This window comes from Peromyscus maniculatus, chromosome 6, assembly GCF_049852395.1.
Source record: "Peromyscus maniculatus bairdii isolate BWxNUB_F1_BW_parent chromosome 6, HU_Pman_BW_mat_3.1, whole genome shotgun sequence".
Lineage (NCBI taxonomy): Eukaryota > Metazoa > Chordata > Mammalia > Rodentia > Cricetidae > Peromyscus > Peromyscus maniculatus.
Window position 1 is genome coordinate 36916864 of NC_134857.1, and position 72089 is coordinate 36988952.

General features: G+C 39.7%; 1 protein-coding gene across 4 annotated transcripts; it reads left to right on the forward strand.

Moving 5' to 3' along the window:
• Window positions 1–2408: 2408 nt before the first annotated feature.
• On the forward strand, window positions 2409–34208 carry Postn (periostin). 4 transcript variants are annotated; one of them, XM_006977569.4, is made up of 23 exons: window positions 2423–2589; window positions 3942–4040; window positions 7410–7474; window positions 9238–9395; window positions 11757–11921; window positions 12754–12900; window positions 13391–13532; window positions 14793–15005; window positions 15563–15697; window positions 16552–16700; window positions 17899–18035; window positions 18304–18434; window positions 18902–19032; window positions 19123–19225; window positions 19329–19396; window positions 19724–19769; window positions 22389–22469; window positions 25427–25516; window positions 26296–26385; window positions 27016–27093; window positions 27438–27521; window positions 31432–31473; window positions 33417–34208. In XM_006977569.4, exons 1-23 carry the CDS (start codon window positions 2468–2470, stop codon window positions 33452–33454), a joined length of 2514 nt encoding a protein of 837 aa, XP_006977631.1. In that variant the 5' UTR covers window positions 2423–2467; the 3' UTR covers window positions 33455–34208. The 4 variants fall into 4 exon arrangements, with proteins under 4 accessions (XP_006977634.1, XP_006977631.1, XP_006977633.1 ...); XM_006977571.3 differs by lacking the exon at window positions 27438–27521 and having other exon boundaries at window positions 2424–2589; XM_006977570.3 differs by lacking the exon at window positions 22389–22469 and having other exon boundaries at window positions 2424–2589.
• Window positions 34209–72089: the final 37881 nt, after the last annotated feature.

The window sequence follows — 72089 nt, forward strand, 5'->3', positions numbered from 1 at the left end:
TGGTGAGTAAGCATGGCAGTGTGATGACCTCATGGTCTCCGGAGGCTAGATAACAGAGCACTGCCTATAAAGCTGCATCCCGTGCAAGTGACAAATGGCCCAGTCTCTCAGACACACTATCTCTCTTCAGTTACATAATAAGCCATTCTTCCTCACTAATGACTTACATCTCTAGGTCAGATTTTGTATCCCTGGAAAGTCAGACATCATTTTTATGGTTTCTGTCATCTTCTCAACTGCTAGGAAAAATTGCAAGGTCCACTAGGGTCAGGGTCCTTTCATGAAGCAGAAGAGAAAGGGCCCTGTGTGGAGAGAGTTTGATGAGGACCGTGGAGGAGAATGTGCCCTTCCACGGAGATTTTCCCAGTCTTTTCCACAATGTCCCCAGACAACCATCCTTGCACTGTCAGCTGTGACTCAGTCCAGTCTTTAGCCTTGGACTTTCTCCCACTAGTTAAATACAGCATCACTTTTCTGGCCTGGCCTCAGTTTTGCTCTCTTTGTTCTCTGGATTTGCCAGTGGTTTTTGTCCTCTGGGTCTCAATTGCAAGACCCTCCCTGTGTCATTAATGATCCAAATTGTAAATATTTGTGGAGGGCTGGCATTTGTTGACTTTCATGGGAGTTTTGAAAATTTCAAACATGATGCTCTGGGTGGAAAGATTTCAGATTCCTATTGTTGGAAACTATAAAATGGACTTTAGAAAGCCTTTCTGTTATATGAAAATATGCTTTGCCTTGTGTAAGACAGTAAATGTGTACTACTTACGTACAGCACAGTAATCTCTTAAATGTTAACAAAAGCTTTCTAATAGCCAGTTGGTTTATATTAGGTATATCTTATACGTATGATATAGGTCTGTCTATTCATTGAGTAGTTTTCAACAGCCCACTGCTTGTACAATCTAAGAATAACAAAAAGCTATCTTAAAAGCAAACAAGAAAGAAAGCAGATAAAGTTAGAATCATTTCATTTAGATAAATACAAATAAAAGATTAGTATTATTTATCACACAAGTATCCTGGAAGGAACAAAGTTTAATTTTCATGATATCTTCTCTCCCAGCTCTCCAGGGATTGTTTGTACATTTTCAATCCTTTAATACCAAGATTCCAGAAGTGACAGAGGCTTCTGACTCATATTCAAACTGTGTTGTTTGGTCATGCACTTACTTAATAAATCAGCAGCCTGTCACAGAATTATTTTAATACTCAAAGGCGATTCCCACAGGAAGCTTACACCTACCTCTCCAGATAAGGAATTCTCTCTGGCCTAATGTGCTCCCCCCTTAAACTGTTCCAACCGTAAAACATAAAGAGTCCAGGCATGGTGTCCCTCTCTACCTTGCCAGTGGGAAAACAATACTGATATCCATAACAGAGGGGGAATGTCACAGCCCAGAAAACACCTCCATCTTCTCTAGAGGTGGCTTTGAAGTGCATGCATTCACAGAGACCAGTGGCAGGCATCCTTCCCAGTCTAATGTCCTCTCTGATCTTCACAGCTTCTCCAACAAAAGGATTCTCCACATCTGACACGACCTGTGTGAAGAGGTAAAATATGTGCTTTCGCTCAGCTGGGGATGCTGAAGTCCCACACCAAGAGAGTGTAGTTGTTCTTTTCAAAATCAGGAAATTCTCGGCGGCAGCCCTGTTTCTTAAAATGCATTTAATTACCACATTTCTTCTGGATTAGTAATACTTGTTTCCAGGACTCATCAGGCTATGCAGCCTGTGTGTAATGAAAAAGCAGCATTTTATTATATGCATACATAAATACATACGTGGGGGGTGGGGGATGAGTGTGGTTGGGTGTGGATGTGTATTTCAAAAGTTAGGGAAACTCTCCCAAAGCAGATCTTTGTAAATTAACCCTCTATACTCCTTAAGAACTGAAATGACCTGGCTCAGGTTTCATAGGACTGCTAGGAATGTGTGCCTCTTCCATATTAGTAGTGGAAATCATACTTCATATGTGTTGTGAATCTATCCAGGATTTGTGTGAAATCCCCTTTGTGATTTCTTTTCTGGTGAAAAAGAACCTCAGTGTTCTGTTGTAGACTGATTAAGTGTGATAAAATCACACCGTTAAAGTAACTGAGCTCAGAGACATAGGGTGGCAGAGGCAGATGGCAGAGTCTGTCCGTCCCCCCCCCCCCCCGTCCCACCCCCTCCAGCCCCCAAACTCAAATACAGCTGTTTTCATAAACAAAAACCTATACAAGCGAAAGCCAGGCATTCTATGATTGAAAACAAATAGGAGAAGTTCCGTCTGCTCAGAACCCAGTAGACTTTCACTGGCAGCCAGCCGGAGCTGTTGGTGCTTCTGGACAGCATCTGGAAGTCTCAGGTTGCTCCAGCGCCCCCTCCTACAGCCCTGCGCTCCCTCCCACCGCCCAGAGCTATATAAATTCAGCTCTTCAGAGCACAGGCCAGTTCTCTTCCTGGGTGGAGATCAGGGCTGAGGATGGTTCCTCTCCTGTCCTTACTGGCTCTGCTGCTGCTGCTGTGCGATCTTAACCCTGCCAACGCCAACAATTACTATGACAAGGTCCTGGCTCACAGCCGCATCAGGGGTCGGGATCAGGGGTGAGTCCTTGGCTGGTTTTATTTTACTTTTTCCACTTAGCTTGTTCCAGAAATATGTATGAAGTTCCTTATAAGTGCACCTCAGGGTAGTTGTTGGGTTTTTGTTGCTGTTTTACTTACTGCAAGTTGACAGAAAAACAAAAAAATAAGTATTCTGTAAATATATATCTGTGTATGTATATATCTATCTGTGGTTACTATGATATATATGTCTTAAATGCATGACTCGATATCAACATAATTATTATTACTTTATGTGGATTATTAATTTTAATGTAATTAACAAAATACAATAGGGTAATCCTTTATAATTCAGTTTGCCTGAGTTTTTAACTTCCTTCCAAACCTGCAGAATACAGCTTTCAAAATCAAAGAATCTGCTGTTAGATGGTATCATGTTACAGGCTTTGAAATGCCTCATGGGATCTCAGGGAAAATTTTTTTTTATTTATATATGAAAATTAAACTCCGGTCTGAATAACTGGTCCTCTGAATTCTTTGAAGTATTTTTATCTTTTAGGATAAATGTAGGATTTTAAAAAGTTATTAGAAACAACTTAGTAACTTGAGCAAACATCTGTACTTTTTACATGTGGCTCTTGGCATCTTTCCAAAGCGTTGGAGGGTCCTCTTCATTCTCAGAGCATTCTTCCCCAGAGTGGAACAGAATTCCCATCCCTTTCTGAGAAAGTAAACTTGAAATTGCAGTCGAGGACACATTTATTTGTCCTAGTAAAAGAAACAAGTTTCCTTTAAGTGAAGGCATTGTTTAATAGTTACTTTTAACACTAATCTGCTTCCCCAAGTATGGAGGGAACCACAGAGCAGAGTGGGTAATAAGATGGGAGTCCTTTGCCGTTAGTCTCCCACTGTTCAGGGGAATCCTGAAGTCTCCCATTTGGTGAGCACATGCTTAGTTTTAAAACAAGTGGAGGCTAGGGGCTTACTATTAACAGCAGTGTGTGCATTAAATCCACTCTGCTAAATCTAATTCTGTTTGAATAGTCCTATCAGGTTAACTTTTTGAAATACTGGGATTAGTCGCAAATATACAAAGTGTCTTCCCTCCTTTAACCCCTCCCTTCCCCTTCATCCTCCTTCCTTCTCTCCCCACTCCTCTCCCCTCTTCCCCCTCCCTTCCTCTTCTCCTCCCTAACTCCCTATCTCCCTTAGTCTTCTGCTTTTCCAGGAACTCAGTGGGACTGGATCAGAAGTTAGATTTGCACAAAGTTAAAATCCCACCTTGGAATGTCAAGTCTGCACCCTAACCTCTCTTTTCAGCCACCTGACCTGAAACAGCAGAGATGCTCGCCATATGGATTAACCCTTTCCGCCTTTCCTTTCCTTTCCAGCCCAAACGTCTGTGCCCTCCAGCAGATTCTGGGCACCAAAAAGAAATACTTCAGCTCGTGTAAGAACTGGTACCAAGGTGCTATCTGTGGAAAGAAAACGTGAGTCACACCCTTTTCTTCATTGACAGTCTCATGACCCACAGAGATATATGTCACTGGCCTCTTGGGTACATGGCCCAGTCTGAAAATTCTGTCCAAACTCGTGAGTTTTTAGAGAGAGGCTCCTCCACACAGGCAGAGAAACCCCCTCTTGTCTCCACAGTCACAAGGGAGGCTTTCTCTCTGAGCTATCAGCTGGAGGGGGCCAAAGCCAGCCATGACGGTGTGATATGGTCTGCATCAGTGTGAACAAACATGGTTTCTACTCCTTTTACATTCTTTGTTGTTTGGTCTTCCTTTGTCCTGAGAAAGTCAGTTAAACTCTAAGAAGAGCAAGTCTTCATTTGCCCTTCTTACATCTACACAGACACACAGACACACACACACACACACACACACACAGAGAGAGAGAGAGAGAGAGAGAGAGAGATTAAGGACAACAAATCGATCTGAAATGTAAGGATCAAAAGCCCAAATTAATGTTTCTCCAGTCATTTAGAAGTTACAGGAAAGATTCCACGTCACCCCTGAGTTTTCACTGAAGCATAAATTGCATTTTCCATTTCTTCTTAACCCTTGATGCCTTTTACAAACTGCCTGATCCCCAGGGACCATGGAGGTGACAGCAGAAGCCTGTCACTCTGTCAAATATTCCAATGGCTAAAAGGATGATTTCTTCTAGCTTAGTGATACAACCATGGCTTGGTTGTGTCTTTGACTGATCAACCTAAAGCTGCTAAACATTATTGTCTTTGTATTAGACAAGCTTACAGGTTTATTTTACCATGACTATTGGTAGGAAAAAATAAAACCCTGGATCTATGAAGGGTAAGAATCACTTGTGCCAATTCATCATTTTACAAGGAGGGAGCTGTATCAAAGGTAGGGTAGCTTAGTAAATAAAAAAAAAAGGGGGGAGGTCCATGTCTTTCCTGGTGAGGAGGACGATGGGAAGGGCTCTTCACTGCCATCCATCTAAACTGCGTCCCCTAAGGGGTAGCCTTGATGACTAAAGGATCTGAAGATCTGCTTGTACACCATGATGAACTTCAGGTACCCTCCAAAGAGTGGAAATACTGGTTGAAAACTTATTTCAGCCAGGCATAGTGGCTCATGCCTATAATCTCATCACCCAGAAGGATGAATGAAGCAGGAAGATTACCCCAAATTCTAGCATAGTTTGAGCTCCAAAGTGAGACACTCTCAAAACCATAAATAAATAAATAAATAAATAAATAAATAAATAAATAAATAAATAAATAAACAAACAAACAAATAGCTTATTGCTATCCTTGTGCTACTGGTACAAACACTCAACACAGAACTATTTAACCTGGGGAAGTCAGTGCTCTTCCCATGCTGAGTGTACAGGGAAAATGTTGTTAATGTTCTTCCTGGAAATGAAGGGAGTCTTATTTCCACTATGTAATTGTATTAGAGATGCCAAAGTTGTCACACAACAGAAGACTCTTGTTTTCCATTAAACAAAAGTCCTGCTTGTAGCCAGACTTTTTACCAAAACTGTAACAATGTCCCCTTAGCAAATTATCCTCCAACAGCTTCCGTTTCAAATCACATTTGCATCTCCTCACTGAAATAAATGCAAATGCTGAGCTCAAATAACCAAAGAAACCAGTACTACTGATAGGGAGGAAGCCTGGCCTGCCCTCCCCTCCCTCCCGCTCAAGTTGCCAGTGCCTTCTGGGTAATGTCAGTTTTCAACTTGGCTTCTGGTTCAACAGCTACTTTGGGAATTTACTGGAAGGAAACAGGCCAGGTCTCAAGAAAAGCACAAGTATCCCTGGGCCTTAAAGTTAAGGTATTGTCTTGAATAATGTAGAACCCCTTTCACAAAGCATTCTGCAGGCTCCCTCTATGATGCCAGTGATGTTTTCAGCTGGCTTCCGATGACATTTTTGTTACTACTCAGATAGTGAAGATACATTCTCCATGTTCCAAGCTGTGCAGAGCAAGGATTGTGCCTTCTTCTTGCTTTATTCAACTTCTTGGCCATACAGGAAAATGGATTTTTGTGTAGAATACATGCTCTCTGAGAACAAAACACTTCAGTTGTATTTGAAGGACTAACTCAGTTAAACACATTGTCCACTTATCAGTTGTGATCACAGACCACTGTTCTGTAAACTCACCCCCTCTGCTGCATGCCTTTTCCACTTTAGAGTTGAGCCTCAGGTTATAGTAGTGTGTGTGATAGACATTTGTCTTGTAATGACAATGTCCTGTTCTCATTACTATTTATCTTCTAGCCTCTAGATTAACTATAGCTAGACAGACCTCATTTTGCTGTTTATAATGTACATAAATCAAATTCATGAGGACATTTATTTAATTGCTATATTGTCTATTTATTTCTGTGGAGATCTGTGTAAGTAAAATTGTCACCAAGGGGAAAATTAAGATTTGCGTTGGGGTCAAATGTTCCCTTGTTTCAGGTGTAGCCAACTCTTGAAACTACAGAGAAAGTTAAACTAAAAAAGGAAAATTTAAGCTTGTATAGCACAGTTAAATTAATAATGATAACAATAAATGAATTAATGAATAATAACTACTACTGACAATTTAAAACAAAAGTAACTGTGTCTTAGTTAGAAAGGCAGTTCACTTGGTTGGCTGCTTGCCTTGAATGCACAAAGCCCTGGATTTGATCCCCAATACTGCATAAAACTGCCGTGATAGGATGAACACAAGAGGATCAGTTTAGAGACATCCTCAACTTCAGAGGCAGTTCAAAGCCAACCTGGGTGCCTGAGATATTATATCATGGGGGGGGGATGAAATGATAAGACAAGAGAGGGTAAAAATGAGCAAAAATTGATCAAAGTATGTCATGTATGTGTATAAAAACATCAAAGAAATCTTTTATTGTGTATAATTAATTCGTGCTAAGAATTGTACATGAGATAGAATTTTATAAATTAGAAGAGGTCAATGTATTTCTATTGTTTCAAGGTAGCATATCTTAATGAGTATTTTTTTGCTACTTTTTTTGCTACAAAATTATTCTAAAAACACTCTTTTGAGATTTACAACTATTTGTATTTTGGTATTATCACTACTCTTCCCTTGTTAAACTATTGAGCAGACTGAATTCTGATATATCAAGTAACTTGTTTAAGGACATCTGTCTACTGCACAGTGAACCTGCTTAAAAAACTCTTCAGGATCAAGACCCAGGAACCTTTCCAGACTTACATAATTATCTGGTATCTGAAGGGCAGAAACAACAGCTGGCTTCTACAATCTTAGCAAATCATGGGAATGAGTGATATGTTCCATTAAGTTGATGTAGAGGTGCATCTTTTGCGGCTCTCTGTTTTAATACTGAGATTTTTTTTCCCCTCTGTGTAGCACTGTGATATATGAATGCTGTCCTGGCTATATGAGAATGGAAGGGATGAAAGGCTGTCCAGCAGGTAAAATCTACATTTTAGATTTTCCGATTTTTAGGGACTAAATGGGGAGCACTTCCTTTGTGAGGAATGAGTTAGACAGCTTGTGGGGAAACCAACAGTGTGTGTGTGCGTGTGTAGGTGTACAGGTGTGTGCGTGAGCATACTTAGCACAATGACAAGCAACTTCTCCAGGTTTCTGTGTTAATCACATGCTTGCCCTAATTCTGAAATAGTAGACCTCCCTTCTCATGCACTGGAAGCTAAACGAGAAGCCTAATTGGAAGTAGCTCAGTTCACCCCCTGCCAAAGTCCCCATCTTTGAACTTGGCTAGAAGCATGGCACTTACTTTAAGAAGGCAACATCTATAGCTGACCAGCTCTGTGCTTGTAATGGTCCTTGTTTTGAAATGTGCTCACTTTGAAATGTGGTTGCCCATAATTCTGCCAACAAAAAAAGGAATTGTTTTTTTATTTCCTCTGGATGTGCAATACCAATCATCACCTTTCCCCAGGCTCCCATTCCTCAATACAGAGCTCTCTTCCTGGGGCACAGGTCCTCCTGGCCTCCAATCAAGTGCTCCAGAGCACTGATTCTCATGGTCACCAACCCATAGTCAGTCCTTGGCATAATACTGTGTTCAGAATGAGGTGCTAGGCTGGAGTCTCCAAAGCACTCAGTTCTGAGCAGCTGAGAGACTGTCAGGAACCTCACTTGCTGAGACTCTGGGTTTCGTTAATGCTGTTGGTGACAATGTCATGTGACTAACTCAAATCACATCTGTAAGCAATTATGTTACAGGTTTTCTCACATGGAAACTGTTGAGCCGGGTTTGGTGTAGGATGTGTTTTGCTCAGTCTAGGCATGAAACCCTGTTAAATGGAACTCTTTTCACTTTTACCCAATTTTGTCATATTGAGAGTTCTTTTGCAGAATTTATGATTTAATTTAATAATTGTCTTGGGGAATTCACTAAAGTAGTTATTTACTTCATGGCTATGTCCAAATGACACCAATTTTCAAATCAACAGGGTCAAAAAAACAAGTAGTCTGCAGAAGGCCAGACATACCTTTTCAGGTTGACATTCAGACTAAGAAAACCTTCTGAAAGTATTAGATATGTTTTCCTTAAATTAAAATGGAAATAACTGAATCCATACATTGCTTTAGGGACCAATAATCCCAAAAATTATAGATGTAAACATAATACACTGCTTAGGGACTCAGCCCCGCGTTGCAGCACATGTTATCCTTGCTAGTTTCAATTGAGCAGCAAGGAGCAGCTTGTCTTCAGATAAAATAATCGGATATATTTTCTGGAAATCCTGACTGAACTGTTATTGATGCCACAGGATTTACTAAATGTTACTTCAGTTTGATATTTTAAACCTCACTTTCTTAACACCAAGAATATAAGAAATAATAGCTTGATTGGTACTTTATTTTTTTTTTTTTTTTTTTGGTTTTTCGAGACAGGGTTTCTCTGTGTAGCTTTGCGCCTTTCCTGGGACTCACTTGGTAGCCCAGGCTGGCCTCGAACTCACAGAGATCCGCCTGGCTCTGCCTCCCGAGTGCTGGGATTAAAGGCGTGCGCCACCACCGCCCGGCGGTACTTTATTATATAATGCTCAAAATGCAACTTTTGTGTAAAGTAGGTGATTCATGGGATGTTATTGCTTAAATCGATTAGTGTGATATCTTGGGGAATAGTGAAAACTTTGAATGATTGTAAAGAATATTCCGGAAATCAAGTACTAATCGTTTGCTCATTTCTTGACTATTTCAGTGATGCCTATTGACCATGTTTATGGCACGCTGGGCATTGTGGGAGCCACTACCACTCAGCACTACTCCGATGTCTCAAAACTGAGAGAAGAGATTGAAGGAAAGGGATCGTACACCTACTTTGCACCGAGTAACGAGGCTTGGGAGAACCTGGATTCGGTAATTAATCCTTTCATTATCTGAAACATTCACTGTGGGATGCTGCCATTTTCATTTTAACTGGTTAACTTACGTATAACCTAAGAACATGTTAAATCTTTCTGTCATACACATGTGAGAATATACAGAAAACAAGCTTTTGGGACTATGGTATACGTTCACAGTTCTGTAGTGGAACTCCCCAGGAGACAATCCTTTTAAAGGGGCACAAAAGGAGCTGAAAGAGTGCTTATTATTATTACATTTTATTTCTCTCCTCTTACTTTCTTGGTTGTGGGAAATACATGCAATTTCAGATAACATATCTATTAGAAAGGTAAGTTAAAATCCTAGCTATATTTAAAATCTATTATAAGCTATCTTACATTACATAGCTGTATTTTATTATAGTTTATAAATAGTAAAGCTATAGTTGAGTGAAAAGCTATATAAATAGTTTGCACATGTTTATGTATGTATAACTACGTGCCATATAGACAGCTATTCCAAGACTATCAGGTTAGTAAATATGTATGGATATTTAAACCAAGTGTTATAAACAATATTCGAACTTGAAAACAGACTAAGTCATGACAGATTAATCCATAAAATATTCCTCAATTTTCAATTTTATACAACTAGTAGAGAACCAGGTTCCTACTTCCCACTCCTGTGGAGGTGAACTGAAATTTCTACAGGGACCCCATGCAGCTTCGGACAGAGCATCTTTTGGCTCTGCTATGTTAATGTTGAGTCGTGGGCTCTTGTCTTTCACACCTCAGCCTTCTCCTGCTCCTTCAGATCACACCTGGGCATCCTCTTCCAGGTAGAAAAAGTTGGAGATCTTCTCTGGAAACAACACCTTAGTGACATTGCCTCTCACTCTAGTGTGTGCAGCCATGAAATCCGTGGGGTTTGTATTGATTTCCCTTGGAACTCCAGGGATTCTATCTCCACATTAATATTTCTTCTCCAAATATAATGTGGCTACATAAATAAAGGATACAGAAAATGTAAGCCATTTCTTATCTCCATAAATAATTGCTTTTCTCTAACCCTCTCCCCCATAATAGGCAGAATCAGTGTCCACATTCAGATTTAAAAACTGTAAGTGACCCTGGCACCCCCATCTCAATTCCTTAAACATTAGCTAATCAGCATACTATCATGGATATCTATGGTAGTTCTTTTCTCCCTGTGCTCTCGTTTCTGAATCTTACCCTGTGCTTGGCTTTCCAACAGCCAAGCCTGATCACGGAGTCCCGGCCCCTCACGCCCTTCAGTTTTATTGCTGGTTTATTTTACTCCTTACTCAGTTTTCATAGCATTGTGCCTTTCAGAACATGTTTTTGAACACTACCTGAGGAATATAAACTATGCCATAATGGAGTGGTTGTGAGTGGCTTGCCCAACAGTTACTCTGCCGACATGCAGAATGCTGTCACACTGTCCTCACCCACATCAGTCTTTCCTGCTTCTGCACACGTGCCTCCAAACCACTGCGATAAAACAGCTGCATCCATCATTGGACCCCTTAAAGCCTGTTGTCCTTCTGTCCTCTCCATCTCTGTCCATTATCTGCTGTGACAAGTACCAGGAAGTTCTCTTTTTCATCACTCCACGGTAGCATTAGTACAACGAGATGTGAGGCACAGCATTGGGAAGGTACAGGATGATGGATGCTGAGACTGTGTAGGAACAAGTATAAAATCCTAGCTAAATCTCAAGTGATAGCCAAGGGTGGTGGTACAGGCCTGTCACTGATTCTAGCATTCGGGAAGCTCACTCAGGAGCGTTGCCGTGAGTTTGAGGCTAAGCTGGGCTGATGATGAGTCACTGTCTCCCAAAGACAAGCATGAATAACACAAAATCCCTCAAGTGTTGTATGAAAACGAAATAGCATGTTGAGTAGCTGACATCACAACCTACTTGTTGTATTGTAAGTGTCTGATGATGTCACGTTCCTGGACATTAACCTATACAAAGATTGTCTCTTCATCAATATATTTTTTTAAAATTTTGTTCCTGAAAGCATACAACCCTCCACTGACTATGTTAAATTCCCAAATTCCTCAATCAGTTGGAGTAATATAATTCTGTTATGCATGTCGATTTTGTACAATGAATTGACAATTTAATAAGGCCACAAAAGAATAGAAACGGGGCTTGAAAAATGACTCAATGGCTAAGAATGCTGCAGAAGACCCAAGTGTGGTTCCCAGCATCCACATCGGGCCAGTCACAACCACCCGTAACTCAAGTCCAAACACATTCAGGCACTCTCACACACATGGAACACACAAATAATCATGTTTAAATGGGTGGGGGAGAGGACTTCAATAGCAAATCAAAACCAATGAACTTTTATTGAATTCTTCCTAGGACATTCGCAGAGGACTAGAGAACAATGTCAATGTCGAGTTACTGAATGCTTTACATAGCCATATGGTTAATAAGAGAATGTTAACCAAGGACCTGAAGCATGGCATGGTGATTCCTTCAATGTACAACAATCTGGGGCTTTTTATTAACCACTATCCCAATGGGGTAAGTTTCATTTATAAACTTTACATTTCCAAGTCATATTTCCCTGAATTTTGTTTCCTTGTTCGGATGTTCACAGAAATGATAAAAATGTTTGTCAGTGTAACGCCAATGCTTGTTTTATGATTTAAAACAAACTTGCCCTTGCAAAATTTCAATCCAATTGGTTCCTCCTAACGACTGCATGATTGGCAGTTAGGAGTCACTGTGTATTAAAGGGTTTCTTACAAATAGTGAAATGCACACTAAAGAGTGTGGTGACTGCCCTGTGGTCACTCTCTGGGCACTATGCTGACTATGGTAAACTGACAATAGGATCTAAGGGTTTTTTTTTTCCAACATTCAAATTTCCAGAAGAGAAAAAAAATTCCAGTGATGAGGCAATACTATTTATTATTCAGTAGACTTCATGACAGGCAATGGTGATTTTCATCCCTCCCTCAGAATTCATGTCAGGGCTAATCAGAATTCTTTACACAATTCTTTGACCAATATTAGAAACAGTTTATAACTATTAATATTAAAGGATAAAAATAAAATCAGTAACTCAAATGAAGGAGATTCTTTGTCTTGGATCTCCAGAGATGCTCCTGGTTGACTGGGGTTCTAAAGGGTTCTCCTTTCTCTTTGACAATACTCTGGTCTCCATCCACAGATAGCATCGGCACTCTGTGTGTAGGCCTGTGGGCACTTTATGCTACACCTACTAGGTCCCCAACATCAGCACTCAGCAGGCTCTTCCCATCATACCTACTAGTACAATGGGAATGTGGAAATCGCCATACTGTCCTAGCAATTAGCGCTGGCTCTGATGATTTTCTCCTAATGATTGCAGGTTGTCACTGTGAACTGTGCCCGAGTCATCCACGGGAACCAGATTGCCACAAATGGTGTTGTCCACGTCATTGATCGAGTCCTGACACAAATAGGTACCTCCATCCAAGACTTCCTCGAAGCAGAAGACGACCTGTCATCATTCAGAGTAAGAACCAGGGCAGATTCCCCCGAGTCTCTGACAACCTTCCTTCCCTGGCCAGATCTGCAGAATGCGAAAGTGCTATTCAACAAATCTGGCAAACTGCAATAATACATTCCATCAAATAACCATTTCCACTTCACAAAGGAGATGCCACCCCGTATAAAGTAATAATACATATTTGGACATGGTGATAAAGGAAGGCTGGGTATGTGACGACAGTGTATTTGGTGTCTTTAGAACGTGTCAGTTCAGTGGCTGTACATGTTGCTGGATTTGCTGTAGTCGGAAAAACACTGGCAGACTTTCCTTTCTAGCCAACAGGTTGAGAAAAACTGGGAAAGACTTCATTGGTTGGGCCAAAAAGTAATAAATCAACAGTCTAATGTGAGCAAATGTCTCCGGTGAAGCTCCCTCCCGATATCCTAGGCCAAGTGTGTGACAAGTTTCCTTAGGCTTCCCGATGCAGATCCTCTGAACGCCGTTTGTGTTTCAGGCTGCTGCCATCACCTCCGACCTATTGGAGTCCCTTGGAAGAGATGGTCACTTCACACTCTTTGCTCCCACCAATGAAGCGTTTGAGAAACTCCCACGGGGAGTCCTAGAAAGGATCATGGGAGACAAAGTGGCTTCTGAAGGTAGGAAAAAAAAAATGTCTTCCTCTCCCAGAGACCTAGGAGGAAGGCAAAGAAACAAGACCAGTTACTGCCAAAATGGTAGTTGTGAAAGAAAAGACCAGAAGTATTTAATGTGAGGTGCTCTAGAAAACATCATTTAAAAGATTTAAAGAACAACCAAGTATTATTCTCAGTAGAAACAGCTGCAAGGTTGTAGCCTGTGGTGTTGTTTCCAAGCAAATAAGCTCTAGAGGCTGTGAAAGGTTAATAAAAGGCTGGAGAGACGGCTCAGCAGTTAAGAGCACTGACTGCTCTTGAGGAGAACCTGCAGTCGACTCCCACTACCCACACGAATCCAGAAGAAATGACTCCCTCTTCTGGCCTTAGGCACCAGGCATGCATGCGGTACATGAATATACATGCAGGCAAGCACTCACACTAATACAACAAAATAAATAATCTTTTTTAAAATTAAAAAGAAAGATTAATCAAGTGTGGGAGAGTAATATTAGGTTTGATTTTAATATGGAATGCATATTATATAATACTTTCAACTCTAAATGTATGCTACAAGGTATAACTGAACAGAGAAAGTTATATGGTTCTCCTTGGCTACCACACATTGACTCATAAATGAATTTGGGTCCTTTCCAGCCTCCCTTTCAACAGCCGAATAGGTTTTGCATTGTGATAACAAATTTTATATACTCAATCTCCAAATATGTTTATCCAAATAAAGCTGACAAACTTTGAGGATGTAACAGAGTCAAGGGGCAGATCCCTCTAGATGTATTTTTTAGATGGCTAAGTATCTGTATTTTCTAGGTGTTGTCTTGAGGGAATGGCTTACCTTGCCCTTAGGTTTTAGAACTAGTTTGCAAATCATGAATGGTCTTTTGGAAGTGGCTAATGCAGCATTCTGTTTGAATGTTTTAGAATAGGCTTGGCTAACAAATAACTTCATAAAACCAGGTAAAAGATCTGGTCTCTTTTTTTTTTTTTTTTCCTGCTGCTGCAAAAATAATTTTGGAAGCTCATATTCTCTCTCCCTCCTTTCTAATCAGCTAATCTGTTTGTTTTGCTGATTGAAACATCGTAAAGCGATGATTTAAAACACCCACCTTCCTAGAACATGTATAGTTAAGATTTTAATATCTCAAGTCTTACATTTCTGTCATATTTCCTTGGTGAATTTAGTTCCATGATGAAATGCATAATGTAAGGGTCAAATGTTATTTCCCTTGACCAGAAGCTGACTCCCTTCCCCTCTTCTCTCCCCAGCTCTCTTGAAGTACCACATCCTAAATACCCTCCAGTGTTCTGAGGCTATTACAGGAGGAGCCGTGTTCGAGACCATGGAAGGAAACACGATTGAGATTGGGTGCGAAGGGGACAGCATCTCCATTAACGGAATTAAGATGGTGAACAAGAAAGACATTGTGACTAAGAATGGTGTCATCCACCTGATTGACGAAGTCCTCATCCCTGATTCTGGTGAGCAGGGCCCCATTCCCACCGCTTGACTTGCCAGTTGAGGCATTTGGAGAGTAAGCCCATGAAGACCTAATGAGCAGTCTGAAAGAGCACCAACAGCAAACTGGCTGTGTGCTTGCCGAATGCTGACGCCAAGGCCTGTGCAGCCATGGGCAGCCCGTGCAGAACCTTGGCCCGGTACCTAGTCTTTATACAAGGTTTCCGCACTGCTAGTGTGTTCCTTGGCAACCAAGAGAGAGAGTGATGGTAGACTTTGGGTAAAAGAAAGAGGATGTCACCCACAGTGCAAAGAGAGCTGAAAGGTGAGTAATAGAGGGCTAAAGAAAACTACACTAGGAAGACAGAGAGAAATCCCTTCGAAAATTATTTGTGCGGATCAAGCCCCTCCCATGGAAACTCGAACCTTCATACTAAGGCAGGGTAGGACATTTGACTAGATTGACGCTCAAGTAAATAGCTTACAAGGGTAGAGAAGAGCCAGGCACTGACTTACGAACGCCGGGATGAGGATCATAACAATGACGACATTGTTGAGATGGCAATGGTTTATCTTACAGCCAAACAAGTCATTGAGCTGGCTGGGAAACAGCAAACCACTTTCACGGACCTGGTGGCCCAGTTGGGCTTGGCGTCCTCGCTGAAGCCAGATGGGGAGTACACTTTGTTAGCACCTGTGAACAACGCGTTCTCTGGTATGTGCCGGGTTCTGTTCCTGCTTCCTCCCTGGGGTACCGTCTTTCGTCACAGGGTTTGTACTCAGGAAGAAAGAACAGATATTTTAGAAAATGTTGGTTAGATTTTGCAGTCTGGAAGACACAGGTGTCAAGTTATAAGTGCATAAAAACCAGAGACGATTACTTCCGGATCATGATGGGAAGTGTGTTTTTCATGCAGTTATTGCTAGCCACTGACAATATTTAGAACACATGCTGAGATCTGTTCTAAAGACTTATTTCACGGGGAAATATATAAATTGTGAGAAAAAGTTTGGTGAACAGAAATCAAACATTAATGTTTTTAAAATACCAAGTTGTAATATAAGAAATTATTGATTAGAGATATTAGAGTTTCTAGAAATACTGTATCTCCCTTAGATTAATAATGTACCTATGCTCTGGCACTAAGCCACATTTTGGAGTCTGTGTGTTTTGATCCCATGACCAGCAATAAGCATGAACTTATAAATGACTCATCAACAGTCACTCATGTGACTAATAAACACCTACTTGTCAGGGAAAAAAAGAAAAAACAAAACAAACAAGCAAAAACTTTGGCTACTATAAAGATTTAGATTTTGTCAATGACCATCATGGAAGTAAATAGTCCCTATGTAGATGGAGCCATTGTTTGCCCAATAAGAACTTCCCGGAGATCGTTTGGGGTGATAGGTCAGTTTGTACTGGCAGACGGCCCCACTAGCATTGGGTACGCAGCTGTGAATGAGGAGTGCGCATGAACAGCATTAGAGACTGCCCACTCTCCGGTTTCTCTTCCAGCCATGTTATCCATACACAATAAAGTTTCCTCCTAATGAATTTATTCACAGATGACACTCTGAGCATGGATCAGCGCCTCCTTAAGCTAATTCTACAAAATCACATATTGAAAGTTAAGGTCGGCCTTAGTGACCTCTACAATGGACAGATACTGGAGACCATTGGAGGCAAACAACTCCGAGTCTTCGTGTATCGCACGGTAAGTGGGTTGGGCCAGGATCGAACGTGTATCTACACTGGCCTGAATGTCACATGGCATGGGCTGGTCAAAGAGCCGTATGAATGTTCCTCAGACTTTTATAAATGTGATCATAAAATTTAATGTTCATATGATCAGAGATGAGGACAGCTCAGAGAAAGATGGTTAGGAGAGCATACCAATGTGCTGTGTATGACAGCTGATTAGCCTTTGTTTCAGTTAACAAGTACCTATGTTCTGAAATACTCATCTAAATTCTCAAAGATTCCTGATAAGGCATTTGCCTTGTAGAATACTTTGTAGTTTGTAAGACAGATTTCATGTTGAGTCAAAGGTGTAGTGTATTCCCTATTGTGGTATCTCCATTCAATAACAGAATTTCTTTTGAATGATTTTCAAGATGAATTTGTAAAAGGACCATCCGGATTTCTGGATCCTATTAAATGAATTGAAAGTACTATATCCTGCAGCGAATTTCCTGGAAACATTGACTGTCAGAATTACAGTGTAGCCAAAAGGCTTCCTGGGTAGGGAAGCATTACCTAGAGACCGAAGTGGCCCATGGTGGCCCTTCACTAAGGTTTCATGATGGCAAGGCACACATTTTAAATAACTCAGTAAATTAACTTCCCAATTATACATGTACATATATTAAATTGCACATATACACACATTGAAGCATACATATGCATACAGTAAATTATACATATATGCACATTAAATTATAGTTCTGCATACATTAAATTATACATGCACATATATTAAATTAAGCACATACATTTATTAATTTTTTTAAAAAGCTGGAAATAAATTAAGAACTAGACACATAACTGATTGGTCTGACTGTCAAGAAAATGTAAATGTGAGGATTACAAGAAGCACTGCATTTTGGAATATTTATAGCTAATATGAACACAAAGAGTGTGCAGAGCAGCTAACCACAAAACAGGATGACAGAAAGAAAACAGGAGTAGAATTGTGTGCAAAGTCTTCAGCCTGCGGACAGAGTGCACAGGCCTGATGCATAAGGTGGCTTGGCTTGTGGTAGGACTGGATGAGAAGTGCACAGTAAAGTCCCAAGACATCACACACAAGAGAGAACCTGTTTTCTCTGGCCTCGTCATCCGCTGACCTTTTGGAAGGGCTAGCTCAGATCAAGCACACAAAAAGGCATCCTGGGTCTTTCTTCCCCCACTAGGCCATCTGCATTGAGAACTCATGCATGGTGAGAGGAAGCAAGCAGGGGAGGAATGGCGCCATTCACATATTCCGAGAGATCATCCAGCCAGCAGAGAAATCCCTGCATGAAAAACTGAGGCAGGATAAGCGATTTAGGTAAGTCTACCGGCTGCCGCTGCACAAAAGAATGAGCCGTATTGATGCCATCCTGAGAAGCCTCCAGCTTATAGCATTGCTAACCCCAATCACTTCCCCCGTTAGAAATCTTACTTTACAGGGAGATTACATTTAAACACATGAAAATGTGTAAGGTGGTCTCCCAGTTTCCACAACACGTGGATTCCACCCTGCTCTGTACAGTGTGGTTGAGTGAATCTACATTTAACACGCAGAAAATTCAATGCCTGTTGTTCTCTGTGCTCAGCATCTTCCTCAGCCTCCTGGAAGCTGCAGATTTGAAAGATCTCCTATCACAGCCCGGAGACTGGACACTGTTTGCACCGACCAACGAGGCCTTCAAGGGGATGACAAATGAAGAAAGAGAGATTCTTATTGGTGAGTAATGGCAAGTGGCAGACATTGACACCTCAAATTAAGAACCTCGGCGTTCTCCAGCTTTTCTACCCGTATTTAAGAAAAGAAAAGAAAGCCCCTCTCCTACACCCCTGGTTCACTTAACCACCTTTGGTTTCCTTTAACCTGCTTGGGATATGAGGAGAGTCATTCATTAATGTTTATTCATAAACTGCTTACTGTCATAACATAATTTATTGAAAGACACACAATTGTCTGGTATAAAACTGGTATGGAACTGTCATGATTTCAAGACTAATTGGTATAGTTTGAGTTGATTGAAATGACTGATGTTTTGATAAAGCTTTGGCATCAGCTTGAGAAAACTTTGACATTGTGGGAAGACAGAGAACTGGAAAAACAAAACAAAAATGTTTCATTCCTCAGTCTTGTATAGAAATGTCAGAAAAGCAATGTATTATTAAATAAACATCTGTCTTTTCCTGCAGGAAATAAAAATGCTCTCCAAAACATCATTCTTTATCACCTGACACCAGGGGTTTATATTGGAAAGGGCTTTGAACCTGGAGTCACTAACATCCTGAAGACCACACAGGGAAGCAAAATCTACGTGAAAGGAGTAAGTTACCACGAAGGGTTTATAAAGTGCTTATCATTATTAAGTGGTTTCCATATAGTTTCTCCTTAACATCACCCTCTATTTTGAAAGGTGAATGAGACGCTTCTGGTGAATGAGTTGAAGTCCAAAGAATCTGACATCATGACAACAAACGGTGTCATTCACGTCGTGGACAAACTCCTCTATCCAGCAGGTCTGTACTGATTGAATTTATTGATGGACTAGGGCTGCTCCATGTAGACTTAGTTTTTATCACCCATTTTCTTACCATATCCATTGAATATTTATCTCCACAGACATTCCTGTTGGAAATGATCAGCTCTTGGAAATACTGAACAAACTGATAAAATACATCCAAATCAAGGTACAGAATGCTGTTGGGTTTTATTTCTATTATGTTGAGCAGGTGTTGTAGGGTTAATATAAAAAAACTAGAAATTAGTACAGTATAGTATTAGTATACCTTCAGTATAATGTAGAAAACAGGAAAAATACAGCATAACATATACTTAGAAGTGGATTAATTATTTTATAATCTTAAAATAATTAGTAACAAACCTAATGGTTTTATAGCACCTGACCAGACTTTATCTCTATTGAGTCACCATAGCTGTTCTTATTTTAGCTAGAATTACAGTGTCTTTGGTGTGCAATACATTTTATGTTACTAAACACAAACATTTATTTTTAGTTTGTTCGTGGCAGCACCTTCAAAGAAATCCCTATGACTGTCTATAGTAAGTATATGAACAGTTTGGGTTACAAATGGGGCTGATGAGCAAACAAAAAAGGAAAGCATCTCTTTGTGGATACAAAGACACTGATAATCTGGTATTTAGAATTCCAAATCCTGTGAAACTCATTGTCCTTCAAACAGGGCTTGAGATCTGGAAGAGGCCTCACAGGCTTGGTCACACCCTCCAATTCTGTAGAACCACTTCTTTTCTAATTGGAAACAGGAGTGGCGTGCACTAGAATGAGAAAAATAAATGAAAAGGGTATACAAAAGGACAGGTTGCTAGAAGACACTCCAGAGCTCTCTGGGGATGCTAATGAGTGGGCACAAGGATAGCATCGCAAAGGACTGTCAATCATCCTGCCCTGGGCCTAAGCTATGCGTGGGAAGATGTGCAGACAAGTCCTAAATCTCATGAAATGCTGGTTCAAAAACAACCACATCCCAAACTGGACAAAGGAACCCCAAGCCTACTAAGTGATTGTTTTTAATCCTCTACACTACCAGATTATCAAGATCAAAGTTCAACTACTTAACAATGGCAAAAGGCATTTAGCACTCATCATAAATGCTGCTGTCAATCATCAAATAACTTTTTCATTGTGGTACCCCGTCCTCCCCTCCTCCCCCTGCCCTGCCTCCGCCTTTCTTTCACTGTAGCTTTTAAAGCTGAAGTTCTTTTCATTTTGTTTTGGCTCTTCCACCAAGCGGTCAAGTATGCTAAAACATCACTCATTGTTATTCCGACTAGAAATCTATTCTACTTTATATCACGGACATTCAGTTATCTAATTATGAACATTTTCCTTACAATTAATGCTAGACATGAAAAAGGAAGAAAGTCAATACCTGGAGCAAAACAAAATGTCTGCTTCTCCCCCTGATGTTACTTCTGCAATCCTGGGGCCAGACCCCAGAGATTGTCTCAGGGATTCCATCCCACTGAAATCATGATGATTTATCATGCTCTAAATTCCAGCCACGGAAAAACATACCTTATAACAAAGAGAGGAGTCTCCATGGCCTTCATCCCTCAGATATGTGACTTCCCATGCTATAAATCTTTACGAAAATATTGTTTTTCTTTCCTACTTTATCCATGCCAGTTCCACTATTGGCAACAGTATTTTGCTCATAATGAACCGGAATACTGTTATAGTATTACATGAATTATGTTTGTAAAATTATGTGAACCTAGTAACTTGCCCGCCCACTCAGCAGCCGTAAGTAGCTCTGGGGTTTGCATTCCTGTATGGGCTGTTGCAATAGAGGTGCAGGCCAGTTAAAGCAAGGATTCCACTACCAGGTTTATTTGTTGTCTTGTCTCTAATATTTCCTTGGTTTTGTTGGTACTTATTTTTCTTATCCCTCTAAAATACCACACATTTAAAATTTTTATCTGGGAGCACACTTTGTTGTAAGTTGTTAAACACAAAATATTTTATGTAGAGAAGAACAGAAATCAGGAAATCTTTAGACCAGTGGTTCAGATGATTTAAGCCTTCCCAAAAGCAAAACAAGCATCCATCTCAAGATCCTAACATTCCAATTGCTCAGCACTGTGCTGCACTTTTAAATGTGATTAATTATTCCACGTGAACAATAGCAACAGAGATCTCTGTGTGCTCCGGGGGAAGAGACCTGTGCCGGCAGAACCACTTGTGGAATCAAGAATTGAAAACACAGATTTGATACATCTTAGAGTATTATAATTTGAGTTTTCAAGAGATGACCTATGGTTGGAAAATAGTTCCCATAGAGGCCTAGCACACAATTCAAAGGTCCACACAGCTTAGCATGTGTGAGCAAGGGCTGAGACCAGCAGAAGCACATGCTGTGCTGCTGACTTTTTGTTACACTTGTGTTGACGTTGAAGTTGACACTAGGGTTGAAATCTTCTACCAGGGTCATCTTTCATGGCTTCTACTTAGGAATGACAAGAGGCCTGTAGCTCTAATGACCTGGCTCATCCGGGTAACACTGCACAACTAAAATCCATGGTAACCTCACTCAGGAGGTGATGTGCATTCACCTTTATGTGGAACACTACCTTAAAATTATCATAATGAGGCTAGAAATTAAATGGCAACCACATCATATTTGTTGCAGAAAGCTCATGACTTCCTGGCTGAAATTTATTCTCATCTAGACTTGTGAATTATCTTCCATATTTTCTTTTCTATACCCAATGCATGGGAGTATTCCAAGAGTCTTTGTCTTTCCATATCCATCTTTTAACTGAGAAAGAATCCGACAATGCAATTTGAGAGATTGTGAATTGCATGTAATTAATCATGTTTATTTGTCTTCTGTTGCCACGCAGCCAGTCTTTTCAAGAAGCGCAAAGGGAAGTCAGAGCATTAGTGATGCGGTTCAGTGGTAGAGTTCTAGGTAGGAGGCGTCATTCAGTTAGTGCTTCCCCCCTCTGGAACATAGTCAAGTCACTGGCCTGCAGGATTCAGCATCTGGATACGAGAAGACATTAATGTGCTGTGAATATTTTCCGTGATTGCCTGAACCTAGCACCATAGCTGATAACACCATAGAAAGACCAAAAGGGACAACTTCATTTGTTGTTTCTATGTAAACTTCGTTCATGCTCCACTTTCTATGTTTTCAGCCACTAAAATTATAACCAAACTCGTGGAACCAAAAATTAAAGTCATTCAAGGCAGTCTTCAGCCTATTACCAAAACTGAAGGTAAAAACCAATATTCTCCATGGTTCCTTCCACTCTGAAAAAAAAAAAAAGTACCATGTAATCAACTCATTTCTCTGAATATACCTACATTCTTTTTGAAACTAACATGCTAAATATTTCTTTACAAATGGCATGCTTGTGTAATTGCAGATTGTGGAGTGCAACACTTTTTAAATCAAAGTAGATGGTGCATCTCTAATATTTTCAGTACATTTGCTTGTATTTATTTTCACTTAATTGAAGTTGTGTCAACACTAGTACCCAGATAATCACATAACAAATTAATCTTAATCAGTTTTGCTGTAGATTCCTTCAGGAAACACACTTTTTGTGTGGCTTTATTTCCAACTGCCACCACACTATCTCTTTTATGCCATTAAAATTTTTTAAAAATAGACAGGCATTTTTTCCAGTGAGCAACCTAAGAGGGTATAGAAAGTGTACATTAATGAAAGCCTTGAAAATTACAAACAGACATGATATAGATTAAAACTTAGACTGCCAAAACAGAAAAAGAAACAGTGTTGTTTAGTGAGCCAACATTTCAACCCTGAACATATTTTATATACATACATAGTAAATAGATACCTCTCATATTTCCAATGTCACTTTTCTCTCTCTACTTCATATGTTAGCTGACGTCAACCTCTTGGATATTACCTTGACTGCATACGTTTTTATTATCACTTAGACCAAACTTAAGGGACAGTGTCCACGTTTATAGACAGATGTTGCGGCAATGATTTGCCACAAAGAACACACCTGTGTTGTCTTTCATCCATGAGAAAGGTGAAGACAGTCTTTCAAAAGAGGGGCAGATTACGCCTTTCATTGAATCTCCGGAACACTGTTGTTCTGATTACTCTTGGGTTTGTGTTTGTTTTTCATTCTGTGGCATGAGATGGCAACTTAAATTACATGTGTCTCTACTCTTTAAAGTAACTCTAACTTAAACTCATTGAAAACACAAGGTTAATTCTCAGCCTGGCTAGCTATGGATATCATTCATTCTTGACCCTACAGTTGAGTTATCCTTAAAAAAAATCTGTGCTTAGCTTTTAAAAAAAATAATTTCAATTATTTCATTGTTTCCTACCCATTGATGAGGAGAAATTGGGGTTTTAAGTAGAAATTAAATTTAAAGTGTTTGACTGATCATATATTGATCATGCCAGTGAAAAATGATCAACTGATTTTAGCCAAAGACATTGTTTGTTTGTTTTTTAAAAAAAATCATAGTTAATAAAATGTCACTATAACTGATACACAGCTTCCCAAACTGAAGTCATTCCCATGTGCCATGTTCCTGTTTTCAAGGACTCTTCTTCCATGCTTCTTCATTTAACTCATGCATCCTCCCAGCGTTTGTCAGCAGGGTTCTATAGGTCACTCTGTCTTCAGTTGGGAGCAGCCTTGAGCACCAGTCTCCCTGGGTTCTTCCTCATTATGATCTGGGTGGAGCTGGGGGTCATCTCATCTGTAAATATTCTTCAATGTAAAACGGGACAGTGATACTCCGGTGCAGCACAGGAGAAGAAACAAAAGCCCTCCCAGCAAACATCCACAGTTCCCATTCACTACTTTGTTCCCCTTTCGGTGTTTGAACTCTGTGAATTCATTGATACTTTTTGAGTTTTTACTAAACGCATTAGAGTCCAAGACATAATTTTAGAATTTTTTTGTCAAAAAGACACTAAACCAAACTTTGGAATTAAGAGTAAGTCAGTTAAAATTGAACAAATAGTCACTGTGCTGGATGTTTTTCCAAGTTATCATCTTAAATGTACAGAAAAGAAATGTTTACTAAAATTCCTTCCTTTGTAGTAATATCTAATAACAAAAGGTGCTTCCAGAATTTCAATTTGGCTTTTCTAAAGAAAAAGGATCCTTAGACATAGTGCTAACTCATTTCCTTGTCTTGAATCATTGTGCAAACTCCCTTTTAAGGATGACTGCATGTTAGAAACTATTCCTACCCTTTATGTTTGCCATCCCTGTTGGGCTCACATATAAAATATTATGGCTTGAAATACTTATGGTTTGAAAGAATGGTTTCCTCCCTCTCATTATTTATTCCTTATTACTTAGTTCTGGGTAATGGTGTACTTTGATGATTTCTCAACAAACAAATCAATCCTCTCAAAGATAATCAATTATAACTCCATTCAGCTATTGAAAAGTGCAAGTTAAATGTACTGAACTGAATAATTCTCACTCCTCTATAAAACATCCCTGATTGACTAATGTAGCAGTAAGCTTTCTAACATTCAAACTGATTTTCTCTGGGAACAAAATCATTTTGCAAGACAAATGCAACCCACTGTGCATTTGAAGGGCTGCGTAACTGTTAGTGAGTTGGTGTTGCTGTTTGCATCCCTCTCTTAGCCAAGGTAAGTTCTCAAGTCAGCTTTTCTATAAAGCCTAAAATGCAGCATCTTCAAGGTAAGTATATTAGATTTTCTTAATGTTCAGTTGTATGTTCTTATGTAAAAATATAAGGTCATGAGTGATAAAAAAAATTAAATGAAATCTTTTAGTAAGGATTGGCAGATGCTGTGCTACTGCCAAGAGTGATTTAAACCAGTTGTGACTTGAGCAACTCTAATCTGTAATGTTGTTTGTTTCCCAGAGAAAGCCACATAAAATACTTTGTGCGATCATACCTTACACCCACTAACAGGGATGCCGGTGTGCGCAGCTTGCTCGCGCATCACCGTAAATGCTAAAGCGGGTGGGTGGGTGGGTGGAGCGGCGGCAGCCTAAACAAATGCAGCCGAATCATTTGTTTTCTTAAATCATGTCTAGCCTAAAGATAACAGGAAATGTTTAAAACTGGTTTCATAAAACCAGAAAGACTGAAATCTGAACAACAAGAAATGTGGAGATAAACTTCTTATTTGGGCAAATGTAAGGGGCTGCGGTAGAGCACTAATCTGTCTCCTAAACTAATGTCTCAGGACCTGCCATGACCAAGATCCACATTGAAGGTGAACCTGACTTCAGACTGATTAAGGAAGGCGAAACAGTGACAGAAGTGATCCATGGAGGTACGCCTTGTGCCTTTCCTTATACCTACATGGCGTCCCTGTGACATTTTAAAGTAGAGTTGCTTTAGAGTGACCAACCAGCTGATTTTCTCTTGATTTTCATTTTACCCAGGCATTTTACTGGGTCTGAGTTCTTCCTAGCTAGTCAGGGATAGAGTGTAGCTTATTTTTAAGTGGGCTCAGCCATAGTTTAATAATTAAGCCCCCTGGCCACTACTTATGAATATGCAAATGGTAACCATGAAGTATAATGATTACAATAATGTAAACACAAAAAGGCACATTGTTTTCAGAACAGAAAGGGGTCGGTAGTGTTGTGAGACTCTGGTAAGATGGGCTGGTAAGATGGGTCAGGAGGGAAAGGCATCTTCCCCCGACTTTGACATCTGAGCTAGGTCCCTGAGTCCTACATAATGAAAGGATCCAACTGTCTTCTGACCTACATGGACACACCATAGCTTACACACGCACACGCTAAAACAAAAACGCAATCAACTTTTGAGGGCCTGCACTAACAAGTCAGCACTAGATTTTATTGTAAGGTTTCCTTTCCAATGGCAGACTCAGCTTGCCAGCCAACCCTCCCACTCACCTGAGACCCAAGAGTTGCCCAGACTGGTCAGAATACATTTACAGTCTGTTCCAACAATGGCTACAATTGATTCTTAAACAAGAGTGTTGTGAGAAACACATCCTTGATTAAAATCTCCAGCTCTGGGTGGTAGAAACACTGTAAGAGGGTAGGTAAATCACAAGTTGTTTTCTTTCTCTGCCTTCAGAGCCAGTCATTAAAAAGTACACCAAAATCATAGATGGGGTTCCTGTTGAAATAACTGAAAAACAGACCCGGGAAGAACGAATCATTACAGGTAATTGTTAATTCCATACATGAGCGGCACTCACATTATAAACACAAGTTATAAATATTGCATTACATAAACTTAGTCTTTGTCATGGAGACTATTAAAGTTACTCTATTTCCCATTTTCTTTTTGCAAAAAAAAATAGAATATTCTAATTGTGTTACCTATTTCTTACTCAAAGACTTTTTTATAGATATGTCCGTAAACATGCACTGTTACTCTGTGTATACATATGTGCCTTATGATATTCTGCCTTTAGTTTGTAGCTTGTTACTGAGTTACTGAATACGAGAGGAATTTCCTTTGGGGTTCCATTAATGTTAAAATCTATACATCTACATATCAAGATGTATGAGTCTATCTAAACCAGTTGACAAATTCAGTCAATTTTGTACGAGACTCACATCTGTGAATTAAGCTAAAATTTTAAATTTAGTATCTTATATATTTTACCTAAACCTTCTGAAAACACAGTCTGTGCCTCGTAGTTTAAAGTGAGCTTCGCTGGGGCACCTCTGGCTGTCCTTGCTCTAGGCTGCTGAGCAGCTGCAGCACAGACCGTGTGGCCCACACGGTCGAAAACCCTTTCTGTTCTGCCTTTACAAAAAGAGTTTGAGCACCCTTGTTTTCCCCCAGGTCCTGAGATAAAATACACCAGGATTTCTACAGGAGGTGGAGGAACAGAAGAGACGCTGCAGAAATTTCTACAAAAAGGTCAGTACGTCTGGAAAAGCAAGAGTGTGGCATTGAGCCACCTGTCCCCTTGAAGGCCTTGAACATGCTATCTGCACCACCTTGTTCCGGTGTTCATATTCCACACCAGCATATGCAGTTCTTCCAAAGCTGGGGACAAGGCCAATAGTGGGGGTTGTGCAGATTGTTTCCTCGTCTATTGCTTTACGGCTGATGGAAACACTGCACCAAAAGCCAACACCCAAAACTTAGACGGAGCTGAGAGGCGGTCCGGAGCTCTTTACTGAGCAGATGGCAGTATGTATCATGTCAAATTCCTTTCTATTGAGTGAACCAATTTCTGCTGTGAACATGTGTCCTCTCAGAGGTCTCCAAGGTCACAAAGTTCATTGAAGGTGGCGATGGTCACTTATTTGAAGATGAGGAGATTAAAAGACTGCTCCAGGGAGGTTAGTAAAACACAACTAACCCCTTAACAGACGATGGAAAGGGCTTCAGCTTTTTAAAGACTGGGCATGCAGGCTGTTCCTTTAATTAGATTAAAAAGACAGCGTGGTGAGCTGTCTTCAGCAAATTGACTGGCGTGTGTAAGTGGTCGCTCCCCAAAGGGATCACTGGTTAAACAGTCTTTAAAAAGTTTCATGGTGTAAAGTGGGGAGCAATGAATACTTTTTTGCCTTGACCCAAAAAATTGGGCAGATATTTTACTATGTGAAAAAGAGGAATGATTTTTGCTAGCTGGCAGAGAAGTCTACAATTTGAAAAAGCTTTTCATATTTCCAAAAATCGTATTCACTGTCCCCATGACAAAGACAGGCATGTTTGGGGAATTTGTAGGTGCGTAGTTAAGCGTAAATAACTTTTAGCAACTTGCATTTCCAAAACTGCATTCTTACAAATGAATATGCGTTCCTGCTTACTGTTTGAGTGATAATCTGTACTCGGGATTATATATTCTTCAGCATATAAAATTAATCTTTGATGGATGGAATGTTCTTGGTCTGTGGCATTAGATGGACTTACTTTCAAAAGAAAAAGAAAGGATTCAAAATATGCGCACTCTCAGTGGTCGTTATTCAAACAAACAAAAATAGGAAATGTTTTAAAAATCATTTGGCTCATTGACAGCTAAGTAAATGCATTTTAGTTCAATTTGCTAACAACAAAACATCAGACTAAAATTATTCAGAGTACAAGTAAATAGATATCTACAATAAATATGCTTTTTACAGTATATTAAAAATCAAGAAAGACACTCAAAATTTGATGTTAATCTAAAATCCAGTTCAGATGGCTTTCCACTTATAATGTTTTTAAAAAGTATATCACTATGTCTAAAAAAATATAACTTCTCTTAAGATCTCGTATATTTCTGGAAGTCATTTTTGCTTATTTTAATATAGATAACATCCCTTATATCATGTCTCTCGATTTGTAATAGTAATTTTTTATTCAACCAACACTGTATTTTTTTTTTCAGTATGTATTCACACATATCTGAAAAACACATGATTTCCTTCCAGAAGGCAGGGAGCCTATGGCATATTCTTAAGCCAAAAGTAACCCCATGAGTCCTCAACAATGCAGTAGAGGGCCCACTAAATAACTCTCCACCATAAAACCATGGAGGGCCCTGAAATAAGAGTGAACACAGAGTGAAGTGTGAATTGAATTCTTTGTTTTTCTTCGTAACCCTTGCCCTAGTCAGCAGCTTGGTGGAATGGCAGTGCTTTTAGAGAATTACTTAAAACCTTCCCCGATTTATGTTGTTTCATTCCCACAGGCTGAAACTGTGGGTAAGTATGTTCCTCCTCCTTTAATTAATAAGACTCTGAAAGTTTTCTTTGAGATGGCACTTGAATAGTAAAGAATTGGTTCCTTCTCCCAGAATATATGTACTACACTTCAAAAAATGTTGTTTTTCTTTAATTGATGGAGTTATTTCTATTTCTGTTTCTCCCAGAGTTCCTTTGACTTCTCTGGATGTGAACTGTCCATAGATCTATAAGGCATGAGTTTCAAGAGTGCCACTTTAGAAGGTTTAGCAAAACATTTCTGGGGACTTCTCTTTTCTTAAAAAGGAGGGCGTGGACCCAGGGAGGTGACTCTGAAGTAAAGAATATGTACTGCTCTCTCAAAGTACTGGGATTTGGTTCTCAGCACCTACAGGGCAGCCTTCAACTGCCTGTAACTCCAGTTCCCGGGGCTCTGATGCCCTCTTCTGGTCTCCACTGTCACTGCACACACATGATGCATATAAACTCACACACATGAACACACACATAAATAATAAATGCATTAATCTTTTTAAAGAGTCACAATGTGCAATATCATTACTAGTATATGGACCTTAACTGGAAAAGTTAGTGTTCTTTTTCTAGCTCTCTAAACATCAAGTTGCCACTGAGTCACAAACATCCCCTTGATGTCAGGTGTCTGTTTCCTCTCTCACATGCACCTCTTCAAGAGTCACTTCCTAAAGCTCTTTCATTTTTAGAACCTGGAGAGCAAACCCAGGCTCTGCATTTGATTATAATTTCCTTCTGAGATATTTCTGAGCTTCATTGAACATTTCTAATTTGGATGCTGTCATAGTAGAATAAAGATAACTGATAAATTTCATTGTCAGACACTACCAAATGTATGTAAGGGAATCTGAAAGCAGTTGTTTACATGAAGAGAGGAACCTAAAAGATTCTTCTTGATCCCGAAATCAATTTTGCAACTAGGTAGAACTTAATAAGCTCACTGCAAACCATGTCTTTATTCAGCTTTTAAGGTTGCATTCATCTCATTGTGATAATACTTTATGAATCATTATTTCATTATCAAATAAAGCTGTAGTTAAAGAAAATGTCTATTTGACATGTAATTACTTAGACTTTATAATTCAAGGACATTTCTCACTTACTATCCAATCTCAAAAGGTTTTCTATGGTTCTATGTTTAACTACAGTGCTAATGTGATATAGCAAATGGTTACATGCCTTATGGACAACTGATATGTCGGAAATGTGCTAAGATTGCAACAAAGCTCATAAATTCTTTAAAATGTCAGGTTTTTTCATTTGCTTGCTGTTGTACATCTTACATGATGCTTGTAAAAAAAAAATTGAAAAAAATCCCAATAAAGAAAATCAGCTTTATTGCTGAATATTAATGATACATAGAAAATGAATAAGATTTTTTAAAGAAAAAAAAATGAAGTCAATCAGAAAAATGAAACCACCACAGGAACCAATCAGTCTTTAATCCCAAATAACCTCAAAACGAAGATAAAATGTGACCTTGGGCTTACTAGATAGTCATACCAGGACTAACATATTAAAATGATTAGAGAATTATTTTCAACTATAAATCACAAATCGTAAGAACACTTGTAACTCTTAAATATGAAAAATGTCAGGACTAGAGAGATGGCTCAGTGGCTAAGAGCACTGGCTGCTTTTCCAGAGGACCTGGTCTTGAGTTTAAGCACCCTCATGGCAGCTCACAACAGTCTGTAACCCTAATTCAATGGGTTCTTCACCCTCTGCTGTGCTCAGCAGACACTAGGCACACATGTGGTGCATAGATATCCATGCAGGTAAAACACCCTATACATAAAGTAAAAGAAAAATTAAAGGAAAAAAGGAAAATTTTACTAATAGCTTTTTAAATTTCTCAGTCAATGATTTCAAAGGATGGGCAGTGGAATTAAAGGAAATGAACATTAGCACTCTTTCTTTCTTTCTCCTTTCCCTCCTTCCTTCCCTTCTTTCTTCCTTCCCTTCTTTCTTTCTTCCTTTCTTTCTTGTTTGTTTTGTTCTGTTTTTTTTTGAGACTGGGTTTCTTTGTGTAGTCCTGGATGTCCTGGAACTCACTTTGTAGATCAGGCTGGCCTTGAACTCACAGAGATCCGCCTACCTCTGCCTCCTGAGTGCTGGAATTAAAGGTGTGCACCATCGTGCCCAGCTTGGCACACTTCTAAATTGCTTATTGGTCTCTAGTGAGAATGTTACAGAGTCGTACATAGGACATAGAGTAACTGAACTATGGGTAACTTTCTTGGAAGGCAGTGTTATATTTTTTTTTTGAAGTCAGCAATATGAAAGCCCTTTATTCCATGCAAAAATGGCACAAATTCAGAGACTCCAAAAGACACAACAAAACATTTTTTTTAGTGTATACTCACTGTGATATGGGGGGAGCAGGTAACTTCTCCATCACATAAAGTCCTAAGGACCAGTAAGCTTACTACTACAATAACTACACATGTAAGCAAGGGTTCCTTATACTTTATACTTTTGTCCTTGGTGATGGCCTCCTGATTTTACCTGAAATCACAAAGCGTTTCTAACTACAAATCTTTCATTTTAGACACACCTGCAAAGAAGATACAAAGCAACAAAAGGGTTCAAGGTAAGTATATCAAATATGCTAACACATGTTTGACAGATTTTGCTATGATGTAAGTTACAGAGGAAAGTGTTTAATGTAGCTCATTGAATTTTGGTTTTGGACAAACAGAAAATTTAGTGAGTTTTGATGAGTTTGTCATGATAACTGTCTATGTTCTTTATTACTTGAAAGTAAAACAGATCTTAAAAGAATGGCAAATAGACTTGTGTAAATAGTTAAATGTATTGAACAGCTAAGTTAAACCAGAAAGAAATGCTGGGACTAGAGTGATGTCATCCCAGCAGGTAAGAGCACTGGCTGCTCTTGCAGAGGACCTAGATTTGATTCCCATCACCCATATGATGACTCATAACCATCTGTTAACTCTAATTCAAGGGGATCTGGTGCCCTCTTCTGGCCTTTGTGGGCACTGCACACACATAGTGCACAGACATATACACACTCATACACATAAAATTTAAACAAATAAACAATATTTTAAAAAAAGAAAGAAATGAAATCCTTTCACATCAGAGCTGAGAACAGGCAGACACAAATTATTGTAAATATTACTTGTGTGAGTGGGTGTAGTTGAAATATAAGTGCTCGGATAAGTACTTAGATAATTTAATCCTCTATTTTATATATATATATATATATATATATATATATATATATATATATATATATATATATCACATATATAATATGATTTCTTCCATTTATGCCTATTTTCTAATATCTTCTCCTATGTGAGTAAACATTTCAATTTTTAAATCAGCAAAGATTTCCTTTGTAGGGCTTATAAATGTAGAATTGAAAGTTTCTAATGATTATGATAATTACACACTAATAATGAAATTAATTCACAGGATTCATAAATATAGTATATGAAAAAATGACCTTAAACTGCCTCAGTATATGGAATGTTGACACTAAGTAATTAATTGCAAAATAATTTCATGTTTTTGTTTTCCATTTTTTTCTCAACTTCTATTGATTCTCTGTGGATTTCACATCATGCCTCCCAATCCCACTTATCTCCCCTTCCCCTGGCTTCTGCCCTCTGCCCATGCAACCTCCTTCCCAAAACAAAACAAAATTTAAAAGAAAAACCAAAAACCAACCAACCAAACAATAGCAACAACAACAACAACATAAAGAGTCTGGATAGAGGCCTCTGGCTTCTGCTACACTATTGTTAATGAGCACTCACTGGGGCTCCCCTTGAATATGCTGTTGTTGTCCAGTGTTGTGGAGATCCTGCAGGTTGGATCTGCAGATCCAGTCCTTTCACATGCTGCAACATTTCATAGATGTGGTGGATGTTGCCATGGGCCAACTCAGCCCTGGTTCTGGGTCTGAGTGGTAACTGGCTGGGTTGGTCAGCCCACCAGATTTCCCTCATCATCACTACCTAAGTGAGCTCTCCAGAACGGCCTCAGCTAGCTCACCCAATGCAGCCTGCAGAAAGGAATATGGTCAGTTCTCCTGCTCTCAGGTCCCTAGATCTGACCCACAAACACTCATACTAGCAGGGCCAGTTCTACTGTTTTGCTCAGGCGAGGTGCAGGGCCCTCTCTTCTGACTGCTTCAGGGAGTATGGGGGAAAGGGGTCAGCTCTCCTGCTCTCGCACCCTCAGGGCTGGCTCACCTGCACCCCTGAACTGCATATGTTTTAAATTATAAATTTATCACGAATTCTTATGGGCACACTAAACCACTTCAATTTTCCAGAGACTTCAAATCATCGAGTTTTATGTTTTCATTTACCTTTGATTAAGGTATAATGTTTTTCTCACCATAAAGTGAAGATAGTACTCAGATCAACATGCTCTAAATAAATCTTATTACAAGGAGCAATGGTCACTTTTGAGAGAGAGATTTGTACACAGGGCACCCCATTCTTACCCGTGAGGTTTTGTCATATTCACATCTAACCACTGTCATTTCCTTCTACTCAGGATCTAGAAGACGATCAAGGGAAGGCCGTTCTCAGTGAAAATCCAAAGCCCAGACAACAGAGTTTTTTTTTTTAATAATCCTAAATCAACAATCTGATTTTAAGGGGAAATTGTAAGAGCCACATTGACTTCAGAATCTGAAATGCCAACAAGCAGAAACTAATCTTCAAGCAAGTCTGAACACAGATTTCTTTGTTTCTGAATGAGAAACATAAGGAAAACAGTAGTTAGTCTCCTGTGGGGTAGGAACTGAAAGAAATACAGGACCATGCAGGGCTTTTATTATCTCAATGAGGAAAGTTCTGATTGGCTTAGGAATCCACCAAAGACCATCCTGGTGGCCTGATCCATTACAGCTACATCTCTGCTCAGTGAGTTTTACCTCCTTGAGAAGAGGGGGGCTGAATGTAGTCCATGGACAAACCCAAAACATACAGTTACCTCTCCATGGGAGGCTAGGTTCTCAAAGGGTGTTCAGTGCACATCAAGCAAACAAACCATGTTACAACCCGTGGCTTTACATACTTCTCATGCAATGTGGATTTCCCACTAAATTTTGTTATTTTTACACTTGATTTGTACTCTTGAGATGTTTGTCATATGCTTCTTGTGATATACATGTTTTCTCTCAAAAATTTCAATAAAACCATTCTTCAGGTATAAAGAGAATTACTTCAGACTGGGTAATTTAGGAAACTCAAGGTTTAAGTTAAAAATTGAGTTTAGAATTTGGAATAGGACTCTATATCTTTTTATTGTTAACAAGTACTCAATAAAGGAAATTGAATAAAATTAGTGTTGCTCAAAGTTCTCAAACTATTGTGTGATATGAAAGATCATTACACAATGGGATAATCATGAATTTTCAGTAGTGAGACTATTATAACCCTGGACCTGTGTTAAGTTGTTAAAATTTAGAAAGTTACTCTCCTCAAAAGGCACAAAGCCAACCAGTTACTCATAATGTACGATAGGCTGAGTTGAAAGAAATGGGCCGTGGTACACATGACATCAATTAACTGTTCCTGAGCTTGAGTCACAGATGCCCTTCAGTAAAACGTAAAGTAGCTAGGACAACATCTGTGTGTCCAAGAAGAGGAGGTGTGAAGTCTAGTGCAGGAGAAACTTCCTGGGATCTATGAGGGTGACCCTTGCAAGGACTCCTAGTAATGGAGGATATGGAGACTGACCTGGCCATCTTTTATAGCCAGGCAAGGCTTCCAGTGGTGGGAATGGGTTACATTCGGTTGAGTTTTGGGCTGAGGAGGTCCCATGGAGAGCATCAAACTACATAGGCTGATGCTAGGACAGAAGGTCACTCTCCAAAAATTGACAGTGGGGCCCCATTGCTGAGGACAACATCTACACAGCTCATTGAACATAGAGAAGTCAGGCTGGTGTGGGCATGGATTCCCTATCTTCTAGTCTCTTTAGGGTGAGAAGGTCCTCTGCAGGCTATGGAAAGAGAAACCTGGACAACAACCCAGCCACAAAGCCTACAATCTGTCCTGCCTGCAAGATGTACTGGGGCAATGGTGAGGCAGAACCTGTGGGAGTGGCCAGCCAATGTTATAACTTTGAGACCCACATCATGAGTGGAACCCAATGCCCTACACTGCCTGGGTGACCAGGAACTGGAGAATGGATAGTCCAGAGACCTAGGGTAGAAGCAAACACAACTGACAAAAATAAATCAATGAAATGATTCCTGATATATTCATAGGTTCATAGATTGGTTCCTTGTCCAGTCATTATCTGAGAGGCTACCTCTGGCAGCAGACGATCCATAGCCAGACATTATGCAGAGAATAATAGACAAAGATAGAGGATGTGGGGAGAAGACAGATGGAACAAAAGAGTGGAGGAAGGGAACAAGGGAGAGGGGGAAGGGCTATTTGTCCCAGAGGGATAGAGAGGAGACAGATGTGGCACATAGGAAAATGGTTTGTGAAGGTAAATTGAGAAACCCTGTGTTAGGATGAGACCTTTAATCTTAATTGGGCATGTTAATTAGGTGAGCCAAAGAGGGCTTTTGATGGCTGGATTTCAATACTCTGACAGCTGGACCTTGGTAGTCAGCCTCAGGAGGAGGAAGTGGCCAAGTATGGGAACAGACCTTGGTGTCTAGCTTCAGGAATGGAATCTAATGGTTTTTAGCAAGGCAGAAGGAATGGGGGAGAAGGGCAAGGCCCGCCAGAGCCTTGCTCCGGGAGGCTGGTGTCCCTTCAGAGTAGATGGAGGGGAGAAAAGAGGTAGTGGGGGAAGCTGGGAAGAGTGAAGGGAGGGAAGGCTGCCATCAGGTTGTATTATATGAGAAGAGAATCTATTTCAGTCTTTTTTTTTCCAAAAAGGCTAACATGCCTTTGCACACTGTGAGTTCAGAAGGGATACATCTTCAATTCTGTGGCTAGTTATTGGATTTTTTTTTTAAAAAGTCCCTACATCATTTGTTCTAGAAAAATCCCATTTCATTTCCTCTGACTTCTCTGGCTACTCACTCGCTGTGGTCTTCATTTTCTGCCACCCAGCATTTACAGCCCCCTGACACACCACTTGAAGGTTTGGGTCTGGTTGTTGCCTTTGCTCTTTTAGGGTGAGTGAGCCCTAAAACCTAGATTTGGTGTGACTCTTCTCCCCACACAATCCATCCATCTTCTCTCAGCCTATTTCACATTTGCACTGAAACTCAGACGTCACAACACTGAGGAGATGATGTCTATTGGGCATTTATTGTGCAGGACTTGCCAAGCACCTTGCATGAGTCCCCCTGATGATCCTTCAAGTTAGGTGCAATTTTTATCTACGTTTGGGAGAAGAGGAAATTGTCAGAGACATTTTTTCCAGACTGGCAAAGAAAAGAAACAAAATTTGAATACACATAGTATGGCTATATGTGAATACACATAGTCTGAGCTCTTTAGTCACATGGTGGCACTGAAAAGTGATGCTTTGAGCACAGGGGACCAGACTACGACAACAGAAGTCATCCAGTGGTTGGAAGAGGTAACCTCATGGCTCAGGACAGGCCACTGCTGTGTCAAAAGGACAGAATCTGAACAGGAAAAACTCTCTACTGGGTTATCCATTTATTCTTGTGCTACTTTGAAAGCCATAACACACTATGAAGCATTCCATATTTATATGACTTTGTTTCAGAAGCATGGAGGACTTTGCTCCAGCATTGATGTGCCCCACAAGCATCACAGACTTGTATGATGCAATGTGAGGTTTTGAACCAGTGCAGGATTGCCGATGAGAAGCAGTCTTGAGGTATCTGGAAGGAGGAAGCAGTTTTGTAAGATGCAAACTCATCTCTTTTTTGAGCCAATAAGGTCAGCTGCTGAGGATGTAGAGGTTAGTCAACTTCTGTGGGCAAGTTAAGCAAAACCAAAAGCTTCAATCAGCTACAGTCTCCAAGAATTGCATCACACTGAGCACAGCTGTTTGGTTTGATCTTATACAAATAACATTTTCAAGTGAATGCCTTGATTGGTGATTTTCTAAATTTTACTTATTTTTTTTTTTTTTTTTTTTTTTTTTTTTTTTTTTTTTTTTTTTTTGGTTTTTCGAGACAGGGTTTTTCTGTGTAGCTTTGTGCCTTTCCTGGAACTCACTTGGTAGCCCAGGCTGGCCTTGAACACACAGAGATCCGCCTGGCTTTGCCTCCCGAGTGCTGGGATTAAAGGCGTGCGCCGCCGCCGCCACCACCGCCCGGCTTATTTTACTTATTTTTATTTCATATGCATTGGTGGTTTTGCCTGCATGTATATCTGTATGAGGGTGTCGGAACCCCTGGAATGTGACAGTTGTGAGCTGCCGTGGGGATGCTGGAAGTTGAACTCCAGTCCTCTGGAGAAGCAGCCAGTGCTCTGAACCACTGAGCCATCATCCCAGCCCTAACTGGTGATGTTTATGACACCCTATGCACCCTATGCATCTATTTTCACAAATCTTCAGGGTCCACGTGACACATGTGGACAATGTGGACACATTGAAACAAAGTTGTTCCAGTGAAACAACTGACCTGATGATATAAAAGAAAAAAGTGCATTTTTCATTTGTCTTATTCTGGTAGAAAAATGTTGGTTTTTACTACTTAATCTGTTTTGTCTAATTCTACTTCTTCCTAGTAGAAAGGTCTGGGATAGTAATGCACACTTAGGTACCATTAACATCAAAGGCTTTTTATCTCTGTGACCTGGACCAGCAGGTCATTCTTCAGTGACAAGTCCTGAGAGAGAGGACCAGATCAAAAGGTAAGAAGACCCAGGAGGCCTTGCACAAGCTGTCTTATGCCAAGCATATTCATTAAGAAGTACAGCATCTTAGGTACTCTTTCCAGGGGAGAGGTGGGACAGAGTCAGCAGCAGCTGCCATACAACGAGACAGTCCTCAGTTGGCTTGTCCAACTGTGTTGCACTAAGGGAACACGCGCTATCTCAGGAGCATGACAGACCAAGCACACAGCAGCCTTGGGAACGATGACTCCAGCCTCTTCACAGGGAAAGGCCAAGTTCCCAGGAACTGAAAGCTTAATTCCTTTGAAGCTCTGGCTCCAGCCCCAAAGTCTGCTCCTGGGCAAGGACACAGCACTAGGCTCCTTCTGCCCTTTCATCAGGGCCTCTGCGCGAGCCATTGATCTGTCAGGTTTTCAACACCTCCAGCCTGTCCAATCTCCTTCCTTGGGTCTCTGTGAGGCCGCCCTTTGCCCTCATTAATCACAGTGCTTTACATCTTTGTGATTTTTAAACTAACTCCACATTAAGTCTCCAGAGACGTGTTCTGTACAAACCTAAGTCACTCTTGATCTCTTGAATGTGTCTCAAGGCAAGTGACCATGTTTCTTTCCCGCTCATATGGTCTGTCAGTGCACACTCTTCTTACCAGACAAAGGGTGTGGAGGCAGTCCTCTTCCACACATTGCAGCCAACCACAGAGCTCCTGAATTTGCTCCTTGAGTAAACACAAAGCTACACATTCCTGCCACCTTTTCTATGCAGTTAAATGTTTTCAAAATGCTGCAGTTTTCATCTCTGTCTGTCTCTGTGGTTCCCAATGAAATATATTTCAGCTAGTTCGAATTTAACCAAAGGTGGTTGAAACAAGTTCATTTGCTTCTCCAAAAAGTTTATTAAATGCTTTGAACTATTTTCCTGAATCAAATTAGCAGTGTCCAGTTGCTCAGGCAGTAATGTTTCTCACCATCTTCAGTGGTCATTCCTGAACAATGGGGCTGTAAACAACGAATTTGGAGGGAAAGACGGCTTGAGAAACCTCCCAGGCTGCTGTTCATCTGTACACATCTGTTGGTGGTTATTAGTCACAAGAAAATGCCTGAGAGTTCACAAGTTTCCCTGAAGCTCTCCTTCAAAGTTTCTCCATGTTGGCCAGCCATCATTAGATGCGGACTACAGGTCTGCTATGGTCTGTTAGCAAATGTCTTCCATAGACTTAAGTTTAAAAATCCCTTCCCCAGGTTTGCTACTATTTTAAAGGCTGTGAAGCCTCTAGGAGGTGACCCAGCTAGTGACAGATTACTAAAGACTGGACTCTGATTCCACCAGGATGTAACAGCAACAGCCATGCGTGCCACCATTTTGGATGGAGCTACTCTGCCCTGCCTTGACACTATGACCAGCCACAAACCTCTCAAATGAGTAGCCAGACTGAGTCCTTCCTCCTGTTCATTGCATTTGTCAGCTATTTTATAAAAATTGATCAGAAAGGTAAATAATGCAGACTTGGCTTTCTGCCATAATGACACCCATTGGATTAAGTGTGGTTCTGAGTATTCTCATGGCCTTCTCTCCTACAAGAATGTTGACTAGAAATCTGCAGGTTTTCCCTCCACTTCATCATTCTAATGGGTTATTTAGCTCTTTGGGGCATGTTGCTAATGAACAATTGTGTTTGGCAAAAGGATTGTCCCGTTGTGTAGCTAACTTACTAAAGCAGCCCCACTTATAAAGACAGGCCAGGGATAACTCGTAAACCTGCTGGGTTTTATTATTCAAATGTGGCAATTACCATTTATCCTCAAGCAGGCTTGCCAGATCCGTGCAGAGTACTGACAGATGAATAGACATAGAGTGTAGAATGCTACAACTTAACTCAGTAGGGCATTTCTCTCAGCATAATGAATACATGGAAATAGGACAGAAGAAACATTTAAAGTGTTATATGCTCACATCAAATAATTGGCTATGATTCATTATTTTTAGCCACATTTTCCTGTTTTTCTAGTCATGTGTTTATTAGCCAGAATCTATCAGTCTGCAAACAACACAAAACTAAACCTCATTAAGCTTGGGAAGAGAATAATTTAATTTTTTTCTTTAGATACTAGCAAATGAATCAAGTAACTTGTACATTTCAAGAATTAACCACAAACCAAAATTTAGGGGTGTGGCTCAGCACTGAATAAAAAGCTCTATTCTGTAAGAGTTTTGTAATTGTTGTTTTGGGGACTTTGGTGGAAGGTTGTTATTCTTGTTTTGGGTGTTTAAATAGTATGGATGATGGCTTTGATTATCTATAAACCCAGGCAGAAGGGGAGCTGAATGCTAAAAAAGAAAGTGATTGGTTGTCCGCGAGTCACATGTTTGCCCTTTGAACCAATTACTGCAGGCAGGACAGTGGTGGTGAGATCATTCAGAGTCAGACCCCTGCTGAAGCAGCTTTCTTCAGCAGCCTGGAACCTGTTGAAGACTTTTGTATGGAGTAAGCAAGGAAACAGGAAAGCTTAATCAGGACAACTCAAGCTTCAGAAGACAGGAGGCTTGGATGAGCTATAGCAGGCTTAATACTATCATGATGTTATGTCAATATAGATTGTGATTGTGGAGGCCCACAAAGATTTCCTGGTGAGATCTGAGCTTGCTTTACCCAGTAGAGCTGCATTAGAGGATGGCTTGCCCATGTGCATGGTCTCTAGGGGATTGGAAGGGTCTGCACTTGGCTGAACTAGGAGAAGGTCTTTTGCTCCACCCCTTGGCATTCCTATAAAAAGCTCTTTAGAAGAGACAGGAGGGGCTGGTGGATAAGGATCTAGACCCTCCCAAGGCTATCCTGTGTTTCTATCTATCTGTTTCTCTCCCCTTTATCCTTCTATCTAAATCTCTCATCCCTCACTCCCCAAGAGTACCCTGGGGTAAAATGTGGAAGCCAGTCTCTCAAGTGGTCTCCCACAAGTAATGTAAGGTCATTTGCTCTTCACTTGGTTAAAAGTTCAGACATTTTCTCAAACCAGGAGATGAAATCGGCTGGAACTTCTGTAGCTCCTGAGTTCTATTGCTGTTGCTCCTGATCTGTGCAATGATCAGCCTTTCTTTGGTATGTCTCTCTCTTCCTCCCATTCCTTTATTTCCTTAACAGATATCCCTGATGCAGGTGGAGTCTCATCTTTATCTAAGTCATGATACTGTTAATTCTAATAACTTAATCTCTTAGAACTCAAGTCTCATTAATATTCAACTATATGAAGATATACATAAAATATGAAAAATAACCAAAGTCTTACATAGATTGATTTTTCACTTCTAGGTGTCTTTTATCTATTCCCAGGTGATATAAAATCACTCTTGCCAACTTGATTATTTTTCAAATATAAGTCACGGATGGAATATCTATACAGTACACAAGAAAGGAAACTGCCTCTGTTAGTTAAAAAGAACCCATATCTATTTTTATAATGTATCACCAACAACAGGAAATTCAAAGTCACAAGCAAATGTACATTTCAAACTGCTAAATCTATATTGTCATAAGTTGGAATGTACACAAGCATGTGTCTACCTAGGGCACTATTGTTTCTTACTATATTTTGAATGTTTTTGTCCCAGATTCACAAATAATCCTAATCTCTGGTGAGGTGACAATAAGGACCCTGGGAAGGCAATTAGCTTGTGTGAAAAGTGTCCTCATGAGTAGGACTTATGCCACTATGAACTCATGGAATATTTATAATTGTGTGGATGGATCCATCAGATAAACCTTTGAACATTGGAAGGTAGACGTATAGAAGTTATTTCAACTAGAATAGAAAATTTGTTTTATGTGCATATTGCCACATGAATACCTTATAAAATGATAACATGAGTCAACTTAGTGGGTCAATTAGACAAATGAAGGGAGGATATGCACCCTAATGAACTTTAGAGGCTGGGGATTGGCAGCTAAAAGAGGATGAAATGGGATGGAGATAGGGTGGGAATTGGCAGCTAAAAGAGGGTGAAATGGGATGGAGATAGAGTGATTGTAGCTACAGGGATGGCAGTTGCGAGGTGTGCACATGCTCAAGAGGAGCAGAGAGGTGGAATGTGCCAGCCAATGTTGGACAAGAAGAATAACAATGATGGTGGAAGAATTCTTACTACTCCAGCATAGATGTCATGGTGAGTTCTAGTGCAGACCTTAAGAACAGAAGCCAAGAACAGCTGCCTGGGTTACATGAAAAATACAAGGATTAAGTTTGTTTACTGGGATGTTTGGAATCTGAACTATGTGCTACATAAAACAATGTGTTTCATGTTGCAAACTATCAGTGAAAGTTTTCTGGGAGGCCAACAGCTATACATGTAAACCGACTTACTAAGTCTTCCAGGTAACTAGTTGGGGTGAACATGTGTTTCTATATTGTTCTTCATTACCTCGTGATATTTTTCTACCATAGTTTCTTACATGAATTACTACATGTATCCCATGTCTCTGCCTTTTGTTCCCTGCTATCAGTATCTTTAAAAATTACCCATATATTCTTAAAAATCACTTAAAGTCACCCCACAATGTCAAGATTAAAGCCAAACTCCGTATTTTAGCTCTTCCTCATCAGCCTAACCTCTTCAATATTTTCCTATTCCATTTATTTAGCTCTTCCAAAACTACAATGACGAGCTTAAAATAGTCTTTGCCTTATGTCTTTCTATATTATGCTTAGAATGAACATTCCCTTAGAAAACCCTGTTCAATAATTTCCAACCTCACACCCCTACCCCTGTCAGTACACCTCACAGAGACCTCTCTTTCTACTTCTGACTAACATCTCTTTAAAGTGTCAGTCAAGGTTGTCGCCTTCCCTGGCCTATTTTCCATCAGCCATCAATTTATTTGATCTTCTTATTCCAAAAGTACATTTTGACCATAATCTCACCTATTAATTGATTTTCATATCACAACTGGAAGACACTAGAAGATTTTTCAGGGGACAGATAATGCTTCATGACTCTTACAGATCTGAATATAGGATCATGCCTTCTTATGATGCTTAACATAGGGCAGATGAAAACATCTGGAATGGAGTGAGACAGAATACTAGGAGAGGAAAAAGAGATTTGTAAATTTGGGGAAGTACCCAGTAAATCCCATTTGTCACATACTCACTCATGAACTCCTGGCTTGAGTGATCATCCATTCCTGGGAAGCAAGGAGAAAACTGACTTCACTGTTGTGTTTATAGGTCTGAAATCACCCTTAATTAAAAGAACACTTTGTTTTTCTTAGCTTAGCATATACTTAGAACTGCAGATGTCAGGTTTTGGCACAACTGAAGTAAACTTACCACACAAAAAATGTGTATTCACTACTTGAACCAGATAGAACATTGGAGGGGAAAAATTAACATTAATGGCAACCACATTTTCTTCAAAATGAGCCGCACATTTTCTGAAGAAAACTGTTACCTCCATATGGCTTGCTAATCCAAGTGATTTGATTTCCTCACTCAAACTAAAGGGAACAGGGGGATGAGAGGCTTTACCCACTGAATAGTACATAAAAATAAAAAACGAGAGCTTCTTTGGCATGATCTTGCATGCGTATTTTTAGGTTGATTGAGCATTGATAGAACTTGCAATCTGCTCACCTCTGTTTACCAAAGTGTTTCATCTGTAGACCTTCTGTGTTTCTTGTCAAACAAATATCAGGTCACAGAAGCATCTGCCTGCTGCAGATGCACCCAAATGCTATGTAAGGAAAGGAGAAAGTCTTTTAAAAAAAAAAAAAAGTAGAACTTGCCTCTCATTCTACTGTTTCCGGTTGTTCACAACTTTGCAAGTCATTGTTAGAATTATGCATCACGACAGTATATTCATTAAATGGTTAGTTCTTGAAAGAATGTGCTCCTCTCACTCCAGGACACAAGGCCTTTAATCCCAGTCCTCTTGGGGCAGAAATGTGCAGACCTCTGTGAGTTTGAGGCCAGCCTGGTCTACACAGCCAGCTCCCACCCATCCAAGGCTACATAGTAATTCTGCATCTACTATTTTTCCAGGCTTCTCATTCTGAAAATGTCTTCATGAATTTGAAACTAATTCTCGTCTCCCCTTGAGACCACCAAACTCATGTGTTCAAACCTCTTTGTCACGCCCTCTCTCCCAATGATATAAAAGTCTTCTTGCATCTCACCCCAATCTCAGGTTGCACACTCAACCCCACTGCCTATGCTTAAGCCAGACTCAGATTACTAAGAAGAAAGCAGGAGATACAACAGATGATGCTGAAAGCACTGAGTGTCATTTGTCACACCCAAGACATGGACTCAACTGTCCCCACTGGAAGATGCATATGTCATAAACAGCACTGAAGAATGTAATTTGCATCTATAGAGATAAATTATATATATAAATATATATATATGGAAAATGGTTTTCTTATTAATGGAATAGAATGAAAAATAAAAACATTTTAATTATTAAAATGATTTTTTTAAATCATTTCCTCTGGTCATATAGTAATTAGTTTTGTAATTCTAGTTTATAATATTAAAATCGTTTTATTTTTGTTTATGGTCAGAATCATCTAAGACAAACAAGATCTTCACTTGACAATCCAAACAAATATTTTTTTTCTTTATTTGCTTGGGAAAGGATCTCACTTCATAAACCAAACTGACCCAGAACCCTAAATCCCTTTGGGATTGCAAGCATACACCACCATGCCTTGCTCAAACACAGAATTTTTAAACTATGCTATCCAAACATCCTGATTCCTCATAAATACTGTTTTTCTAATCAAAATTAAAGTACATCACTATCTAATAAAGTGAAGCAAACTTGATTCCCGGAATGATTATATTACAAAATAAAACCAAGCCAGTTCCTGGTTCAGTGCTGTAGACTGTACAAGAACTTCCCTATCTTGTATTGAAGATGCAATTTCATCCAAACAGTATGGCCCCCTACACATGACCTGAGCAATAACAACACCAGTCAACATGCCAAAGTAGATGGGGAACTTTGATGAGGCCCCACCCATATATGACAATTTACAGAAAATCAGTGACTACTTAGAGAGAGAGAATCAGTCTTCACCAGGGATGAGCTCTCAGATGGGTTATGTAATTCTAAAATGCATGTACATATAAACAATGTTAAATGGACTCAGGGGAATATATATATATATATATATATATATATATATACATATATATATATATATATATATAATAATTTGAGAGGGAGCAGAGGGATATGTGAAGAGTTGAAAGGGGCAAAGGAGGAAGGGAAATGATGATGTGAATATAGTACTCATGTATAAAATTCTGAAAAAAAAATGTCTAAATTTTTTAAAGAGGAGGACCTGTGAGATAACTCAGTGGGTGAAGATGGTAGCCACCAAGCCTGATGACCTAGGTTAGAACTCACAGAAAGAAAACCAACTCCTCCTCTGACCACCACCCATGACATGTGCACATACACACACACACACACACACACACACACACACACACACACCACAAACACACACATGCACACAGACCCATGCACAACAAAACAATGATGAACATTAAACAAATAAGTGCAAGAGGGGTGACCAGAAGTGAAATCAGGAGAGAACTCATGATGGTAAGTGGCCTCATATGACTGATGACTGGGTGGGACAGGCTCTGTAGCATGTCCACACACTGTGATTTGTTTTTCAGTATTCATGGGCAATATCTGAACCCTTAAGTTTCAGTTAGATGGAAAAAAGAAAAACATGAACATCCAAAAAGTTACACGAACCATCACCAGATAATTTGGTGTGTTCCCTTTGGGATGAAAACAACCTAAACATTGTTGAGGTCATGTGTTCGGGGTCACATATTAATCATTCCCAGGTTGGAGCAGCCCACTCAAGCCAGACCCTGAGAACATATGACAGCTGACATCAACAACTGTCAATGTTGTGGTAACATGCAGATAAGAAAAACAAAGAACTAAAGAATCTGGCATCAGAATTGCCAGCGTCAATTGTGGACAGGTCTGCATCCAGCACTGGGAGTTCCTCCGAGCAGACACTTCATCAATGTCTTCAGTGTAGAGGGCAATTCTTTTCCTGTTCCACATCTGAGGAATAACAGGCACTCCTGCCTGCTGTTTTAGACTAACTACAAGATGAAAATAACCACAGAACTTTTTAGTGCAAACCAAATTCTTCTCTTTGAATAGGTTAAGTGATGGAAAATAACTGTAGAGATTTTGAAGAACTACAGAAATAGTTATAAAAGAAGTCACTGGTTTTCCAATGCTAAGAAGATTGACAAATCTTCTAACCTTCAAACTCTATTTCTCCATACTTTATTTTCACATTATAGTTGTTGTGAGTTTTAATTCTACATCTAATTTAGATTTAATCATTTAATTCTAAATAAAAGAGTGAGTGTTCCTATCAATATTTATTTATACTTTACAGCATATTCTCACCTTATTCTTTATCTTCTCCTGCTTTTTCTTCTTAACCTTTTTCTCTATAGCCCACATAAAATAAACTAAAGCCTTTAGTTATTTTCTCTAGTTCAACCTTGATCCCAAAATGTTCTCTTCATTTACTGGATTGCATTTGTGTTTTTCCAAAAATGACTTATTTCACTTTAACTTGGAAGACATCTTGACAGCATATGAAATAATTGGAACGTCTCTCCTCGGCAACTACAGTTTTCATTATATTGTCCTCTAATTCCCGGCAGTCCTGTTGAGAAGTTAGCCAGTTTTGTTCCTTTGGTTTTATTGTGTATTTCGCTTTGCTCTGATGGCTTCAAGCTTTTCTCAGTCCCGTGTTCAGCAATGAAGTTCCCTGATATGCATGTGTAACTGTCTTTGTATTCTGCCTACTTAGAGGGTTTGAGAGTTTGGACATTTAATTCATCAGCATTGCTTGCAGCCTATCATTTCTCTTTGTATGGAACTTTTATGAAATCTATCATTTATTTTTTTCTCTCATTCCAGTCTTATCAATTGAGCCTGGCTCTGGACTCCGTTAGATGTAGTTTGGATAGGTCATCTTCCAGCTGTTCTTGACACACTAATTTGCTTTAGATAGGAAACTCAACAGGTTTCTAGCTCATAAGTCTCCCAAATCACAGTAGATGGAGCTTGGAGGATCAGTCACTTCCAGCTAGCTGCCCAGCTCATTGCCAGCATGGCTATACAGGCTGACAAATGTCTTGATGTGGAGAACATCAGCAAAGTTCAGGCTCTTGTCCTACCACTGGTAGAATTGGCTTCTTAAACTGTGTGGAATCGTCAGAATTTTTACTCTGCCTTTTTAGAGGGGAAATTCCAACTCTCTGGTCTTCTACAGAAGCCCAGAGTCAGCAAATACTCCCGAATAACAGACTCAGGTTTCCAATCTGTAGCTCTAGGCCAACACAACCACTAAAATTGCTACTTTAGCTTCCTCTGCCCCCATCCCAAAACCTTGTCAGTGCTAAGCCCAATCATTAGTTTGCCCGCACAGTCAGCAAATGTCTCTGAGAGCTGGGGCAGAGGGTGCCAGGAGGGAAACCATTGGACCATGTACAGTTTCTACTCTGTACCATTAGTTCATGTGTTTCTCATCCCTTCTACAACTCTGCATGAGTTGATGGATGCAACAGAATGCAAGGTTTTCTTGTGCCCACACCTACATGAGGGTCTCCAGAGCCTTGTGGTTTGGTGACACTTTGCAGATGAGATCCCATATTTATGCTGGCAGCAATCTGAAAGCTGGTGTGCTTGTTCTTTTCATCAGCTCATTAAAACCCGAGAGGAAGGGAAAAAACCTAATGTGTACATGTCAGTGACTGAGACAGCAGGAAGAAGAGATAACGTGGGAATGTGAAAATTAATCGTGATAGACAAGTAAAATCATGGACTCTAGAGCTGTAAGAATCCAGATCAAAGAGCCCTCAATGACAGCAAACTGAGATTCATGGGGCAGGCATGTGGGAAGATGGGAACATAAACTATAATGCTATCATTTTTGATTAGTGAATTACCTTTCTTAAGACTTATTTATTTTGATTTTATATGTATGAGTGTCTTGCTGTTATGTATGTGTACCACTTGCATCACTAGTGTTCAAGGAGGCCAAAAAAGGGCCTCGGGTCCCCTGGACTAGAGTTACAGATTGTTGTGAGCTACAACATGGCACTGGGAACTGAACCTAGTTCCTCTGTAAGAGCACCTAGTGCTCTTCACCATTGGACCAACTCTTCAGATAAACTGGCTTTCTCTGAAATATTTTATCACTTATAAACAAGTCAGAACTGTTAAGCAAAATGTTTGCTAAAAGTAGGTTTGTTTCTTACAAAAACAAAAAAGAATTCCAACCATCCAAACTAATAGTAAAGATTTCACCACAGAAAAAAATCTAGAACAAAGCACATGGGACGTGGAAATACTGTCTATTCCATTGTGCAATATGATATCCATGGAGAAAAAGAAAGTATGTGATTGATACACTGACTATTGTGTGTGGATTCTGACATCACTTGTGATGAAATGAAGACCTGTCACGAGTTCAAACACCCCCATGCCCGCTGCATCTCTAACATTTTCCTTCCCTCGACCCTACAGCAATAATGGTGTCACTAGATATTAATTAAGTTGCATTCAGAACAATTGCGGGGGGGGGGGGGGGGGGGGCGGGGACAATGATTGAAAATGAGTCATGAAAGGATGTCACTTGGATCAAGTGGCAAGAAGACCATCTCAGTAGGAAACAGGATATTTCACACAGGGCATTTAGGTTTGGTTTTGTCCTCAGAGTTCCAAGTCACACAGTACAGAGTGTTTTGTCTTCTTCATCCAAAACATTAATAGTGACAATGACTACACCTGCCATAAAATACAAAGAACAGATGACCATGTGGGGGAAAACCCGAATCTGCATCCTCTCCATTGCAATTCCTTTCTAATTCCTACATTATCTTAAAAAGTATAGCAAAGTTGGGGTTACCACACTCTAAAACAGTTTATGATATCTTTCAAAGCAACTGAAAAAGCAGAGTCTGAAAGGTTCCCAACACCGAACAATGAAACGTGTTTAAGGTTATGGGAATGCCAGCAGTTCTGCTTGAATCATCAAATGCAGTTCACAGGGACCAAATTATTGTGCTATACATAGTAGATGTAAATAATGTGTGTCAATGAAAATAGAGTAATTAAATATGTATTGTGTATGCATAAACCTAACAATCCATCCTTTACATCAAGAATAACATATGTGAGGGGCTGGAGAAAAGGCACATTGGTTAAAAGTACTTGCTGCTCTTGCAGAGGACCAGGATTCAATTCCCAGCAATGAGCTGGTGGCTCACAACTGCTTGTAACTTCAGTTCCAGGGGATCTAAAGTCCTCTTCTGGCCTTTGGAGGCACTGCACACATACAGTACATATGCACAGGCAAATACTCATACACATAAAATAGAAAATTAAAATAAAACATATTGTGTTTCCTATAATGGTTTTTTTTTAAATATTTTTAAAAACAGTGACATTTGAGGATCTTTCCTTTCAGTATGTGCAGGGCGACTGTGTTCTTTCAAAGGTTCCTCAGTCAAGCACACATAAGCTGTCTTCCTCCACACAACCCCAGACCAGGAGTTGCCAAGTGAAACAAATTTTTATTTGAGAGAAAAATTTAGCTGTTTGTAACTATCAGTCTCATATCTGTCTTTATTTCAATTCACTAAATATAACAATTAAATACATTTTCAAAATTAGAATAATTACACCAGTTGTCCCTCACTAATTTGGAGTTTGTGAATCATGACTTCAAATAATGTATGGCTGTCTTCCAGGTTTGAAAATGCTTGGCTCTCAGAGGGATAGGGAGAAATCCAGAGAAGCAATAACTGGGTTAAAAATTGACATCCGTGGCAGAGAACAGTTCCCAAGCTGGAGAGGCTGTTGTGGTTTTCACATCCATTAACTGTGAGAGCCTTTGCAAATATCATCCACATGTGCACAGTCTCACGAGGATTTGCTCTCCGTCTTGACCAGCTAGGGAAGCTGACAAACAGACTCTGCAGTGAAAGAGCATCCAAGCCAAACTATAAACCTCCCAAGCTAGTCAACCACTTGGGGCAAAATAAAATGATGAAACGCCGTCGCTGAGCTGGACAGGGATGGCCGTCATACAAAGGACTCTGAGTTACAGTCTGTGAGAGTCAGTGGGCTGTAAGAACAAGTGGGCAGAGAGGGCTTGTCAGTTTTGTGGCATGGAAGAGGAGCAAAGGAGATAAAGAGAGTACAGAAGGATGCAGAGTGGACTTGCACTGTCAGAGATTTCAAAATAATTGCTAACATGTGCATTCCACGATGCAGTTTTTATTTGCAGAGGACAGTTATAAGCACCTATTCAGTTTAACATTTGGAACTTCCTGTACTTCATCTTTGAGAGTACTCAGAGGAGAATGCTCTCAAAGAGAACTCAATGATTGGTACCTAAATGTGACGCCATATTGTTCACTTATGACCTCTACACACCACTAGCATTAAAACCTCTAAGAAATTATCATCAAATAGTGATGGTCAGGGTGCAGGGTTGCTTTAGGGATGTTGGAAACATCTGTTTTTAGATTCAAGTAGTGTTCAGTGCTGTATTTAGTTCATAAATGACCACTAACTTATGGACAAGTGTTTTTTATATAGTCACTATGCTTCAGGTACAAGGTTTAGTACAAAACAATTATAAAGGCAACACATGACCCAAAATTTAGAAGAAAAAATAACGTTAATTTCTTAGTTTTTAAAAAACAGATATACACTATTTCCACTGTACTCTTTCATTAATTACAAATCCTCCCATTTTCCTCCACTCTCTCAAATTCAGGACCTTTTTTTCTTTGTTACAGAGAGAGAGAGAGAGAGAGAGAGAGAGAGAGAGAGAGAGAGAGAGAGAGAGAGAGACATATATTCTGCTGAGTCTATTTAATGGTGCTTGTATGTACATGTGCTTAGGGTGGAGCCATTGGGGTCTGATAACCTGTAGGGTTGCTCATCCCTGGAGCAGCCTGATTCTCCCTCTCTTAACAGCCGTGAAGCACCATAGCTGTTCTCTAGGGATGGTCCACTGAGACTTTCCCATTGGGTTGGTATGTCAACTGAACTACGCCAAACAAACAGCTGCTTTCGCCTTCTCTGGAAGCCTGTTTTGGTCCAACATACTCTAAACCATTTAACTGGTTCTTTTAAAAAAACATTGAAAAATCATTGGAGTTTATTACAGAGATCTGAAGGTATGAATTCACCAACAATTATTGCTATTTTAAAAAAATTGCAAAGAACAAAAACCTTAAGGTCCTAAAAGATGGAAACTATAGATATAAAAGAAATAGACATTGCTGTGTCTATCTCAAAGCACAGAGATTAGCCTAGACCATTGTTTCTCGGCATGTCCAACCCCAATGGCACGTCTATAACATAACTCACATGTCTAAGGCTCAGGGAACATCAAGGAGGAGGAGGGAAAAAATATTAAGAACAGAGAACCAGGATGCCAGCTGGGAACACTGTCTTCTTGACATGAGAGGAAAGCAGGCACCCATGAACTCTCACCATAAGGCCACTTAAACAAGATCTGCGAAAGTGCGTAGGTGAGATTGTCACAAGGCCCTCTGTTATTAGTTGTTTTTATTCCTTTGAGGGGCCCACCGCCCAGCTCCCAAATAAATACACGAAGTCTTATTATTACTTATGAATGCCCGGCCTTAGCTTGACTTGTTGCTAGCCAGATTTTCTTAACTTAAATTATCCCTGCTATCTTTGGCCTCAGGGCTTTTACCTTTCTCTATTCCTATATACCTTTTCTTTCCTTCTTACTCTGTGTCTGGCTGTGTAGCTGGGTGGCTGGGTGGCTGTGTAGCTGGGTGGTTAGGTGGCTGTGTAGCTGGGTGGCTGGGTGGCTGGGTGGCTGGCCCCTGAAGTCCTCCTCCTTCCTCTCTCATTTCTTCTCCTTTCTTCTCCAAGATTTCTCCTTATCTTTATTCTTTCCACCTGCCAGCCCCACCTATCCTTTCTGCTTCCTTGCCCCAGGTGAATGCCTTGTCCTCCAAGGAACTCCTTGAGTGCTCAGTTGGGTTTGATTAGCTCTCAGCACATCAGAAACTCTCTGTGGTGGTTTGAATAGGATTGGCCACATGTGTCTGAATGCTTGACCTATAGAGAGTGGCACTATTAGGAGGTGTGGCCTTGTTGGAGAAAGTGTGTCACTGTGGAGGTGAGCTTTAAGGTCTCAATATGCCCAAGTTATGCTCAGTATAAGACATAGTTCACTTACTGTTGCCCCAACTCCCGCAACACAGGATAACAAATAATGATGGCAGAAATGCATCATCATAGAGTACGTTCCTAAATGATGTGGAAACACTGGACTTATGCAGAAATGATTCTGAGACTTACAAAAAACAACTTAAAAAATTAAAGAGAAATTTTGTAACTCAGAAATGCCATGTCTGCAGTCAAAAAATTTCAGATGAGATTTCAAAAGACTAGATATTACAGAAGAAATGATTAGTAATTATGAAGACAGAGTGATTGAAATGCCAGAGAAAAATAGTTGGAGAAATAGAACAAAGCTTTAGTACTTGGAGATTTTGAAAGGAAAGGAAAAATTGGGGGAAAATACTAGAAGAAATGTTGACTGAAAATCCCAATTTAATCAAAGATCTTGGAATTTCAGTTGAACTTTGCAAAATACTGAAAAGAAAATCACACTTAGAGGTAAAATACAGTGCAAAAACAAAAAACATAAAAATAATCTTAAAGGAAGATTACAAACCAGCACATATTTCATACAGGGAAAAAATACCACCTATTTTTCATTAGGAAGACAGGCCAGCAGGAGACAATTACAAATTTCTGTTAAGGTTAAACAAAATAAAAGCTTTGACACTCTCTTAGCCAGGGTGTCTGTTGCTGTGAAGAGACACCATGGCCACAGCAACTCTCATAAGGAAACATTTAATTGGGGCTCACTTACAGTTCAGAGGTTCAGTCCACTCTTAATCATGATGGGGAGCATGGAGGTGTGCAGGCAGATGTGGTGCTGGAGCTGAGAGTGCCACTACATGTTACAGGCAACAGGAAGTCCACTGATAGTCACACTGAGGGAATCTTGAGCAAAAGAAACCCCAAAGCCCGCCCCCACAATGACACACTTCCTCCAACAAGGCCACACCCACTTTAGCAAATCAGTATCAACCTTCAGTACAGATGTAGGAGTGTTTGCATACCACCTGCACAGACTCTTCCAAGCTTTGAGTCCTCTGTGGGACTTAAGGCACCTAACACAGTGTGAAAGTGGTGTAAACACCTGATGATCCACACAGTTCAGAGAATGATGATGGGGAAACCTGCAAGTGTGCCCAACACAAGCAGTTTTTCTTAACTTTCTTTTATTCAAAGGTTGGTTGAATCTGTGGATGGGGAGAATTGACTCTCTAAGCTAAACAGCTTTCAGGAGGACAGATTCAGATAAACAAACCTGAAAAAAATCACTAATATATTTATTTCTCTATAAATAATATTATGACAAATTCTTTGTATTAAGAAAATACATAACATTATTTTTATAAGCAAAAGTAAGGTGAATTGCCTATACTACATGCATGGGTAAATACAAAAGAATATTTTAATTTATTTCCTTAAGATTTTAAAATTATGGGGGGAGGGGCTGGTAGGAGAGGAGGGAGAGAGAAGAAACTGTGATTGGGCTAGGAAAAAGTTAATTCATTAATTAACTAATTAAAAAAAGTCACTGGGGAAAAAATCAAGTGATAATTTGAGTGACAAAGTCACAGAGAAAGACATATATGCTAATCCCAGGGGCTGATAAATATAACCCAAGCAGTTACAATAGTAATATATCTTGTCCCATTCTCCTATTTTATCACAATCCAAAAATGTAGTGAAGATCATAGCTATCTGCTAGAATAGAAAGAAATGGGAGACAGTGAAAGCGAAGCAAGCTCCCAAGGCAATGCCTCACCTTCCCAACTCAGACGCATGCTAACACGGAAGGACATAGTTGTCTCAACTTCTACTAGCAGTCACTTACGGCGCAATGTATATGAGACCTGGACTATTAACATTACAAATACTTCATTGATAAAAAAAAATTCCAAAATTAAAATTATTTTGAAAATGTAAGTAATAATACATTCATGAATCTGTGTGATTTTGAAAAGAAAAATACATCATAAAATAGAATGAAAATATGTCAATCAATTTACCTATTGCCTGATGCATGCCTGTTTTAAAATACCATGTTGTACACAATAAAGGTACATAATTTTAATTTATAAATAAAAGTAAATGTAATTCCATAACAGTTGTAAAGTTATAAGCAGAACTGGCCAGGTTATCAAGGGAGACCAAGTTCAGAAAGAAAAGACACAGAAACCAAGCTGTAGGGGTAGCAGAGTCTCTGTGAGCCTCATGAATACTAGCCAGGAATGGGCAGCCTAAACTCTGTAAGATAAGGGAAACTAAACCAAAGGCTGCAATGTAAAACTGCCCCCAAGGAAGCAGAGCTTGAAGGTTCTGTTGGACCAAGTAATGGGCTGGGCTTCTCACTGATCTCCTGGGACACGCTGACAAAGCTCTACGCCATTAGCGTGAGGAGGTGACAGGCCTGCCTTTCAGAGCTTAAGATCTGGACTCAGAACAATAACATTTCTATAAATGACTCACCTCTGCACTGGATCAAAGTCTAGTATTATATGTTGCATAAATCATAAGGCTCTCAAATGAATAGCATTTGCCATGACAAAAACATGGTACAATGTCAAAATCTGCCAGATATGGCAAGAGGCAGGCAATTCATCAGTAGGAAAATAATCAATAGAATCAGAAACAAAGATGTGGAATCTAAGGGAAAACACAAATATTATGAGGAAATGTAAGTTATCTTAGAATGAAAGAATGCAAAATAAATATCAACCGTGCAAGATCCTGGGTGGGATAAACAAGGAAAAGCCAAAAAGATTGATGGATTTGAAGTTATAACAAATTAAAAATACACAAATAAAACAAGGAGAGAAGCAGTGGGAAAATGGGCAGATTCCTAGGACCAGTGGGAAGAGAGCAGAGAAAAACAATGAAAGCATGAAATTTGCAGGCAAATGGATGGAACTAGAAAAAATCATCCTGAGTGAGGTAACCCAAACCCAGAAAGAAAGTTATGGTATGTACTCACTCATTGGTGGATTCTAGATATAAAATGAACAATCAGACCACAACCCATAGAACCATAGAGGCTATATATATAGCATGGAGGTCCCTAGGACGACTGTGGCATATAATAAATTTCAGTTTTACTCAATTATTGAAAAAAAATAGCCAAATGAATGGAAACACATGAACTATGAACCAAAGACTGAGGGGCTCCCAGCTGGATCAGGCCCTCTGAATAGGTGAGACAGTTGATTGGCTTGATCAGTTTGGGAGGCATCTAGGCAGTGGGACCAAGTCCTGTGCTCATTCCATGAGTTGGCTGTTTGAAACCAGGAACTTATGCAGGGACACTTGGCTCAGTCTGGGAGGAAGGGACTGGACCTCCCTGGACTGAGTCTACCAAGTCGATCACAGTCCTCGGGGGAGGACTTGTCCTGGAGGAGGTGGGAATGGAGGGTGGGCTGGGGGTAAGGGGAGGGCGTGGGAGGGGGGAGAATAGGGGAACCCATGGCTGATATGTAGAACTGAATGGTATTGTAAAATAAAAAATATATATCAAAAAAAAAAAAAAAGGAAAAAAAAAAAAAAAAAAAAGAATGCATAGGCATGGAATTACAGTCTCAGAAACCTGAGCGACCCAATGCCCACAGTTTAGTTACTGGATGGACAGAACACCGCACATCTGAACAAGGAACACAACACAGCAACACAAAGGAATGATTGATGGATTCATGCAACTCCACAAATAAGTCTTAAGATGCTATGTTGTGAGAAAGAACCTGATGTTTTCTAAATGCTATGTAGATAATAAACTAAGTCTATTTACAGAAATGCAAATGATGGTGACAAAGGCAGATTGTTCCTTGCCTGTGAGTGACAACAGGAAGAACATACCACACAGAAGTAAAAAAAAATTGTTCCTTGATTTCTGCATATATATTCAATAAGAATAGTGAAATTCTGTTAAAAAATTATGCATCCTATATAAATATTTATAAATACATTTATATATTTACATATGAAATATATAGAGGATTAAATTTAAAAAATAATATGTTTTCAATCTGGGCAAAAGACAACTGTGAAAGTCTGATGAAGTAAATGAAAATTAATAATAATAATAATAATTGTTACTCTTACTGTTATTGGAGGCAGGGTCTCATTGTGTAGCCCTGACAGACCTGGAACTTGATATGTAACAATAAATAATGAAATTCCTGAATATTCATTAATAACACAGTTAGAATAGGCAAGGAGAATGGTGTCATCCTTGGGACAGGGTGCATGAAAAACCTTGTCTCTCTGTGAGCCCTGGGCCAGCCTCTAGCCCAGAGTCCTGCCTCAGCTTCTTGAGTGAGGGGATTACATATGGGCAGGTTTGCTTCTTCTTAATGAAGTACACTGAATATTAAAAACCTCATTACCTTTCATTTATTTTGTGTGTGGTGTGTGTGCATGTGTGTATGCGTGTGTGTGTGTGTGTGTATGTGTGTGTGTGTGTGCATGTGGGTGTGTGCTTGTATGTGTGTGTGTGTAAACCTGTGTGTGATGGTGCCCACAGAGTCCTGAATAAGTTTTGGATGGCCTGGAACTGGAGTTACAGAGGTTGTGATCCACCACATAGATGCTGGAAGTGGAACCCGAGTCCTCTTCAGGAGCAGCAAGTGCTTTTAACCATGAGCCATCTCTTGAGCCCCTATCCTCAATCTGTTGAGTTTTATAAACTGATTATCTTCTATGGGCATAGAATATTTTAAATCTTAAATCAATTTAAGACATTGCTGGAACATGGCCCCAAAATGGAACTGTGTGAGGAGATTTATGAGTGCTGGTGAGAACTCCAAGAAGCCAAGATAAGAGTCTTGTGACCTCAGTTTCTTTAAAAAAAAAATGGAGTTATTCTTATTAAACTTTTTTGCCCCTCTCAGGTACAGAAGACAGGAGTGAGTTCACTTGAGACTATTCACTACAACTGGCTGTTGTTATTTGTTTATATGCCTCCATGGAGAACATGTTTTGCCACATGTTGTGTCCCCACCATGTATGGCTTGTCTTTGTGGTTATACAGTTTACTCATGGGACCCTTGACCCCTCAAAGTCCAATGCTCTGAATAGAGACGGCTATTGCATGAGACTTTGGTCTGCCTCATGTGTCTGTTTCATTCTCCCAGATCCCACTGCCAACTAGAGCAGTCAACACACATGTACACAACAGGTGAGATAAATGAAATCAAAGATGTTAAGACTCACAGACCTGTGGCCAGAAGTTTCTCTGGTCCCACCCAGTCCCCCAGCCCCCCAGTCCCACAGCCACTTATAAAACAATCACTCAGAGGCTTGTATTAATTACAAACTGTATAGCCAATGGCTTAGTTTCTTGTAACTGGCTCTATCATATTAAATTAACCCATTTCTATTTATCTATGTTTTGCCACATGGCTGTGATGTCACCAGTCTGCTGGCATGTTGTTCCTTGGGATGCTGGCTGGCATCTCTTCCACCTCTGCCTTTCTTCTTCCTGTCTCTCTCTCTCTTAGATTTCCTGCCTGGCTATAACCTGACTTGCCATAGGCCAGAGAAGCTTCTTTATTAACCAACTATTAATCATAGCAACACATATTCACAGCATATAGAAAGACCATCCCACAGTACTTCTCCTTTTCTGTCTAATCAAAAAGGAAGGTTTTAACTTTAACATAGTAAAATTACATAGAATAAAACAATTATCAAAGCAAGAATTACAGTTACAATATCTAGTCTATTTGTATTTGGCAAAATTAAAGAAATACACTATCATCTATCTTATTTCTGTGAGTCTAAATTTTCGTATCTAATTTACCTTTCATCATAACCAAGAAAAACTATAATTATAACTATCTAGTCTTCAACTCCATCAAAGACCCCCAGAAGGATATAATATTACCTAAGTAGACAGGAAGTGCTTTTTAAGCAACTTCCAAAATTCTGGAAATGGCAGAGACAGCTGGCTGCCTGGACCCAAAGTTCCTCTGTAACATTGGGGCATCAATCTTCAGCCTATAGGCTTAGAGTCTCTCAGTGGCTTCTCGCTGTGTCCTGCAGAATATCCGGGAGAAGCAGGAGCCTGGAGGACTATCTTGCCTTGTTTTGGCAAAATTCAGCGGTCATTTTCCAATGGGACCTGTATGTCCAGGTATACAACATATTATCAAGCAGTCCAGGCAAGAGCAATTTCTTGCCCAAATGGCTAACTTTTGCCATAAAGAAAGTAAACTCCATGTGGAGCTTCTTCAATACCCATTGTCTTCTTTGAAGTAATTGGTGCTGTCAGGAGCAAACAAGTCTTACTGTCCAGAAAAGTCTAAGTTTTTAAAACATTTTAAATGCCACATTCTGTAGTGGGTTGCTGTGGATATCATTCTATATAAATAAAACACTGATGGCCAGTGACCAGACAGGAAGTAGGTGGCCAGGCAGGAAGTAGGTGGGACAAGGAGAGAGGAGAATTCTGGGAAGCGGAAGGCTGAGGAAGAGACACTGCAGCCACCGCCAGGACAAGCAGCATGTGAAGACGCCGGTAAGCCACCAGCCACGTGGCAAGGTATAGATTTATAAAAATGGGTTAATTTAAGATAAAAGAACAGTTAGCAAGAAGCCTGCCATGGCCATACAGTTTATAAGTGATATAAGCGTCTGAGTGATTATTTTATAAGTGGATTGTGGGACTGCGGGGCTTGGGGATCCTGGAGAGAAGCTCTCCAGCAACAATGGGTAGCCATTCCAGCTTGGATCTGGAAGTTCCAACCCCCATTGAGACTCTGGCAACTGTCACGCCTACGAGGCGGGGTGAGGGGAGGCGCCTGGGGACCCAAGAGCTGGATGGGCCAGCGCTCTCTCTGTGTGCTCTCGGTGGTACCGGGACGCTGAACGGTGAAAGGTGGATTGTGCAGAGCTCCGGAGAACACCGCTGGATTGCAATACACCTCCCCCAGACCCTGCGACCTACCCATTACTTAATTTGTGAGTTACACCATTAAATAAATATCCTTTTAACTACGTGGAGTGGCCAAAATAATTTCTCCAATATGGCGCCCAACGTGGGACATGAACCCACGACCCTGAGATTAAGAGTCTCATGCTTCTCCAATAACATTCTGTAGGTTTTTGAAGGTTTTGAAGATTACCTATCTGATTGAAATATATCTATGTATAACTAGAAAACTTAACTAATATGACTATAAGTTTGATTATCATAGATTACTAATTATTAGTCTGTATTTCTTAATTATACATTATAATTTCAAATGAGCTGTACAAATATAATACCTTAAACAAGAGTAGAAATACACATACACTATAACAAAATTAACTTTAAATTTGTATCAATAGACTAAAATCCATAGCAATGTAAAACATTTTAAATAAGTTGTTGCTCTATAAAAGTAGATTCAATGATTTACCCTTTTTCCTATCATATCTATACTATCTCCTTTTATTTTTTAGAAAGAGGTTGCATTTATAATAAACCCCCTTTAAATAAAGATAAACATTTTTAATAATGTTTTGGGAATTTGGGAGTAGCTTCTCCTACTACTTCCTGCTGATTGGGGGCACTGGTAATCTTATGAGGATCCTGAGAAAATTAAGAATGGTAGTTAAATCTTGGCTGTAGTAGTCTGTGAAGGCTGGATCGTCTCAGCCAGTTGCTTTGAAGCTGATTTTGGATGTTGGATCATCTGGGCCATAGTGTCATCAGAGACCTTTTAGTGGGTTTTGGTTGATCAAACCATATTAGCCTGGAAGCAATCTACAAGTTCTTATCTTCTGTGGAGACAAAAACAGAACCTCTTTTCCAAAGCAGTGTATCCTTAGACACAAATTTTGAAGTCAAGATATCTTTAAAATATAAATATTGGTTTAACATAGTAGCTTTTACAATCAAATGTCTTTCTGCAGTTAAAAATCCCAAAAATAATATAACCCAGATTCTCTGTAATTTCCATCTTTACGTGGCTTATTTTTTTATATTAATTTTATTGTCTCTTTAAAGATTTTATTTTTTTAAATTATCTATTTCTTTATATAACTGTCTTTCTTTTCCTCTAACTTCCAAGCCTATGTATATTTTTACATACATTGTAGACCATTTGGATTCCACCTGAATCTGACTTTTGTGTATCTATAATCCTTCTTTGACCAGGAGAGATGTTAAATAATTAACCTGCATGGCTAGGACAAAAAGCGGAAGCCTTGGCTGTTGACTCCACCCCACACGGTTTTTCAACATGGCGTAGGTATCAAGTCATGCTTATCTCCCCAATTCTGAGAAGCATTATTAAATAGTATGACTGTGTTTTTAAGTCCATGGCTGTGCTCCCAAGCCCAGGTATCATCTGGGAGAAGCCTCTTTATAACACAGCCCAGTTCATCAGAGACTACAGGAGTCTGCCATGCTGGCGCTGAAGCCTGCTACGTGCCAGCGAACGTGTCTCCGTACCATGGTCCTGCATGAGACCTGAAGGAGGAAGCTGGTTTTAGCTCAATTTTAGAACCTCTTTTTAAGTTCTCTCCACTTTTAGGTGGAAACTCTTGCCCCACATTGGGCAGCCAAATGTAGCCAGAAGTTTCTCTGGTCCCATCCAGTCCCACAGTCCCTTATAAGTCCATAGCTGCTTATAAAATAATCACTTAGAGGCTTGTATTAATTACAAACTGTATAGCCAATGGCTTAAGTTTCTTGTAGCTAGCTCTATCATCTTAAATTAACCCATTTCTATTTATCTATGTTTTGCCACATGACTGTGGCATTACCAGTCTGCTGGCATGTTGCTCCTTGGGTTGTGGGCTGGTGTCTCTCCCATCTCTGCCTTTCTTCTTCCTGTCTCTCTTGGATTTCCTGCCTAGGTATAACCTGACTTGCCATAGGCCAGAGCAGCTTCTTTATTAACCAATCATAGTAACACATATTCCTAGCACACAGAAAAACCATCCCACAGTACAGACCAACCAGGGCACAGCTGCTATAATCTCTCTCTGCTATGGGGACTCATTCTTTCTCTTAACATTTAGTTATATTTCATTTCATCAACTCTTGCTAGAGGAACATGTTGTCAAGTCTTCTGTACCCATGTCCTTTCAACACAGTGCCTCCTGAATCCCACAGGGACATTCATTCATTTCTTTAAAACCTCAAATTGTGCCTACCACTTCCTACATAAAAGGCTCTACTTTATTATTTTTGATACCAAAAAACCCAAAACCTCAAGCTAAAAACTAAACTTCAAAAATAATCAGACATGAGTCTCCAGACACCTGAGCATTACAGCAGAACCAAAACATTCTAGAGGCAAAGATGAGCCTGAAGCACAAAGATTATAGGAAGTATTAGAAGCTTCCTGGCAGTTTTGATGGTGTTTTAATGACTTGCTGTGAGAGTCCAGACACAGATGACCTACACTTGGGCGCAGGTGTGCACACAGCCAGAAGAACACAGGGAATAATAACATATGCCCTGATTAGCAAACATCATTAAAATTAAATAAAAATATGTTAAGACAAGATAAATATTTTCAGGACCAGAAGTGAAATGGGAAGTTAAAGATATAAAGCCCCAGAGTTTAATGCTCTGTGTGAGAGCAGGAGAGGCTGCCAGAAAGTCTTCCACCATGGGATCATTGGATCAAAACTGCAGTGAAACTCAGACCAGGAGCTGTAGCTGGGATCTTCATAATAAGATGAATCAAATGACCAGATTAGGGCTGAAGCTTGAACGAATCTCCAAAGCAAGGAGAGTGAGGATGGCCTTGTAGCAACATGCAGGCTGCCTACAGGGCCCAGGCCAGCCTGGGTGACAATGTTTACTGCTGACAGACGGGGCTTGAAGCTGGCCACAGTGTATGATGATTAACAGAGAAGCAGAGAACAACCATAGAGAACAGATGTTGACACAAGATAGTCTTGCACACTCCCAACCCCCAAGACTGCACTGCTAAGTGAGCCAGCCAACAACTCCAGCAACGAGGAAATCCATTCCTCCTAAATGCATGCAGAATTTAGAGTCTTTAATAGCTAGTTTAAACAAAGATGTGTGCCATAAAACAAAAGTCGAACAAATAAAAAGCAATCAAGTTAAAATGCAAATAAAACAAGCAGGTATTACACTGATGAGCAACAACTGGTAATGATCACAGGGACTTTTTGTGGATCATAAAATGTTCTAAAATTAGACTGTGCTGAGGATTACTTAAGTATTAAAATGTGTTAAATATTAGACCAAACATTCAAATTAGTAAACATTAGCATATGTAACTTTATAATGAAAAAGCTTTAATTTAAAAAAAATAGTAAAACTGCAAACTAAATATAATAATAATTACCAAATCCCAAGGACTGAAAAGATGAGTCAGTGGTTAACAGCACTGGCTGCTTTTGCAGAGGACCCAGCTTGGATTCTCAGCACATATGTGGTGACTCACAAAGGGAATGTGATGCCCTCTTCTGGCTTCATTGATTATTGCACACACATGGTGCACATACATATATGCAGCCAAACAACACATAAAATACAGAGAAACAAAATATTTTTTAAAACAATTGCTATATTCCATCAACTCTGAAATATTCCTGTTTTAACTCCCTGGAATCCAGATGCAGCTTACAGCCAATGGTGACATAACTATCCTCACTCAGACAGCCAAATAAAGAATTTGCTGACATCTACATATTTGAAAGTCAGGCTTCCTTGGTGCCGCATTTAAAGCATCTTCAATGCATTCACTTTATTTCATTTTGTTCTTAAGGGAGTAAATTTGGTACTAATGAGGAAAATATTTGTAGAAGTAAGAGCAACAGCTCACTAGTTTCTCATAAAGGCGAATAAAACCTCGTAAGGACACTAACTGAAGAAAACGCTGATAATTAGGACCCTTCTTTAATTTTGATTGCTAACAGAAGAGGGAAGTTCCAAGGCCCAGAAAGAGGCATAATTTCTGCAAGTTTAGTGATGTTTAAGCTCCAGGGCTCCTTATTTGTGCAGATTTTCTCCTGAGAACCTGCTCCTATTAACTTTTTATAAAGAAGGATCCTAGCAATGGCTAGCTATGGACCTGTTCTCAGAATAGTACAAAATGTTTCCAAAGGTCAGTTGGCCATTGTGCCAGGTTCACATTAATAGAGGCCATAGCTTGCAATACCCCAGACACTAATGCTATCTTCCCATGCTACATTATTCAGTTACAGGAAAGATGCAATTGTGGATTTTACTAAGAAAGCCACAGTTGTCCAAGGGCTGGGAAGATGGCCCACTGATTGTGCATTTGCAAACCTCCCTGAGGACCCAGGTTCAATTCTTAGCAGCCATATGGCAGCTCAGAACCGTATGTAACTTTAGTTCCATGGGATCTAGCACCCTCTTCTGGTCTGTGGGCACTGCACACACACACACACACACACACACACACACACACACACACACACATCAGCAAAATAATCCTAAACTTGACATAAATATGTAAATAAACAAACAAATAAATGGGTTTGAAAGTACAGGAAATGTCAGTTCTCCAGAGGGTCTAAAATCATTCCCACTGGGACATGAGACTAGAGGACAGAAGCCATTTAAACTCTATTAAGGCCAATCAGTTACCCAAGGGAAACTGTTAAATGACTGCTTATTTTTGCAACTGGAACCTATGACATTACTTTTTTGGTAAAAATTTAAATCTTGGTTTCATGTTCACACATTTAAAAAGGTGCTGTTTGATATACAGTCTGCTTCCTCCTGTCTTTTTGACTCAGTCATAAATTTGGAGTATTGTGTTCAACACAGCTATGCCTTCTTATTTGCAGTTTGGCTGTTTGTTTTTTGTTTGTTTATTACTTTTTAAACAATTTTTCAACTTTCTTCTTGCCTGCATGAATTAATCATGTTTTATAAATGTTTCAAAAAATCATAAAATAATTCCAGTAATTGTTTTAGGGACATATGGTAGGAATTTTTTCTTCTTTAATTGGGGTTATAAATATTTTTGCTGTATAAAACACACACACACACACACACACACACACACACACACACACAAGATACATACACATGAAGGACCACTACATCATAAAGAAGCAAAAAGTTGAATCTTACCTGCTAAATCATAACACATATAATTTATATCATATCTTTAGGTCCAATGAAAATCATATTGTATTTTTCATACTCATGGAAAAGAACCAAAAATTGAAAGGAAGGAAATAATAATACACTGACCAAGGAATCAACGTATAACCATAAAATCAGAGATGGGTGTGGTGATGTGCTCTTATAATCCCAACACTCAAGAGATGGAGGCAGGATGATTGCCACAAGTTTAAAACCAGACCAGTCTGCATGGAGAGCACCATGCACATTAGCGCGGCTACATAGTGACCTTGTCTCAAAAAAAAAAATTAAATACAAATCAGAAAAAGTAATCCAAGAACTTAAGGAAATGAATTTTCAGAAGTCATTTGTCTAAAATGTCAGATAGGAAAATAAAACAACCCAGGATTAATACATTTTAAATGTTTACCAAAGTTCTTTGTATGTTTTAGACTTATTTATTTTATTTGAGTGTTCTGCCTGCCTGTGTGTATGCATACCATATGTGTGTCTTGTGCCTGCAGAAGCCAGAAATGGGCACCATACTCCTGAAACTGGAGTTACACATGCTTGTGATTCACCTGTGGGTGCTGGGAACTGAACCGAGTTCCCAGCGAAAGCCATAAGTGCTCTTAACTAATGAGTGACCTTTCCAGCTCCTGGAAGTTCCTTTTAACTCAATTCTTTTGCCTATGGATTTTACTGCTTCTAAGGTTACTGGACAACTGAGGAACGGAATGAAAGAGAGAGAACTATAGTTGAACACACTCGTCAAAGTATCTCACGTGGCAAGAACACACATGTGCAAGCATTTGTCATGGAGCCACGTGCCTCTGATGGCAGACAATGGCGGGACATCTGTGGCTCATGGTTTTCTCTTCTCACTGGTTCGACTACCCAGCCTGCATGCCATCTCTCCAACTTCTCCACCCAAATAAAGAAGTTTTTCATGTTACACATCCAACATTGTCTTTGCTCTGTGGGAGGACATGGGTTGTGCTACTCTTGATGATCTGTGATTTTTTGCTTTCTGACTTCATAAAAGTCTCCTCCAAAAGCTTCATTTCATGGTTTATAGCTGTTAATGGGACTTTGGATTCATAGCCAGTGTTTGGAGGGAACAGGAGAAAGTGTAGTAAGCATGCTATCCAGTGGACACATTCTCTAAGTCGCCATGCTGAGGACACCTAAAATCCTCACCATAGTTAGGACAAAGCAAGCATTTAAAGATTAGATATATTTCAGCCTGTATGCTTCTTCCATCAGTATGAGTTGTCTCCAGCAAATTCTTTAATGAAGCTAAGGACAAAGAAATACCTGACATCAGAGAGCTGTCAATAAACTGCAGCCAGGAATCAACCTCCTGTGCTGGTCACATGTGTGAACTTTGACAAAATGCAGAATGAGGATTTCGTGTTGGAGACATTATGTGTCTCTTTATGTCAAGAATCTTCAAGTCTGGTGAGTCTCTTGAAAGGGAAGCTGGACCCAATTTCTGCTACTTTTTTTTTTTTTTTTTTTGCTAAAGTCAATTGACAAGCAGCTCCAAATGTTGAGATCTTTTTGTTTTGTTTTTTGTTTGTTTGTTTTTTGTTTTTCGAGACAGGGTTTCTCTGTGTAGCCCTGACTGATCTGGAACTCACTCTGTAGTCCAGGCTGGCCTCGAACTCACAGAGATCCACCTGCCTCTATCTCCTGAGTGCTGGGATTAAAGGTGTGGACCACCAACTCGAAGAACCACTGGCAAGCCTAAATAACGTTACACATGTAAAAAGCCCTGTTTGTGGATGTTTGAAGTTGGATTTCCACGTTGGTAATCTTGAAAACTCACATCAACGATGCACTCCAGGCTCAGAACAGAGCCTTTCTGTCCTGAAATATTAGCTTTTTGTTTCTTTTTCATGGTTTCTAGGGTGTCTCTTAAATCCCTATTGTCCTTGCACAAATGCCTTTGTGGAAGAGACATAAGGGAACAGGTGCATGCTGGGAAGCCACCAGCATAGCAGTGGCCTGCCTGGCCTATCAGAGAACTCCCAGTTCCCAAAACTGAAAAGGCCTCATGAAAGCTGTCACAAAATCCCATGAAGATTTGCAAAAATGGGGCTGGGGGAGACAGCAATTTCAGAACAGGATGGTGAGGATATAGACAAGAGATCAGTGTTTTCATGGTGGTAAGTCAGTGTCTTCCAACTTCAGAGGCTCCTTCTGCCTTATCAGCAATTGTTCCCTCTTGGGGACCTCGTACCCAGAAGTGGCAGAAGTGCCTCAATGGCACAATGCACCTCACAAAGGCCATTAGCCAAGGAAGAGGATGGCAGGGGATCAGAAAGTAAGGAGAAACATGGAAACGGCATGCTAAGATCGGGCTTAGGTTAAATGCCACACATACCACAAGAGTATGTGCAGACTCACAGTGCACAGAAAACACTAAGCTAAGGAAAACCAGAAGACTGATAATTCTGTGGAACACGTTTGTTTGGGAAAAGCGTCCATGGCCAATAGTATAATTCTGAACTATAGTTACATATTCACTGAAATTATGAATGTCAATCCAACAAAAATTACTATGAAATCTCTTCAAAGGATGGGGATGTGTGCATAACATAGCATATTTATATGCATAGAGCTGGAAAGAACACTAAGCTATGTGAATATTGATTTTAATTTCTACTGATGAAATAATTAGCTGTCTCAAACTGAAAGCGGAGGGGTCAGCAATGGTAGTTATGGAAGACTGCTTACTGCTGTGGATTCAAATGCCAGAAGAATCACCACACTGGCTCTGGTGAGCTTTGCCTGCAGAGCAGGAACCGGAAGCCGTCAAGCCTGCCACTTTTCATAGAAAATCCATTTGCCCTTTTAAGTCTTTGTATACAACTTTGGAAACAAAAATTATATTTAATTAAATTATTTTACTTAAAAGTGAACATTCCTATGGTAATTATAAATCCAGCTATGGTTGGATAGTGGGATTGTCTCTCCTAACCAGCCTTTCTCCAGATTCGTCCCAATGAACTGATACAGAATTATGTGTCTCCTGGATCAGAGAATAGGGACCCCCACGCTGGAAGCAGCAATACTGCTTAGGAGCATGAGAAATGCAAACCCTTGGGATTCATCTTCACAGAGTAAGTTAAATTCTGCACGTTAACAAAATTCCCAGTGTTGGAGGAAATTAATCTGACCAAGATATACTGTACATGTGTGTGAAATTCTTAAAAAAACAAGTTTGAAAATTTTGAATGAATTCCTGAATGGCTTCTATGCATATTGAATTTGAGAAGCATTGACTTACATATTTGAGTTAGCATCTTCGTTAGCAGGGAAAGTGTTTGGTGCTCTCTGGCAGAGTGGTTCTTCCCTCTTAGCCTTCCTGTGAATTTGTGGATATCCCCCTAAAGGAGGGCATCTTAAATGTTTTCCACTCATGATCCCTTTGTCTCTAGAAAATTTTCATGACCTAGGATATGTATATAAAATAGGCATGGAACTCTCGAATATTTACCAAAAACACAAGGAATTTATTTTAAAGCAATGATTTGGTATACATATAATTTTAACATGTATTAGATGTAAAGCAGTTTTTCATACAATGAGATGAATGTGCTTGTTTGTTTTTATGTAAGGAATTAAACTCTGGATGAATATTTAATTCTATAAGAAGTACAGCATCTTCAAAATTTTTCAGAGTTGATTGGTGTGTTTTTAAGTTACTCTTTGATGATTTCACACGCTGTATTTTGGTCATATTCACCCTCCTCCCCCAACTCTTCCCAGATCCATCCCTCTTCCTTAACCACCCAAATTCATGTATTCATTTTTTAAAAATATAATTAGTGCAGGCTTGTATACTCTTAGGTATGTGTCCATCTTCTGGAATATGATTTTGATATACCAGGAGCCACCAACACTCTGGGTTACTATACACAGTTTGTGGGTAAGACCTATTGCTGAAGACACTATGTACTTGATTCATATCACATAGAGAGATCAAGCTAATACTGACCTTGAAGCCTCACCCCCAGTAGAAAGCTTTCAGAGTGCTGGAGGGTGCTATGCACATTACCAAAGGTGAAAATTAATCATCAGTCTGACCTAGATATGAACCCTGTAAGCTACAATAATGACTAGCCTAGCAAGACATGCTCATTGCTGCTGCAGCACAAATACCATGGGTGTAATTTTTCTCAACCCCCACTTTCAGCTTCATGACCCTATTTGGGGTCACAAATCATAGTCCACAAAACGGGACACTAGAGTAGAGTTTCTTGACTTTGGTACTTTGACAGTTTGGACACAATAACTCCTCATTGTTTAAGGCTGTAACTATTCAGGCAGGAGAGAAGATATTCTAGAGAGACACTTGTGTCCTTTCCCTTCAACTAATGAGACAATGGACCAGAAGTCACTGGAATTTCTCCAAGAGTTTCATGATGGTAAAGGCATTGCTAAAGCCCCGAAGCCACTCAGAGGTAAAGCTTGTCAACTGAGAAGAGATTTCACACAGTTCTGACAACTTATCAGGACAGAGAGACAGAAGTCAAGACAAGGATGGATCAGTGATGGGTGGGACCACACCTTGATGGAACTGCTTACCTCTCACCCTATTTTGAAACTAAATGTCATGCTTGACCCTGCAGACTGACAGGACAATCCCTGGACCTCCTTGGTCTTTCCTTTTCACAAAGCAGCCACACAGAATGAACCTCCTCTCTGTTTTCCGCTACTACTTGTCTCTAAACTTGGTATAATGGTGTGTTGCTGTCAAGTGACCTGAGCTTGTTAGGACCACCAGGACTTGACCCTAGAAATTCGAGTAGCAAACAAGCCTGCCTTGTAACAAGTCAAAGCTCCAGTAACAAGGCTGTCTTGCTCATTTTTTAATTTTAGCAGATTCTCTAGTTTCCACCATGATAATGTCATTCACTTCCCCATAACAAAAAACTTCCTCTGCCAGGTGAAAGTGCAATCCTTTTTTGACAACCCCCAAACTTGGAGGAATGATTCTCAAAACATGAAGCATGGTAACACCATCTTATTTGTGTTTTTTTTTTTCAAACTTACAGTTCTCTTCACTGTATAAAACATATAAAAAGTTATGGTTTGTAATGAATGAAAGGATTTTTCTGTGCATTCACTGTTACATCCCTTTGCTACTAAGAGACCAAGGATGAAACCTTTGTAATTGTATTTCACAAAGTCAAATAGATGTGATGGCTTCCTGGTGCATGCTATAAACACCTTTCAAACCAGTAGACTGTTTTAGCATCAAAAATAAAAAGGTTTAAATTAATAAGTATAGTGTTGGACCAGAATAGAAGTATAGTATAATATAGTATATACTATACCAGTATAGTATAGAAGAAACTAGCCTCTGAATCTCTACTGGAGGGCATGGTACTAGGATTTTACATGAATAATTCTAGCAATAGTTAGCAATTCTTTTCTACTGATGAGTAGATGTGGAGGTAGGATGTGCACTATTGCTGTTGGTGAAAATACCACCTTCAGGATGTAGTGCCGTCAGAATCAGAGGGAGCAGGACTGAAAGAAGTTAATGTGAAATAGGACATCAAGAAAAAAACATAAGTTTGTATTTGAAAGAAGTATCTGTAGTTTAAATTGTACATGGAGAGTAATGCATCCAAAAACTTCGAGATTTTCAAAACCACCAGAGACTGCTTACAATGAGTGTTCAAGTTCTTACAGGCATGTTTTTGTATTTTTTTGAGATTCTCCAATGACTTGATCATATCTGTAGATCATTTAGTTTGCAAAGTAATATTCTCAAAATTGGAAAAATACACACTGAAATGAGTTATATTACCTACTGGGTTATTGGAAAGATGTCTAAGAATACATTTATATGAAAAGAGGAAAATTATATTTTACCAATAGTTATGATGCAAATTGATACTCATACCTCAATAAGTTTATATAGCCAAGGATCACATTTCAGCAATATGGTGATATTTTATTTGTGCTGAAATGTGATTTTATTTGTATGTTAATAAAGTTGCCTGGGGATCAGAGCTAATAACAAGCAGAAGTCTGACAGTGGAAGCACATGCCCTTAACCCCGATCGCATGGCAGGCAGAATCTCTGTGTGTTCAAGGACACAGCCAGCATGGCGACACATGCCTTTAATCTCAGTACCAACCATAGAGACCTGGAGGTCTGTATAGACAGGCAGTGACGAGAAAGTCATGTGGTTGGGTTTACAGCCAATGAGAAGGCAGAACAGAAAGGCAATAAAAATACAGACACACAGGAAGTAGGTCTCTTTCTGAGGGGAAGGATGGCAGCAACAGCGAGGGGCAAGAAGGTGGTCTCAGCTCTTGGCTACTGCTCGATCTCTGGGCTTTTAACTCTGTATTTGACTCCGTGTTTCTTATTTAATAAGACCGTTTAGAATTACATCTACACAGCAACTCTTAGAGGTGGCTGAAATTCTAAGTAAAGGTGACAGGTATACTCTCAGTCATTCATGGTGACATGCATTAACATTAGAGTCACTGCAGGTAGACAGTTATGCATACAACTAATTTTCCTATCTAAACCACCCCTCGCTAAATGGAATAAAGGCTTTAAAGTACAAATGATTTTATGCTTTCTCTAAATCAGTTAAATTTAAATACAAGCTCAAAAGACAGTTCTTGCATGAAAAACATGAGGAGATAACAAAATGCTATAGTTGCAGGTCTCTGGCTAATAGCACAAATTCTTCTTCGGCTACCCGAAATGATGAAAACTGTAGATGGAGATTCAGATAAATTTTCATTCTAAGAGTGTCTTAGTTAGGTTTCTGTTGCTGTGATAAAACACTGACCAACGTAATTTGAGGAGGAAAGGAGTTATTTGGCTTACATATCCCAAGTCATAGTCTATTGAGGAAAGCCAAGGTTGGAACTCAAGACAGGAGCCCAGAGGCAGGAACTAAAGCAGAGGCCATGGAGGAATGCTGCTCACTGGCTTGCTTCCCAGGACTGGCTCAGCACCCAGAATCACCAGCCCAGGGGTGGTGATGCCCACAGTGGACTGGGTCCTGCCACATCAATGATGAGTCAGGAAAATAAATACACTACCAGCTGTCTCACAAACTAACCTGGTGGGGGTATGTTCTCAATTGAAGTGCCCTCTTCTCTACTGACTCTAACCCATGTCAAGGAGACAAAAATCTATTCGGGACAAAGAGTATTTAAAATTCAGATTTATATAAACCATTACTGATAAACAGCTCTCAAATATATATAGTGAATCATATACATATGTGTTTATAACTAATGTATGTGAACACACATGCATATATATATAATTAAGGCATATATATATATATATATATATATATATATATATACATACACACACACGTGTGTGTGTCTGTTATAACTTGAATGTAGAAAGTCCTAATTATTTTGAAAGCTATGGAGCCTTTAAGTGGTAGGACTTGACAGGGGAAGTGGGTTGCTGCGAGCAGGGCTCTGAAGGTTCCAACATGTTCTCTCTGCTTCCTGTCTATTCTCATGTGAACACTGACCACTGTACTTTCTCACCACCACAGATGCAGCCACTCTGACATTCACTCCCTACTAAAGTAGACTGTGATCTCCTAAAACCTTCCACCCAAACAAACCCTCCCTAAGGGTCTCTGTCAAGTATTTTGTTCACAGTAAGAAAACGTGACGAGCACAGAGTGTTTGCCTTTAAGAGCTATAAATAGTAGCACATAAATTTGTTCATTCTTCATGTTTGTAGAATGAAAGATTGCTCATGGAATTCTGCAAAGCAAACATTGGGCTAGTCTCATCACCATGCTAAACTTGAAGTGGCCTTTGTTTCAATTAGAAATACTTTTTGCTCATTTGTAAAAATTTCCCCAAATGAAATATCATAAATGCTAGGAAACACATATTTACCTCTTTTTGTTTTAGACTGTATGATTATTTGGAAGGAATTGACTATTAATGTCATAACCACAGCGTCCCCAATCCTCCTGCAGGTGCTCCAAGTGAGCCTCATGAAAGCACTGAAGAGGGGATGTCCAGCCACAGACGGCCCTAGGATGACCCAGCCCAGGTTTATTTCTATGTGTGTTCTGTCTTGAAAATTCTAACAAATGCTAATTCTTTTCTGTGAGATATGAAAAC

Coding starts and splice junctions, on each gene's coding strand:
- Postn (XM_006977569.4), top strand. CDS start 2,468: ATGGTTCCTCTCCTGTCCTTACTGGCTCTGCTGCTGCTGCTGTGCGAT. Junction 18,435..18,901: donor AGAAAGAGAGATTCTTATTG/GTGAGTAATGGC, acceptor CTTTTCCTGCAG/GAAATAAAAATGCTCTCCAA. Junction 22,470..25,426: donor GCCTATTACCAAAACTGAAG/GTAAAAACCAAT, acceptor CTAATGTCTCAG/GACCTGCCATGACCAAGATC.